The following is a 52371-nucleotide window of genomic DNA, read 5'->3' as shown; positions in this document are numbered from 1 at the left end:
AAGAAAAGAAAAGAAAAGAAAAGAAAAGAAAAGAAAAGAAAACAAGGTAGAGGCAGGTGAGAGCCTTGGAACCCAGAGGGCCTGGGAAAGGCTGAGGACAGGGACAGGCCTTTGGAGCAAAAGGTTGATGAGGGTCCTCAGGGCCCTGTGGCCAGGGACAGCATTCTCTTCACAGCCACAGCTTCTAGGTGCTGTGTGGGCCCTGGCACCCCAACACCACCACAGATCACCTCCTCTCTCCTTTTTATTTTTTTCCATTCACTTCCCAGTCAGGGAACGGTACACCCAATTCTTGCTTGTCCCCTCGGCAGTGCTGGATCCAGAGGCCAGAGGGTAGCAGCGGGACAGGGCCTCCACCTCCCGGGTCAGTTCCCGTAGCCGCCGCCTCACGTCCCGGGCATCATACACTATTCGGCCTGAGGAGCGGCACCGGGAAAATTCAGGGACGACTGCTGGGCCCAGGATGGGAGCTGGGACAGGCTGGTACTGAGCCGCCTCTGCCTCTGGCACCGCCCCCTCCCCACTGTTCTTGTGGCTAGGAGCCTCAGGGCTGGGAGGTGGGGGGTTCACAGAATACACATAGGCCCTTAGGCCCAGCTCGGACCGCATGTCTGTTTTGAGGGGCCTTTCCTCTATGGTAGGCTGGAAGCGGATGGTCTGGGGAGGGGGCTCCGGGGGGTCCTGAGTCCAGGGAACCCAGGTCCCCTGAGTGCGTTGGAAGCCTTCCCAGTCCTTAGGGCCATCCCAGTGGTAGGAGCAGATGGCTGGGTACTGATAGGGCTTCTCGTCATCAGTGTCAGGAGCCCAAGCTACTGGGCAGTGAGCACAGTGTGTGGGACAGCCTCGACGGCGATGGCGGCGAGCTGGGGGCGGGGTCACAGTCATCTTCACAGGGTCCATGGTGCACCGAAGATGGACTGCAGGGGAACTCTGCTTCTTAGAGGGCTGGGTCTGCTTTCCGAGTGAGGATGACTTAGGAGCTTCTGTGGATGGGGAGAGGTGAGACTAGTGGGGAGGCCAGCTCCGACAGGCATGGACAGGCAGGGCCCAGGGAGGGCAGCCACACAGCTATGGTGTCCGAGAGGGGTGAGCAAGAAGGGAAGGGGCTAATTTAGGGCTGAGGCTAGAGTGCCTGATTTCTGCCCCTCCTGTGCCCCAGTCCCCACACCTGCTTACCTTTCTCACAAATGGTATCATGGAACACTTGGTATAAGATGCCACGGAATCGGCTCCAGAGCTAGGTGGGGGAAGACACAGTGATGCCAGGCAGGCCCTGGCCGGCAAGCCTGCCCCCACCATCCCACCAGCTCCCTCCCACCTGGCCCCACCCTGACCAGGGTCACTATATTGATGCTAATGTTAATGCAGATGATGAGGCCCAGCAGCAACAGGACAGAGTTGCCCAGGTCCTGGCAGCTGTTGGTGTTGCAGTTGTGATACGAGGCCCACTTGGGCCTCGGCCGCTCAGCCATGGCCATGGGGTCCCTAGGACCACCAGGGCCCTTACGCCCCCAGCCCACCGTGCCCACAGTGTCCACTGACTGCCTGCCTGTCCCTGAGGGTCTTGGGAGTGAACGGGTCACAATGGTGCCAGGCCACTCCCCTACAGTGTGCCAAGGGACTACCCTGAGTCCTGGACCTGTGGCTGACCCTCTTGCCTGAGCCCAGGCCTTGGCAGAGAACACGCCTCTCACCTCACATGCCTCTGCTGAGTTAGCTGCCTACACCAGCCCACCGGGCCTCCGGCCTGTTTGACATCTGCCCCCATCAGCCCTTGTCCTTCCATTATAGAACGACCCCAGGCTCCAGTCTCGGCATAGACACGAGTCCTGACGTTCATTTGCCAGACACATTACCGTGGCAACCAGACCCCAGCACCCACTCCCCCTTCCTCTCAGACCTCAGAGCTGGTCACTGAAAAGAAGGGCTGGGGGTCAGGACCCCTCCTCCCTCGTCACTTCCCCAGGACTTGTTTCTTCAGAGACCGCCCTCCCCACAACAGAGCAGGCACAACCAACAGTTAAACTTTTATATTTACAATATTCTCTTCATCTTTTGCCAGGTTTAAAAATGTGTACAGAGCCGCAAAGGGTTGGGGTAGGGATAAGGGATTGTCGGGATTGTTTTGGGGAGAGGAGCTGGGCATTGGAGTCCGTGGCTGAATCATGGGGTCCCCCAGCCCCCCTCCCATGCCCCAATTTGGGGGGCATCTGTCTACAGGGTTCAGGGCCCAGGTCTCTAGCATTTGGAGGGCATGGCTGTTTGGAGAGGAGCTAGACCAGGCAGGGGAAAGGATCCAAAAAGAACTAATTTTCCATGGATGGAGGTAGGAGGAGTAAGGGATAGTCAGGAGGCAAAGTTCTGGGGACTCAAGACCAGGGATTCTGGATTTGGGTGTCAGTGGAAGACAGCACCCCAGCCCCTATTCAAGTTTGGCACTAACACCCCACAAAATGCCAGCAGATGAGGACTCTCCCCTCGTCTACTGTGTCCCTTACGCCCTTCCAGACATCATTCTTTTCCCAGAGGCCCTCTGGGGAGTCACCTCACACATTTCAAATTCTTCCTGCTGGTGTCTGCCCAAGCCCCATCCCCACTGCCCCCTCCATCTGTTCCTCAGCACTGCTGACCTCATTCTCCCCAACCTGTCCGGTGAGACCTTTCTCCCTGCTGCCTCCCCTCCGCCCTTCAAGACTCCTTTCTTTCAGCCAAGGAGGGGGCGTGGGTCAGAGAAGGGTGGTCAGCTGAGGAGAGGAATGGTCCGATACTGAGATGGGGACAGCTTCAAAGAGAGTGACGGAGATGAAGGTGAATGGGGAACTGAGGCAGGGCAGGGGAGACATGGTGAGAAGGGGCACAGGCGGGAGCCCCCTCACCTGCCACATCCCTCACCCTGTATCCTGCTTGCCCTTAGTTTCCCCTGCCCTGCCTGGGACTGGGAAATTCTTGGCACATTTTGGGGGTCTTTCCACTCAAATCCACCTACACAGTTTGGCACGGATGAGCAATGCTCTGAGGCCTGAGGAAAAGGCTGTCCTCGGACCCCAGCGAGGGCTTTGGTCAAACATGCATGGCCTCTGCGGTGGGTACATTGCCACGCCCCCTACCCCCAACTCGGGAGCAAGGGCTGGGCCTCCTCCAGGTTTGTTCACCCTCCTCAACTCCTGCCACCTAGAAGCCTGTGCTCACCTGCCATGTGAGGAGAAACTGAGTGCCGGGCCTGAGGCCTGGGGGAGGCAGGGAAGTGCTGGGAAGAAAGGGGCCGTCTGCCTGGGAAAACACACATCCACATGCAGGAACATGTTTCCACTCAGAGAAATGCGTCCTGGACCACGGGAAAATAAGCTTCCAGGCAGCACCGGGATGCGTGGACTCCTCCCTCCCCCGGCAGGAAATCTGTGTCTGTCCTCTCTGGAAGGTGAGGGCCTCCCTGGCAGAACGTGCTTCATCTGACTTGTGCCAAGGCGGGTGCGGGGGGAACATGCTTCGCCGGGGTGCGGGCAGGGGAGGCAGGGGCGAGGGGACTGTGATTTCCTCGCTGCTTCCCAGGCTCCATCCTCTGTGGTCTGGTGGCCAAGGGTCACTGTTTGTGAACACACCACTTCCAGGGTCTCCAGGGGGAGGGAGAGGGGAGGAGGTGGGAGAAGGGATGAGGGAACAGGATTCTGGGGTACAAATCCCCACAGAAATTATTTGAGGGGCCAACATGTGTCCAGGGCGGCAAAAAAAACCTCACCCTGCACATGGGAAAACACACCCCGTTGTGAGAAAGCACACCTCCACGCGGGAAAATACCACATTCCACACACCAAAGACGGGTGTCCCAATGGAGGGGAGAAAATGCCCCCCAGTTGTTCAAAGGCCCAGGTCCAGAGAAGAGACTGGGCTTTTCTGCATGGGAAAGACACGCACCCCAGGGAGGAATCCCATGTCCACCTTAGTGCTGCTGGATGGCGTGTGACGACTCCACGGGAGAAAAGCCAGTTGCCAAGTCCTCCTCCCTGCCTTCGGAGTGGCCGGGCCAGGGAGGGCCGGGGAGGAGGGCCTCCCCACGCCGCCCCCTATACCCGAGTGGTGGAGTGGGGGTGGGGTAGCGTGTTGTTGTGGCTGGTAGCAGTGGGAGGGGGCGGGGGGAAGGGCCCAAAGGGATGAAGGGAGGGAGGCGGTGGGGGTGGCGGTGGCCCCAGGCCACTGGGCAGCAGGGTCAGGGCCCCGGGGGCCAAGAGAGGCACATCGTCCGGTGCCCGGCGCAGGGCCAGGGTGTAGTCGGGCGGGCAGGCAGGGCGCAGAGCCTCTGCAGGGTCCGCCCCGACGCCACCACCTCGCTTCAGCTGCAGTGACACCAGCTCCTCCTCTGGTGGCAGCTCACGGCCCGCAGCGGGGAGCAGGGGGCCCCCACCGGGCACGCCAGAGCCTGAGCCGCCAGGTGGGCTAAGCCGCCTGCACCGCAGCTCCTGCCGCCGGTCCCGCTTGTAGTAGAGGGCAGCAAAGGCCAGGATGTTGAGGAAGAGGAGGGAGGCACCCACGGCCACGGTGACGCTCAGCTCCGTGGAGTAGTCCCGCGAGTCCCCGGGAAAGCGGTCGTAGGCCCTCGGGCCGGGCTCGGGCTCAGGCTCGGGAGGCAAGGTGGCGGGCGGTGGGGGCCGACGTGTGCCCGGGGCGCCGGCGGGGGGACGAGGCGGCCAGCGCGTGGCGTAGGGAGGCAGGCGCGTGGTGGTGGTGAAGAGCTCCGTGTGCAGGTTGTGCAGGTGGGGCACGAGCTCCAGCCAGAAGGCCACCTTGTTGGCGCGGTAGTTGTCACGTACACGTGGCTTCAGGCCTATGTGCAGATACTGCTTCTCCTTGCTGTTGAATTTGCTCCATACCACCTCCTCAAAGCGATTGGGCTTAGTGTGAATGAACTTGGTATCCTGCGGCACTGGCTGGTTGGGGTCCCTGTGGGCACAGGAGGGCAGGGAAAGGAGGAGTGAGGGCAAGGCTCTGAAGGAGGGTGAGTGGCAGTGGGAAGGGAGCCAGACAGAGATGCAGAGAGACAAGGGGACGGCAAGAAAGCCAGAGAAAAAGTCACAGAGGCAGAGAGACGTAGATGGAGATGAAGAGACAGAGAAACTGCAGGAGACAACGCCAGAGAGACAAATAGGGATGGAGACAGACTGCCAGAGACAGCCAGAAATGCGGGCAGAGGGGCAGGGACAGACACAGAGATAGTCCCAGAGAAGCAGAAGCTGAGCCTGAATGAAACAGAGACAGGGTCAAAGACATGGGAGGGACAGCCAGAGACAGAGACACAGCGAGGCTGAAATCAGCCGGCAGCCGGAGACAACGAAAAGTAAACAGACGTAAGAGAGCAGCAGAGGGAAGGGGGAAGAGCTGTCAGTGGATTTCCAGAGAGAGACAGAGACAGAAGTAAAGAGACACAAACTCTTGCACACACTCAGACACACACACCTGAGCAGTCAGCCAGAGGTGCAGAGCCCTGGGGGGTTGGGCAGGGGGGATCAGGCAAGGAGGAGGGAGAGATGGACACCAAGCCAAAACCACCTGAATGGGCCCCTACTCCCCAGAAAGGACAGGGGCCTCTCTGTCTGATACTGCTGAGTCTCCAGCACTCAACTCAGTGCCTGGCACAGAGGTGTCTGGGTTGCTTTCACTCGAGCAAGAGAGCAGGCCAAAGTGAGTGCCTTAACAGAGGAATGGCAGCCATATGAAGGAAGGAGGGCCCGCCCAGCCCCACCCAGCCCCACCCAGCCCCTCTGGCCCTCACCCAGTCTTGGCGAAGTTGGTCCAGTAGGTCATGACCACGGCACTGAGCATGACGTCATTCTTGGAGAAGTTGCAGGGGAAGAGGTCAGTGGCACCCACCATGGGCACGCCAAAGACATAGGGCAGTTCATCCCCGTGAGCTGCATCTGCCCACTCAGGCCGGCCCTCCGCCTGGCAGTGGTGGTAGAAGGTGTAAAAGTAGACAGGAGACTGGTAGTCGGCGTGCAGCTTGGCGGTGGCCACAGCTGGTGCCACCCATTGGTGGTCAGTAAAGAGCGCCAGCAGGGTTTTGCGGCGCATTTCACCATTGTCCCGGTCGGCCCAGTCTGTGTACATAAACTTGATGGTCTCCCGAAGCACATCCTTGCCTTCCGGGTAGCCATACAGGTTGTCCACAAAGTTGGAGACAGTGAAGTCGAAGGCGCTGGCAGACACCCCGTCCTCGCTCTCTGCAGAGTCCTCCACGAACTTGAGGCCCTCTCCCTGGTTGACGCCGATGAGCATGTCATAGTTGAGGAATTCTCCCTGCTGCATGAGGATCTCAGGGTCATCGGGGACCACGTCGCCGTCCACCACGGGCCCAAAGGCGATATGGTAGCTGGGGAGAAGCGGTCAGGGTCTTACCACCTGCTCACTGGCCTCCTCTCGGCCCTTGGCCTGCTAAGCCCACACACAGATGCTTCCCTCTACCTGCAAGACCCTTCTTCCCTACTTGAAATCCTCCAATGGGTCCTTTGGGGGATCTGGCCTCTCCAGAAGTCTTCCCAAAGCACTTCACGGCACCCTGTGCTCACCTGCTCTGTCTGAGCACCTCCACTGAAGGAAGGCTTGAGAGAGGAGGCCACCTACTGGGGGCCTGAAGCCCATTTCTCCTTGCCAAAGGGGATCCCCACAGGCACCTCTCACCTCAGCCTCCTTGGAACCAGCAAGGAGAGTGAAGGCCTGGACCCAGCCCTCTCCCATCCCATACCGGGCAGGCTGCACGTCCTGGTCCACCAGCTCCCGGGAGGGCTTCCGGCGCAGACACTCCACAGCTTCAGCGCTGTCCTCTCGGTCACAGCCCACCTTGGCTGCCAGCAGCCGCGTGTACTTGAGCGGCTGGTAGTTGACAGACCAGCTGGAAATGGCAGTGCCACTCTGGGCGATGGCCTTCTGGAACAGCCCTGGTGGGACAGGCAGACCTCAGGCCAGGTTGTGAGGACTAGCCTGAAGGAGAAGGGGGAGCTGGCAGGGTCAGGAAGGGTGGGACAGGCTGGGACACTGCTGGTACCTTCTGAATGGTGGGAGAGGATCAGAAGGTTGACGCAGGAGGCCCCTGCCCCAGACCCAAAGATGGTGATACGCTCGGGGTCGCCCCCAAAGTGGGCGATGTTTTCACTGAGCCAGCGCAGGGCCTGGATCTGGTCCAGGAGCCCATAGTTGCCTTTTGCAGCCTGGTCCCCGGTGCTGAGAAAACCTGGGAGTAGAGAAGAAGAGGGCTCCCTGGAGGTGTCACAGCGCCCCTGCCCCTCTTTCTGGGCAGCTCAGTCCAGCCCAGAAGCCATTCTACTGGATGTGGACGAACCCTGCCCATCAGGCACACCTCCCAGACTCCCCCGTTCCCCAGAGTTGGCTGCCCACCCTCACCGAGCACCCCAAGACGGTAGTTGAGCGTGGCTACAATGACGTTGCCGTAGGCGGCCAGGACTGAGCCATCGAACATGTTTCCGGTCCCCTCCATGTAGGAGCCACCGTGGAGAAACAGCATTACAGGCTTCTTCCCAGGGTCGCGGATATCTGTGTGGGGAGGGGGGCAGGTGGGCCGGGGGTCAGGGACAAGGACACAGTCAGACCGGAAGCAGCACCGCCCAGCTCCCAGGCCTGCTGAGGACTGGCCTGGAGCTCAGGGGACATGTCACTCCCATCCCTGGGGGGCAAGACCGGATTCCCCTCCTCCCTCCCCAGCTAGCCCTGGCAGACGGTCCCTCCCCACCCTCTGCCAGCCTTCCCCGCAGCACTTCTCCAGTGCAGACCTTCCAAGAAACCCCATAGAGGCTGGGGGTGGGCAGTGGCCCTCCTTAGGGTATCTGCTGGATCCAGGGAACCCCCAACACCCCCCTCTACATGGCACATCTCCTTCCTGTCCCTGGGACGAGCAAGCTCCCGAGGCTAGAACTGGAGCTGGAGCTGCTGGGAGGGTCCTGGCATCTCCTCCAACTCAGGCCTCGGGCCTCCACTCCACATGGTACCCTGGTCGGTGGGTGAGGGGTGTCAGGCCTAGGGTCCCTGGTCTGTGGGTGAGGGGTGCCGGGCCTAGGGTCCCTGGGGCTTGGTCTCCTCCCCGCCCTAATTCCTTTCTAGGTCACCTCCCCAGTCACCATGGCAACCCCCAGCCTAATTACTGTGGCAGGAGGAGGAAGAGCCTGCTTAATGAAGCCAGGGTGCAGCTTAGTCTTGGATACCCCCAAACTGGCCTGAGCCCTGGGTTCTGCACTGGACTCCTTCCTGCCATACCCCCAGAGGATCCCCTGATCCCTGCCACATGTGATCAGGTCCTTGGGTCGCTCCAGATTGGACTGAAGGGTGACTAATTCCAGAGGAGGTGGGAGTCTGAGAGTGCTTGCCAGGGTCCCCGAGGCTACAGTACCCCTCCCCTGCCCCTGCAGCTCCCCATGATTCAGCTATAGTGCTAGGGCTGGGGTCACCCCTGGCCCACAGGTCCTCCTCTTTCTTGACAATGGCCCTCCCTGCTAGCCTGGAAACTCAGCAAACCAAAGCCAGGCCTGGGCCTCCACAGCTGGTCCCAGCACCTCTGCCCACCTCCCTCATCCTGCTAGAAACATCCCTCCTGCCAGAAGGTCAACCTGCAGGTCACTAAGACATTCTCCTTGACCTCACAGACAGCTTCCTGCCTCCCATCCCTAAGACCCCCTCTGCAGCCCCCATGCTCCTGACTGCTTCCACCAGAGCTCCCAGGTGGGCAGCACCCTTGCTGTGTTCTCCCCAAATCCTGTCCTCTCCTTTGCTCCTGAACCTCCAGTGACCTCCCAGCAGTTTCAGGCTGGAATCTCCTTCCCTCCAAGGTCCTGTCCTAATTGTCCTCAGTTCTCCCATCCTCACCCCACCCCTCTCCCAGTGTGGGGGGAGGAGGGGTCAGAAAGGGAAGGAGCAGGAAGAGGGGCTGGGGCAACAAGAATTCAAAACCAACAACAAAAACAGGATCAAGAAAGAAGAAAGAAAGAAAGAAAAAAAAAAAAACAACCAAAAAGCAAGAAGCTCTCGGGGCAGATTCAACAAGAAAAGAAAAAACAAAAAGATCCATTTTGGAAAAAAAGAAAAAAAGAAAAAAATTCTTTGCATTTTTTTTTCAAAATTTTGTGGTGAAACTTCAAGATATTGGGCCCTGCTTTCAAAAATTGTCAAATTCTTTCATTCACTTCAAATGTTTGCGTTTTCTGTGTCTGACAGGCTTTTGGAAATTGCAACAGGCTTCTGATGTTTCAATGGTGTCATCAATTTGCCAACTTTTAAATTTTTTTTGAACTGTTGTTTTGCTCCAATTTCAAATTGTTTTTTTTCAAATGTTACATTTCACAAGTTTCAGAACCGTCCAGATTTCTTTCAAATTCTAAACATTTTATCCAAATCTTTTGAATTTTTTTTTTCTCTGACATTCCAATTTCTTTTTGTTTTTCAGCTTATTTTCACCATGTTTAGCTTTTCTGGCAGGTTTTCTAGTGGGTCCAACATTGTTCAAATTTCGTTTGAAGTTTTCATAATTCTTTTTTCCAATTATTAAAAATTTTTCTTTTCTTTTCTTTTTCATTTTAGTTGGGAGAACGACTGAGGGGCCTTGAGGGCTATGGGGACATTTAGTGAGGGGCAGGGCCATGAACTTCCTCTTATAAGCAACCACATGCAGCAGCGGGATTTTTAAATCTACCTGTGTCTGGCGGATTGAGCGTCGCCTCGTCACGTTTTTTTGTGAGCGGACCTAAGACCGGGAACACAAAACAGAGAAAAAAGGACAATTTTGTGGGGAAAGATGGGGGTCGGGGGGAGGTGGTGGATGGGGAGGGGAGGAGAGAAAGCAGAAAAGGGGAGGGTGGGGGAGGCAGAAAAAATAAGCCAAAAAAAGCAAAATTTGTTTGCAAGAAAAAGAAACCAAGAAAAGAGAAAAACGTTCTACAACCCAATTTTGTTCCCCTCCCCGGAAAAAGTCATGCCCCAAAGAAAAGGCTGGTTTTGGGGGGGTGGGGTGCCTGAGTGGGCTGAGGCCTGTCTTAAGACATATCCACTTGGCTGGAAAGGTTTTGGCTTGTCGATGTGTTTGCTAATTGCTGGAAATGAAACAGTGTTAGAGGTGGGGTGGGAGGGGAGAGGAAGCCCACCCAGAGCCCCTGGGAGACCAAGGCCAGCTTGCCACCCAGGCCACCTCTCAGAAGGCCCCCTTCAGGGCCAGCGAAGCACCTGCCTGCCCCCACAAGGCTGTAGGGAGGAGAGACTGCAGCAGAAAAGACTCTGCTTTCCTCTGGACCACTCTGCAGGGCAGCGGGCAGGACAGGGTTGGGGGGGCAGCCTGCCCCACAGCTCAGCCCCAGAAGCCTTCCGCTCCCCACTGGGGGGCTATGGGAAGGTCAGCTGGGGCTGCCTGCCCACTACCCAGCCTCACCACCAGCACTTCTCATCTATCCGCACTCACAGGCCTGGCTTCTCACCCCAGTTCCCCAGTGTGGGCAAAGCAGGGAAGGGGGTCATCAGGTCTTGCCCTCCGCTCCAGCTCAACCCTCCGCACTCCCCACAACCTCGTCCCTTACCCAGGCTTCCTCTCCTCCCGCAAAATGGTGAATTTCCCACCAGGGCCACCAGCCACCGCCTCCCCTGCCCCTGCTCCACTGCCAAAAAGCACCCCCTTCCCCAACGGCCGAGTGGATGGTTCAGTCCACAAACAGGGAACGAGAAACACAGTGCCCTGAGCCAGCCTGGCACACAGGTGCCAGCAGGTACCGGGAGCACCAGGTTCACCCAGTGTCAGGGCTTCTTCCAGATTACGGGGTTGGTCAGGGGCGAGCTGGAGCCCAGAGGCCTGGGGGTTCCCCAAGGCCGATTGGTTTTTCCTCAGTGACACAGGGACTGGCACATGGGTCAAAGCCAAGGATGGGTCATGGCCAAGGCAAGCTCTGGAAGGCATCTCTTAAGTGGCAGTGATCGCCCCATGGGGACCCGCTGGGAACAGGACCTCTTCTTTGTGAGAGGATGGGGTGGGGACAAAGTCAGCAGGCCATGTGTGCACGTGAGTCTATGCAGCGCGTGTGTGAGCACGCCTGAGTCAACCTCTTCCTCCCAGAGCTGGTGTGAAGATTCAGTGAGATCACCTGAATGTGTCAGGCCCCAAGCAGGTCTGCAATAAGCAGTGGCTAAAAATACAGAAGGTGTGGGCAAGGGTGGTGTGGGGGCAGGGGCGGACAACTGTGTAGAGGTGCTGGGGTGGACAGTCCATTGGTGGCAAGTTCAGGGTGGATGTTTCACATCGGGGGTGACGAGACAGCACCCATGAGGGGGCTCTGGGGTGTGCAGAGCCTGTGTGAGAGTGGGGAGTGCTGGGATGGGCAGCCCGCGTGGAGGTGCTGAGGTGAAGGACTCACAATGGGGCAGGCGCTGGGATGGCAGAGCAGTGTGGCATGCACGGCTCTCCTGTGGAGGGTGTTGTACTGGGGGGCAGATGGGGCATGTACTGGGATAAATGGCTTATGGGGAACTAGGGTGCTTCAAATTCGAACAGGATTAGAGTAGATGACGTTCTGTGCATTGTGCATATGGGTTGTTGGGAGGCGTGGTTTATACGGAGATGGGTATGGCTAGGATGGGGGATACAGGGTGAATGGTCCATTTGGGAGACATTGGGACAGACATGGGTGGGTGGAGGTGCATGAGATGTTCCGTGCTTGGCAGGAGCGGATTCTGGGTGCAGGGGGCATGGTGTTGGAGTACTTGTTCAGTGAGTAGGGTGCAAGGTTGCCAGATGTGTTTTCACCACCTGAGGTCGGGTACAGATGATCCCTAGGTGGGAGTAGGGTAAACAATGACTGAGGAGTGTTGGGGGTGTTGGGGACTATGGTGTGAGGGGCCTGCTGAACACACAGCCCAGGCGTGTGGGGTTACTGGGGTGTAAGGTGTACATGTGGATGCTCTTAAGGCACATGATCTGTATCCAGGGATGCTGGGGAGCACGGGTGTGTGTGGGTGACACGGTATGCAGTTTCAGAGATATGCTGGGGGTGTGTGTGATATGAAAGTATTGGGAATTGTGACTGTGGGGTGCTGGAGCACAAGGTCAGTGTATAAGTTGGTTGGGTGATGATTTAAGTGTGGAGTAGCTGGGATCTGCAGTCTGTTTCGGGACTTGAGCACGTGCCGTGGAGGTGCTGGGTGTGTACAGGGTACATTAGGGGCTCCTGGGTACCAGGCCTATGTGTAAGGTTGCTGGAAACATGGCCTGTGGGAAGCGTGGTGGCAGCGGATGGTCTCTATGCAGATGCTGCCATGTTTTGGAGCGGTGAGATGGGTGTCAAAAGAGCCATGGGGCAGGGGGGCGGGGCGGTGTTTGTGAAGCTGGTCTGCTGTGATGGCTGGAATCCACCTATTGCACCCTGTTCACTGGTGAACACTGGAAGGTGTTCTGATTAGTCTTGGAGTGCTGAGCATGGAGGGTGGAGAACTGCACAGAGGGAGTGTGCCAGGGGCTATGAGCAGTCCTGTAGTGAATAAGAGTTCATTAAGAACAGAAGTTCGAGAGCCCCAGGGAAGATGGGTGGGCTGTGCTGTGAGCAGAGGGGCCCTCAACAAGGAGCTTCCCTGATCCTTCAGGGGAGTACAGGGGTCAAGGGAGAAGAGAAGGGCATTGGTACCACTGCCAAGGTGCTCAGCTCAGGCAAGGGGCTCTGGACATGATGTGATAAGGTGGAAGGCAGCCCTCGCCGGCCAGGGGGAGAGGGAGAGCCTGCGTTGTCCTGAAGTGCAGATGTAGCTAACCTGGGTATTCTGCCAGGAACAAGCTCAGGTCTGGCAGCGGGAGGTGGGGCAAGGTTGGAGTGGGTGTCTGAGCAGAGGGTGGATCACCTGATTCCCCCTCCATGTCCAGGTTGAGATTAGAGCTGGCAGACTGTGCCTCTTTGGGGAGAGAGTGGGTGAGCCTAGACCAGTGCCTGCTATCCCTACCATGACCCCCTGTGGGCACAAAGAACTTATGGGGCAGCTGTCTGCAGGGTGTGTGCCTGGGACTGCCTGGAGGCACCCTTACAATCCTTAGGGGGCACGTTGAGGCTGCAGGGACACTCCGTCCCTCACTGCCCCCACAAAGGCCCAGCTCTGAGCCCGAGAGCGGTGCCAGTGCCTGAGGGTCTGCATGTGCGTTTGTGGGCTGTGTCCACTGGGTGCCCGGCTTTGTACCCGCGCCCTTACCGTCCTCGGTGGGCACGTAGAGGTTGAGGTACAGGCAGTCCTCGCTCTGGTTCTGCACGTAGGTGGCAGCCGCCTCCAAGTTGTCGGTGAACCACACAGGCAGCATGATGGCGGGCAGCGCCCCGTGCAGGTTCTGCGGGCAGGCGGGCGGCAGGGTGGTGGCGTTGCGCACGCCGGGCCACGAGGCGGGCGCCTCAGGCGGCTGGAAGCGGCGGGCGCCCAGGGGCGGCGTGGCGTAGGGCACGCCCAAGAACTGCACGACGGGGCCCAGGATCTCGTTGTTGAGCTCGCGCCGCACACCGCGCACTCGCCCGTAGGCCGTGTTCACCACCGGGAAGCGCTCCTCCCCGAGGCTGCCGAGGCCCAGGCCGGGGCCGCCCGGGGCGCCGCCGCCGCCGGGACCCCCTCCCCCCCGTTGAGCCCCCGCCAGCCCCACCAGACACAGCGCCAGGAGCCACATGCTGATCGGGGGACCCCCCCTCCCTCCCCGGGACCCCCCCCCTCGGAGAGAGAGAGAAGGGGGGGGAGAGGGAGGGAGGCCCCCCTCGCCCCAGGAGGGAGGAGGGGGTGGGGGAAAGGAGGGAGGAGGGGGGTGGGGAGGGACCTGGGTTAGACTGGACAGAGAAGGGGTCTGTTCCTCTCCATGGAGGGGGCACGGGGTGGGGAAGGGGAAGGAGGTGGGAGAAGGTGAAGGCAGGCCCGACCTGCGGGAGGTGGAGCGAGAAGGGTAGGGTGGCAGGAGACAGACAGACGGACAGACAGAAAAATACAGAGGTGGCCGAGGGGAAGGGAAATTGGAGGGGGCAGACAGAAAGGAACAGGGAAACAGAAGAGAGAAGTGGTTAGTGACCTGGAATTCAGACCAAGTTGCCCCCTTCTCCCACCCACAGGCCCCCTGACACCTCCCCACTCCCACCCAGCAGCCCTTCTCCCCTCAGCAGGTGCCTAGGCTGGGGGTGGGGCCCAGATGTGGTTCAAGTCCAGGGCCCAGCCAGAGGAGAGGCAGGTCAGCTCCCCAGACCCAGCATGCACCCTTCCAGCTGATGTATCCCTCCCAGGCAGGCTCTCCTCAGGGACTCAGGAGTCCCAGATCCCACCTCCCTGGGAGGGAATGAGATAGACAAGGAAGAGAAAAAAAAAAAAAAACCAAGTCATTAATTAGCAGGAAGTAGCAGGTTTGTTTATACGTGTTAATTACTCCTGAGCTGTAATTTCATGGTGCTGAACCCCCACCCCAGGCCAGACTCAGGCCTTTCTTGGGACTGCACAAACCCAGCACCTTATCCCCATTTCAACACACCATTCGTTAAGGATTTGTGCTGCCCAGGATCCCTCTCTCCCCAGACTCTCTCCATTTCCTCCCTCAGAAGTTGGGGTACCTTGAGACTGGGCTTAGAGTAGGGAGGGGACGCTGGAGGGGCAAATCCAGGGACAGATGCATGATCCTGCAGCCGGTTGCCGGGTGACGGGATGCTGCCCCGCAATGTTACCTCGGCAACGGGCTGCAGCTTTAACCCTGGAGGGGGGGTCTGGAGGAAGACGGGAAGGGGCTGGCTTGGTTTGGGGGTCCATTCAGGGCGTGAAGGGGAGGACAGAGGCATGAGTCAGAATGCAAGAGTTCCCCCCAACCTTAGCATAGAGGAAGAAGTACATATGTTGAGAGGAAGGGGAGATTGGGGGCACTAAGAATGCTAAAAGCCCTGCCTGTTGGCCAATCAGAGCCTAGCATTAGTGACCAGGCCTCTGGCTGGGGAGAGGGGGTGCTGAGGTGGGCTCCAGAAGACATCACAGGAGCCTACTGACTGCCCCCTCCAGCAATTTCAAGCAACCTGGGACCCCACCACCTCTTCATCTTTGCAAGCCATTGTGACCCATGTCCTGGGGGCAACCCTTAGCTTTCTTCTCTTCCCATCCCAACCCATTCATTCACTTACCCTTCCCCTTGCCTGCCCCCCCACAGTTGCTGCTCTGATGCCTGGGTACTCAGGGCAGCAGGGGCCAGCCAAGGGAAAAGATCAGACTGGAGGGGCAGACACCCAGGTCATTTCGGCAAGCCCCCCCCCACCCCGTCCCCCCACCAGCCGCCAGAGCTGTTTGCTGACGCGGGGTTTTCAGAGCCAGGCGCCAGCCCGCGGGTGGCTCTCTGCAGGTGTCAATTTATTCCAGAGATGAGGACACAGGAATCCTTACCACACACACCCAGTCATGCCCCCTGCCTTTCAGCTTCTCTAAGGCTCCTATTCCCCCATCACCTGGAGGTGGCTGGGGCTGATTCTCCCAGGATCTCCTTTTCCTGTGCCAGACTGGGCCAGTTACCATGGCCTTGCTGCCCCCTCCCCCTCCCCACAACAAGATCTGCCTCAGTCACCCTCTCCTCCTGAAGGTACTCTGAGCCCCTGGCCTCCTCCCACCAGCCAGCTCCGCTCCCTCCTTCCCTCCCACTGGAGGCCCCCCCATCTCTCTCCTCTCCGTAGCGCTCCCTGGGAGCATCTTTCCTGGGCCTCTTCCAGCTTGCTCCAGGTCTTGCCTTCAGTCTCTCACCCTCGGTCTTTTTACATATTTCTCTTCTGTATCTCTCTCCTTGGTGTTTCTCATTTCTTTCTCTCTCCTCCAAATACCTTCCCCAAATTTCCCCCTCAAGCCTTCTGTCTCTCTCTCCTGTCTTTCCCCATCTCTGTCTCCCCCATTTTCTCTCCCCATCTCTGTCTGCCACATCTTGCTCCCTCCTCCTTCTCCCCATCCCTCTGCCTTCTCTCTCCATTCCTGCCCAGGCCTGACTCCCCCAGCCGGGGAGAGTTGAGGGACGGGGGCTCAGGCCGCAGGCCCCCCCTTCCTGCAGTGGTGAAAATGGCTTGGCCGGGAAGGGGAGAAGGAGGGGGAGGGGGAGATGGGAACACACGGGGTCTGTGGGCCCATTCAAAGGATCATTCATGGACTGGAGAGAGGCAGAGACAAAGAGACCAAGACGCAGAGACACCGCGAGAGCATCCCTAGGCGGAGACACGCAGACAGAGCAGGCTGAGGGAAACCAGGCGCAGGGAGGGAGATGGGGAGAGGGAGACCCCAGTGGACCGCCACGCAGCCCCCTCCACCGGCCCGGCTTAGGTCCTACCTGGCTCAGCCCTGGGGCAGTGGTGCCTCCATCCAGGGCTCCGAGTGGGGGGCGAACGGCCTTCGGGAGGGGGCGGCGGCCTCTGAGCCCCCGCGGCCCCGCAGGCCCAGCCCCCGCCCGCAGCGCCTCACCCGACGGGGGAGGGGGATCGCCCCAGCCCCGGGGGGCGGGGCCGGGATCCAGTCGATCCTCGGGAAAAGGAGGGCTAGGGGATGGGATCAGGGGGAGCCCGAGAACAGGGAACCCCGCAGTAGGGACGATAGAGAAAGGAGGGGACAACGGGACAGGACTAGACTGAGGATCCACTGGTTCCGTGGGCCGGCTCGAGGGACCAGAAGGCGGTCCAGGCGGAGGATCCTAAGGATCGGGTGCTGGAGGAGGAGTCCACGGCAATCCCCAGGGGCCCGGGGCCCGGGAGCGCAGGATCCGCGGTGCAGGGGCAGGGATCCAGCCGGAATCCTCGGGGAGGGGGAGGGATCTAGTCGATCCCGAGGGCGGGCGGGAGGGGGAGGTCCGGGGAGTCAGAGGAGGGCGGGAGCCGAGTCCAGAGCCCCGGGGTGGGGGGTCAGCGCGGCTCCTAGGAGGGAAGGCGGGGGTGAGGGGAGGCTTCGAGGGATGCTCAGCAGCCGGGAGGCCCGGACTCCTGGCTCCGCGCGCCAGGGCACGCCCGCCCCGCGTCCATCCCAGCCCGAGAGTGATGATCCGCCGGCGGAGCAGCCGCAGCAGCCCCGCGCGTCACCGCGCGGCCGCCTCCCCCGCCCCCTGCCGAGAGAGCGGCGCACACCCCCCGCTCGCACCCGCCTGCCCGCCCGCCCTCCGGAGAGTGGGGGGATTGGAGATGGTGGGAGGGGGCGAGAGTGGACAGACGGACAGATGGACGTAGCGGGCCAGGGCAGGGTGGAGACATTCCCCCGGATCTTCCACCCTCGGGGTTCTCGCGGTCTCGCGGGGGGGTAGGGGGGAGAAAAATCTTAACTACGGGGGGCGGGGCATCATACAAAGAAGGCGGAGCCTTCAGACATGGGGAGGAGCCATCTGTGCAGTGGGCGGGGTTTACTGGCAATAGGTGGGGCTTTGCTATCTTTGGGGCCGCCTCTTTTTGGGAGTGGGTTTGATTTGAAGCTGAACAGGAGGAGCCTGTGGGAAAGGGGGCGGAACTTTGAGAGAAGACCGGGATCTTTGGAAATTGGCCGGAGCGGGGGGGGGTGGGGGGGTTCGAAGACGCGATCAACTTGGAAAGTGGGCCAATCCGTGACGCAAATGCCCTAGTCCCGCCCTCAACCCCGCCCCCCACTGCTTAGCTCCTCCGCTCCTAATTGGTGCTGGTTTCTCCGCCCGCCAGACGTCTTCGCCACTCTGCAGCGGTTTTACAAAGGCGGGTTAAGACCTCAATGCTGAAATGAAAACGGCCCGGATTGGGCGCCTGTGAACCTTATTTGCATGGACGGCCGGGATTGGCTGGCATCTTGGGTGGCCTAGGCGGTGTTGGTGTGGTGCGTCCTGTTCTACAGCTATGGCCGGGCCAGCTGCAGCTTTCCGCCGCTTGGGCGCCTTGTCCGGAGCTGCGGCCTTAGGCTTGGCCTCCTACGGGGCGCACGGTCAGGGGGCTGGGGACGAAGCTGCGACTGTGCTTGGGGCGTCCTCCGGGGTCTGTTGCAAGGGCGCAACCTATAGGAAGTGCCCAGCCTCCCGTTTATCAGCCTGCCCGCGGAGCCCTAAACCTTTTAAAGTCCCCCAGCTGGGTCCAATTGGTTCCCAGTACTGCCCGAGCGTGTTCCTACCAATCGGAAGCTTCCTGGGAGGGGGTGGTGCCGTTTCTCGCCAATGTCCACCTGGGTCCCCCCGGCTTGGGGGCGGTCAGGGCTGGCACTAGGACCGGTAACCTTTGCTTCTTTTCTCCACAGGCGCCCAATTCCCAGATGCCTACGGGAAGGAGGTGAAGTAACTGCGCTGGGGCTCCCTGACTCGCGGGTCTACGAAGGCATAAAGTCTGGGGTCCCTGGGGGAAGTGGGCGGGGAGGGCGGGGGCGAGCCGCGGATCTCTGGAGCAGCAAAGGCCAAAGGCTCTGTAAGCCAAAGCCCTGAAGTCAAGCTGGGACTTCAAGGGTGGGGTGGGAAAATGTACTTTGGTCCCCTGTGTCATCAGGGGATTTCAGACACCCGTATTGCCTACGATATCCCTTCGTTTCTCTTTTTCTTACAGCTGTTTGAAAAGGCCAACAAACACCACTTCTTACATAGCCTGGCCCTGTTAGGGGTGCCCCACTGCAGAAAGCCCCTCTGGGTAATATTTCCCTGTGCCTAACCCTGACCAAGCCCCACACACTACCTCTCAGCCTGCCCCGTTCTTACAATCCTGTTTTCTGTGCTGTGTCTCCTTCAGGCCGGGTTGTTGCTAGCTTCCGGAACGACCTTATTCTGCACCAGCTTTTACTACCAGGCTCTGAGTGGAGACCCCAGCATCCAGACTTTGGCCCCTGCGGGAGGGACCCTGCTGCTCTTGGGCTGGCTTGCCTTGGCTCTTTGAGCTCCCTTTTGCTTAATTACTGGGTTTTCTGGGCAGATTTTTTTAAACAGCTGGAGTAAGAAGAGGATTAAAAAGGAAAGGCAAATAAACTTTGGAGTCTTTGTTCATCTAACCTCTTGGAGGAGGAAGGGTAGGCATTTAACCTCTGAACTCCCTCCATTTCCTAAGATTTAATCAGTGAGGCTTAGGTCTGGGGATTCTGTTCACTTCAAGTTAACTTATAATGTTCTTACCCTGGTGGGCATCAAAATCATAAAGAATGCTTGAAATAATGCAGATTCCTACTGAAGCACTCTTTTGGGCCTGATAATCTGTATTTTAATAAGCTCATTTTGTGGTTCTGATGCATACTAGGTTTTTAATTTTATTATTATTATTATTTTGAGATGGAGTCTTGCTCTGTCACCCAGGCTGGAGTGGAGTGGTGCGACCTCGGCTCACTGCAACCTCTGCCTCCTGGGTTAAAGCGATTCTCCTGCCTCAGCCTCCTGAATAGCTGGGATTACAGGCGCCCGTCACCATGCCCAACTAATTTTTTGTATTTTTAGTAGACACGGGGTTTTGCCATGTTGGCCAGGCTGGTTTCGAACTCCTGACCTCAGGTGATCCGCCTGCCTTGGCCTCCCAAAGTGCTGTGATTACAGGTATGAGCTACCATGCCTGGCCTGTTTTTAGTTTTTTTTTTTTTTTTTTGAGACAGAGTTTCACTCTGTTGCCCAGGCTGGAGTGCAGTGGTGCGATTTTGGCTCACTGCAACCTCCACCTCCTGGGTTCAAGTGATTCTCCTGCCTCAACCTCCCAAGTAGCTGAGATTATAGGCACATGCCACCACGCCTGACTTATTTTTGTATTTTTAGTAGAGATGGGGTTTCACCATATTGGCGAAGCTGGTCTGGAACTCCAGACCTCAAGCAATCCACCCACCTCAGCTTCCCAAAGTACTGAGATTTTTAAAAAATTACTATAGGGTCGTGGTTTTCAGCCCTGTTGTTATCAGCACCCTCTTACTCTGGAAGTGAGGATTAAGGCAAGGCAGGATAGGAGTATCATTAGTTACAAAATACTTTGGGGTTCAAAGCAGGGACAGATCATGTATTGGGGATCAGAAAATGTGTCACAATGCTTGAGATGATCCTTAAAGGAGCTCTATTGTGTGGAAAAAACAATGAACAAAGAACAAGATGGAGAGGGGAGGGGTTTGGAGAAGCGGGAGTCTTCAGTGTGGGCTGAGTTTAAGTTAGGCAGGAAAGAAATGAGAAAAGGTGGCAGGGCAGGCTGGAGTGGCAGTCACAGCATGTAGAGAACTGGAAGACATTGAGTGGGGACAGTGTGTATTTATTTATTGTGACGGAGTCTTGCTCTGTTACCCAGGCAGGAGTGCAGTGGCACCATCTCAGCTCACTGCAACCTCCACCTCCTGGGCTCAAGTGATTCTCCTGCTTCAGCCTCCTGAGTAGCTGGGATTACAGGCGCCTGCCACCACACCCGGCTAATTTTTGTATGTTTAGTAGAGACGGGGTTTCGCCATGTTGGCCAGGCTGGTCTCGAACTCCTGACCTCAAGTGATCCACCTGCCTCAGCCTCCCAAAGTGCTGGGATTACAGGTGTGAGCCACTGCTTCTGGCAGGGACGGTATTTATTAAACCAGTGTTGATTGTGCGTCAGACACATTACAAGGAAGATCAACCATAAGTGAGACAGATACCATCCCCGCCCTCATGGAGTTTCCCATCTAGTAGTGGAAATAGACCTGAAATAACTAAACACATATATCATTGCAAGTTGTGCCGTATGCTTAAAGGAAACAAACAGAGAGGACCCTGTGCAATGGCTCAAGCCTGTGATCTGAACATTTTGGAAGGCGGAGGTGGGAACATTGAGCCCAGGAGTTTGAGACCAGCCTGGATAACATAGGGAGACCTCTGTCTTCACAAAAAAAAAATAGCCATGGCCGGGCACGGTGGCTCATGCCTGTAATCCTAGCATTTTGGGAGGTGGAGGCGGGTGGATCACGAGGTCAGGAGATCAAGACCATCCTGGCTAACACGGTGAAACCCCATCTCTATTAAAAATACCAAAAAATTAGCCAGGTGTGGTGGTGGGTGCCTGTAGTCCCAGCTACTCAGCAGGAGAATGGCGTGAACCAGGGAGGCGGAGCTTGCAGCGAGCCAAGATAGCACCACTGCACTCCAGCCTAGGCGACAGAGCGCTACTCTGTCTCAAGAAAAAAAAAAAAGCCAGGTGTAGTGGCCTGTGCCTGTAGCCTGTAGTCCCAGCTACTCGGGAAACTGAGTTGGGAGGAACACACGTCTGGTTCCTGACTCATCTTTTTTTTTTTTTTTTTTCAGTCGGAGTTTTGCTCTTGTTGCCCAGGCTGGAGTGCAATGGCGCCATCTCAGCTCACCGCAACCTCCGCCTCCTGGGTTCAAGTGATTCTCCTGCCTCAGCCTTCCCAGTAGCTGGAATTACAGGCATGCGCCACCACACCCGGCAAATTTTGTATTTTTAGTAGAGATGAGGTTTCTTCATGTTGGTCAGGCTAATCTCAAATTCCCGACCTCAGGTGATCTGCCCACCTCAGCCTCCCAAAGTGCTGGGATTACAGGCCTGAACTGCTGTGCCCGGCCTCTGACTCATCTTTAAAATGAAGAAATATTGTGATCTATGAGTGTACCTCAAGTTATACCACCTCCCTGGATATACATGATTCAGTGGCTCCCCATTGCCCTCAGAAGACAGTCCAACATCTCAGCACAAGGCCCTTCACCATTTGGCTCTGTCATCCTTATCTCTTTGCTGACCTTCTCACAATCCTCAGGCCAGGCCCTAGGAATTCCTTCAGGTCTCTAACACACTCTCTTGCTTCAGGGAAGCCTTGAAAACTGCTGTTACAGGAGTTGGGAGCTCAGTAGAGACTAGTGTTGGTGATAGAAATTCTGGGATTAAAAGTATGCAGATTATAACTAGAGACACGGAATGAGATGGAATTACCTAAAATCTTCTCATTAGAGAAAGAATCTGTACACTTTTAAAAATGCATACTGGCATGCCTGGCGCGATGGCTCACACCTGTAATCCCAGCACTTTGGGAGGCTGAGGCGGGCAAATCAAGACAACAGGAGTTTGAGACCAGCCTGGGCAACATGGTGAAACCCTGTCTCTACTAAAAATATAAAAAATTAGCTGGGCATAGTGGTGGGTGCCTGTAATCCTAGCTACTCGGGAGGCTGAGAGGCAGGAGAATCGCTTGAACCCGAGAGGCGGAGGTTGCAGTGAGCCAAGATCACACCATTGCACTCCAGCCCAGATGACAGAGTGAGACTCTGTCTCAAAAAAAAAAAAAAAAAAAAAGGCATACCTTCAGGCCAGTCGCAGCAGCTCACGCCTTGTAGTCTCAGCACCTATAATCCTGGGAGGCTGAGACAGGCAGATAACATGAGTCCAGGAGTTTGAGACGAGCCTGCCCAATATGGTGAAACACTGTCTCTACTAAAAATACAAAAATTAACTGGTGTGGTGGTGCATGGTGCTTGTAATCCCAACTACTTGGGTGCCTGAGGCATGAGGATTGCTTGAACCCAGGAGGCGGAGGTTGCAGTGAGCCGAGATCATGTCACTGCCCTCCAGCCTGGGCAACAAAGCAAGACCCTGTCTCAAAAAAGAAAAAAATGCATACCTTCAGAAAAATTAAGTATGCCCTCAATATATTATACAGATTGTACTATATAAAGCATACACAAAAATAGAAATTAAAAATGATGACACCTGGGTGCAGTGGTGTGCACCTGTAGTCTCACCTACTCAGGAGGCTGAGGCAGAAGGATCGCTTGAGGTTAGGGGTTTGAGACTAGTGTGCTAAGATCAAGCCTGTGAATAGCCACTGTACTCCAGCCTGGGCAACATAGCAAGACCCCATCTCAAAAAAAAAAGGAGTGACTTAAACTTTTCAGTGACTTACTATTGCATTGCAAATAGATTCCAAGTGCCATACCACTGTCTCCAAGGCCTGCACTGGCCATCCGGGCCTTGTGACTCTTTGTCACTACATGGCATCCATGTTGCCAACCCACCACATTTTCTTCTGCCTCAAGATTTTGAGCTGCTCTTTTCAGCCTGTTTCGCAGTTATTCTTTGTGCCCAGAATACCCTTCTACACTTTGTGCATGGTTAGTTTAGCTTCAATAGGATCGCCTTGGTGAAGCCTTCCAAATCTGAAGGGGCACACCCTCCACCCTCCAGCTGTTCCACTGCCTCCCTGTGCTTTTTCGTTTTGTTTGAGACAGGGTCTCACTTTGTCATCCAGCTGTAATTCAGTGGTGCCATAAGGAGTCACTGTAGTCTCCATCTCCCAGGCTCAAGCAGTTCTCTCACCTCGGCCTCCCGAGTAGCTGGGACTACAGGTGTATGCTACCATGCCTGGCATGCCTGTCTAAATATTACTTTTTTTTTTTTTTTTTTTTGAGACGGAGTCTTGCTCTGTCGCCCAGGCTGGAGTGCAGTGGTGCAATCTCGGCTCACTGCAAGCTCCGCCTCCCGGGTTTACGCCATTCTCCTGCCTCAGCCTCCCGAGTAGCTGGGACTACAGGCGCCCGCCATCTCGCCCGGCTAGTTTTTTGTATTTTTTAGTAGAGACGGGGTTTCACCGTGTTAGCCAGGATGGTCTCGATCTCCTGACCTCGTGATCCACCCGTCTCGGCCTCCCAAAGTGCTGGGATTACAGGCTTGAGCCACCGCGCCCGGCCTTTTTTTTTTTTTTGAGACGGAGTCTCGCTCTGTCGCCCAGGCTGGAGTGCAGTGGCCAGATCTCAGCTCACTGCAAGCTCCGCCTCCCGGGTTTACGCCATTCTCCTGCCTCAGCCTCCCGAGTAGCTGGGACTACAGGCACCCGCCACCACGCCCGGCTAGCTTTTTTTTTTGTATTTTTTAGTAGAGACGGGGTTTCACCGGGTTAGCCAGGATGGTCTCGATCTCCTGACTTCATGATCCGCCCATCTCGGCCTCCCAAAGTGCTGGGATTACAGGCTTGAGCCACCGCGCCTGGCCAGTTATTACTTTTTTTGTAGAGATGGGGGTCTTGCCGGGCGCGGTGGCTCATGCCTGTAATCCCAGCACTTTGGGAGGCTAAGGCGGGCAGATCACAAGGTCAGAAGTTCGAGACCAGCCTGGCCAGCATGGTGAAACCCCCATCTCTACTAAAAATACAAGAATTATCTCGGCATGGTGCTACTTGGAAGGCTGAGACAGGAGAATTGATTGAACCCAGGAGGTTCAAGAAAGAGATGAGATGGGGTCTCACCATGTTGGTTGCCTAGGCTAGTCACAAACTGCTAGGCTCAAGCAATCCTCCTGCTTCAGCCCCCTACCCAGTTACTTGGAAGGCTACAGTGGGAGAATAGCTACAGCTCAGGCATTCAAGAGCAGCGTGGGCAACATAGTGAGATGCTGTCTCTAAAAAAAAATAAAAATATCCCAGCACTTTGGGAGGCCGAGGCGGGCGGATGACCTGAGGTCAGGAGTTCAAGAACAGCCTGGCCAAAGTGGTGAAACCCCATCTCTACTAAAAATACAAAAATTAGCCAGGTGTGGTGGCAGGCACCTGTAATCCCAGCTACTTAGGAGGCTGAGGCAGGAGAATCGCTTAAACCTGGGAGGCCATTGCACTCCAGCCTGGGGAATGAGAGCTAAAACTCCATCTAAAATAATAATAATAATAAAATAATAATAATAATGTGGTGGTATATGCCTGTAGTCCCAGCTACTTGAGAGGCTGAGGCATGAGGATAACTTGAGCCTAAGAATTTTTTTTTTTTTTTTGAGATGGAGTCTCGCTCTGTCCCCCGGGCTGGAGTGCAGTGGTGCGATCTCGGCTCACTGCAAGCTCCGCCTCTCGGGTTCACGCCATTCTCCTGCCTCAGCCTCCTGAGTAGCTGGGACTACAGGCACCCGCCACCGTGCCCGGCTGATTTTTTTGTATTTTTAGTAGAGACGGAGTTTCACCGTGGTCTCAATCTCCCGACCTTGTGATCCGCCCGCCTCCGCCTCCCAAAGTGCTGGGATTACAGGCGTGAGCCACTGCGCCCGGCCTTTGTTTTGTTTTTGTTTGAGACGTAATCTTGCTCTGTTGCCCAGGCTGGAATGCAGTGATGCGAGCTCAGCTTGCTGCAGCCTCCACCTCCTGGGTTCAAGCGATTCTCATGCCTCAGCCTCCTGAGTAGCTGGAATTACAGGCATGTGCCATCACACCTGGATAATTCTTTTGTATTTTTAGTGGAGACAGGGTTTCACTGTGTTGGCCAGGCTGGTCTCAAACTCCTGATCTTCAGTGCTCTGCCTGCCTGGGCAGAGTAGGATTAGAGATGTGAAGTGCTGGAATTAGAGATGTGAGCCACTGTGCCTGTCCGAGCCTAGGAGTTTGAGGCTGCAGTGATCTCTGATGGTGCCACTACACTTCATCCTGGGTGACAAGAGCGAGACCTCAGTCTCATAAATAAATAAATAGGCTGGGTGTGATGGCCGACACCTATAATCTCAGCAATTTGGGAGGCTGAGGCAGGTGCACTGCTGGAGCCCAGGAGTTCAAGACCAGCCCAGGCAACATGGCAAAACCCCGTCTCTACAAAAAATACAAAAATTAGCTGGACATTGTGGCACATGCCTGTAGTCCCAGCTACTCGGGAGGCTGAGGTGGGAGGATGCCTTGATCCTGGGAAGCAGAAGTTGTAATGAGTGGAGATCATGCCACTGCATTCCAGCCTGGGCAACAGAGCAAGACACTGTCTCAATAAACAAATAAATAAATAAACAAACCCTCAGAGGGGACCTCCAGAGTGACCTAAAGGGGGTGGGTGCGGTGGCTCACGCCTGTAATCCCAGCACTTTGGGAGGCCAAGGTGTAAGGATCACTTGAGGCCAAGAGTTTGAGACCAGCCTGGCCAGCATGGTGAAACCCTGTCTCTACTAAACATACAAAAATTAGCCGGGCATAGTGGCTGTAGTCCTGGCTGCTTGGGAGGCTGAGGCAGAAGAATTGCTTGAGCCTGGGAGGTGGAGGTTGCAGTGATCCAAGATCGTGCCACTGCACTCTGGCCTGGGCGACACAGTGAGACTCTCAAAACAGAAAAACCAGAGTGACCCAAAGGTCCAGTGGCAGAGCCAAGGCTGGGCCTGCAGGCTCCTTCCTCCCAGTTCACTGCTCTCACTGCATTTCCATCCTTCATCTCAGGTGGCATCTAGGGCCCAGGGGGAACCTCCACATGGCGAACCACTGTTGCAGTACGTCTCACATCTCTTCTCTGTCCAGACCCTCCAACACTTCCCATCTCAGGGTATAATTCAGTGAACTAAAAGGCCATGTGTGATCTGGCCTCCTGTGACCTCTCTGACCTTCCCCTTGTTAACTCCATTCCAGTCTTACTGGTCTTCTGCCTCAGGACCTTTGCCCTTGCTGTTCCCTCTGCCTGAAACACTTACCCAGTAATCTGCACAGCTCAGTCCCTCACCTCCTTTAGGTTCTGGGTCAACTATCGCCTTCTTTTTTTTTGAGACAGTCTTGCTCTGTCCCCAGGCTGGAGTGCAGTAGCAAGATCTCGGCTCACTGCAACCTCCGCCTCCCAGGTTCAAGTGATTCCCCTGCCTCAGCCTCCTGAGTAGCTGGGACTACAAGTGCCCGCCACCACACCTGGCTAATTTTTTTTGTATTTTAGTAGAGACGGGGTTTCACCATGTTGGCCAGGATGGTCTCCATCTCCTAACCTCGTGATTCACCCGCCTCGGCCTCCCAAAGTGCTGGGATTACAGGTGTGAGCCACCGCGCCCGGCCTAACTATTGCCTTATTGGTGATGCGTTCGTAGCCTGACCTTATTTATTTATTTATTTAGAGATGGAGTCTCGCTGTGTTGCCCAGGCTGAAGTGCAATGGCGTGATCTGGGCTCACTGCAACCTCTGCCTCGCGGGTTCAAGAGATTCTTCTGCCTCAGCCTCCCGCGTAGCTGGGACTACAGGCGCCCGCCACCACGCCCGGCTAATTTTTGCATTTTCAGTAGAGATGGGTTTTCGCCATGTTAGCCAGGCCTGGTCTCAAACTCCTGACCTCAGGTGATCCGCCCATCTCTGCCTCCCAAAGTGCTGGGATTACAGGCATGAGCCACCGCGCCCCGCCACGATCTTTCTAAAACACACATTTGAACTTCTTTGTTCTAAAAATGTCTCGGTGGACTCCTTGCTGCCCGTGGGGCCAAATCCCAGCTTCCGCACAACCCGCCGTGTATGTGGACTGCACTCTGTCTCTAAACTCATCTCTTGCGCCACTGAGCGAGTGCTCCCCAAGGCCAGGACTGGTCCTGGCTTAGGATCCAGTCGAAGAGACTCGTCTAGGGGGTCTTTTCTGACCGCGCGTCCTCCTCTGGCCCTCTAGGAGGCCTGAGCACGCTCACTGACACCGTTTGGCGGCTTGTCACCTGCGTGGCTTGGGCACTTGCAGAAACTGCTGTTGCTGCGAGGTGCCCGTGTGGGTCACCGCTGCGCCAGGGAGAGAAGACGGCGAGGTCGCCCCTGGGAGGCAGAAGGCGAGCCAGGAGCCAGTCCTGGAAGCCAATGAGTGAGTGTGAAGGGTGTTCCGCTGCGTCAGCGAGGCCCGACCGCCCTTGGGAGGAGGAGCCCAGGGGCCAGCGCGGCGCTGGCCGCCCTCGCCTCCCACCAAGGGCGCTGAGCACGCACGCCGCCGATCTGGCGGGGTTCGCGGGGCCCGGGCCCAGCCGCCGCCTCCCACAGGCGCTCCTACTCTCCGGGCATCTGCAGTCCGAGCGGAAGGGGCGGGAACGCCGGCGACGCTGAGGAGCAAAGCACACGCTCGGCTTCCCGGGGCAGCGGACGGCCTCCTTCTTCCCCGCACAGACTCACCGCCCAGGAGGGGGCGGGCACGGCGGGTCGGGGGGCGGGGCCGGGGTCGGGGGGCGGGGCCGGCGTCCGAGCTCCGGCCCGCCTCCGCCTCCGCCTCCGCCAGCTCCTGTGAGCCGCCGAGTGCTAGGCACCCGGGCTGTTCTGGGGGCTCCAGGTGAGCGGGGGCACAGAGGGGTCAGGGAGACCGCCCTTGAGGTGGGGCTGTTGGTCTGACTGCCGGTCCATCTGTCCTGCCGTCCGCCCACAACCTCCTCTGCAGGATGGGAGAACAAAGGGAGGGGGCGGTTCTGGGGCCCCCGAGGGAATCCTGGGTCCCAGGTACCCAGCCCCGCCCGCTGACACTTGGGTTTCTCCCCGAGTCAGAGGCGCCGCCCAAGAGACCCTGGGCCGGCGCTGGGCGCAGCTGCCTCTCCGCGTTTGCCTGTCCGTCTTTGTGTCTGTCTCTGTGTCTGTCTGGCTATCTCCGAGTTTGCCTCCGCTTCCAGAACTAAGCCACCCAGACACCATCATCCCGAAACCTCAAGCCCTTCTCCCATGGCAGGTAAGTGTGCGCGCAAGTCCGGGGGTCTCCGTTATCCCCCCACGGACTTGAGAGCCGGGTGCGAACACATCTTCCCGGAATGTGCTCGGACTGGCTGGGTGGGGCCCCTCCCTTCCTTCCGGGGAACCTCCACCCTGCTCCCCTGCCCCATCTTTCTCTGCGTCTTGCCACCACGTTTCTCCTGAAGCCTTGCGACCCATGGGCTGAAGAATAAGGGGATGAGGCCGTGGGTCCCTTTCTCATCTATCCTGCCCCCACCGCTTTACAGGCTACTTGCCCCCCAAAGGCTACGCCCCTTCGCCCCCACCTCCCTACCCTGTCACCTCTGGGTACCCGGAGCCGGCGCTACATCCTGCCCCCGGACAGGCGCCAGTGCCCGCCCAGGTACCTGCCCCAGCTCCCGGCTTCGCCCTCTTCCCCTCGCCCGGTCCCGTAGCCTCGGGGTCTGCTGCTCCCTTCTTGCCACTGCCTGGGGTGCCTTCCGGCCTCGAATTCCTGGTGCAGGTGAGTGGGAAGGAGTGAGGGAGGATGACTGGGAGGGGACCTGGGCGTCCAGATGGGCCAGCTGATGTGCGCGCCGCCCCTCTTTCCAGATTGATCAGATTTTGATTCACCAGAAGGCTGAGCGAGTGGAAAGTGAGTAGAAGGAGTGGGAGGTTGGACCTCATGATGGTGGGCTCCTGGGCGCGCGAGGCTCTCTAAGTCTCCCCGTGTCACCCCGGGCAGCGTTCCTAGGCTGGGAGACCTGTAACCGCTATGAACTGCGCTCTGGGGCCGGGCAGCCCCTGGGTCAGGCGGCCGAGGAGAGCAACTGCTGCGCCCGTCTGTGCTGTGGCGCCCGCCGGCCGCTGCGTGTCCGCCTGGCCGACCCCGGGGACCGCGAGGTGCTGCGTTTGCTCCGCCCGCTGCACTGTGGCTGCAGCTGCTGCCCCTGTGGCCTCCAGGAGGTGGGAGGAGGAAAGGGGCCGGGAGGGCGGGCCTTGGTAGGGCGGGACAATGATGAGGTCCACCTGAGATGAGGCCTGGATCAGGTGGGAGTGGGCAGGTGGGGATGGGAGGTTTAGTGAGGGCCAAGTAGACACATGATAGAGCTGGGACCCCTGCCTCCGCAGTGACCCTGTCTGCTTCCCACTCCAGATGGAAGTACAGGCTCCCCCAGGTACCACTATCGGCCACGTGCTACAGACCTGGCATCCCTTCCTCCCCAAGTTCTCCATCCAGGATGCCGATCGCCAGACAGTCCTGCGAGTGGTGGGGCCCTGCTGGACCTGTGGCTGTGGCACAGACACCAACTTTGAGGTATCAGGAATACTAGAGGTTCTTGGGACCTTCGTAAACCTAGATGATGCTTCCATGAGGCAGGGTGGTTAACACTAAGGTCAAGACCCTGAGCTCATCAATCCAAATCCACTGTGACTCCGACCACATTTGCAGCATTCCTCCATTTGGAAATAGAATGGCCCCGTGGTCTTATAAAAGCATAATAATGAGGATTTCATCTTCAGGAGCAATGTTGATTATTACACGTGGCCCTGAGATGGGCAGAAAAAAAAAATCTAAGGCCAGCCTGGATTTGGGGTGAAGGATGCTTAAGTCTGTGTGGGCTGGGCCCATGTGGCTGCTGTGTATGAGTTTGTGAGCCCAGGCCCTGGAGCAAGCACGATTTTAACATGTTAACATCCTGTGGCCTGCCCTGCTAAAGTAGAATCCACATGCCCCTGCCATTCTGAAATCCAATATATCCTTCTCACTGTGTATTCCTGTCACCAACCTGGAAGCTGGAGATCCCAAGTGGTGAGAATTTCAGAGAAAGGTGAGGCCTGGAAAGCACCTTGGTTTCTAGAAGACAGACCCTTGAGTTCTTTTTTTTGTTTTGTTTTTTTGTTTTGAGACGGAGTCTTGCTCTTGTTACCCAGGTGGGAGTGCAATGGCATGATCTCAGCTCACCACAATCTTCGCCTCCCAGGTTCAAGCAATTCTCCTGCCTCAACCTCCTGAGTAGCTGGCATTACAGGCATGTGCCACCATGTCCGGCTAATTTTGTATTTTTAGTAGAGATGAGGTTTCTCCATGTTGGTCAGGCTGGTCTCAAACTCCTGACCTCAGGTGATCCACCCGCCTCAGCCTCCCAAAGCGCTGGGATTACAGGCATGAGCCACTGCACCCTGCCGACCCTTGAGTTCTTTAAGGGATAATTCCTTGTGCAGATAAGGGAAAAACAACGGGTATAATCCAGTAGACTTTCCAACGCTTCTAATGAGGTACCCTACCTAAGGTTACTTTGCAAAAATGAGTCACCTTGGTAGCCAGAGGGAGATTCCGTGATGGGAACCAGTTGGGAATAAGATGTAATAACTGTGTGATCCCCGGCTGGGAATGGATAGGCTGTGGGGTTCTCATAGGGCCAGTGTCCCTTTTACATAATTATAAATGATCCATACTTGAGGCTGCACCCTTAGGACCACGGCAGGAAGTGCCCCAGAGCTGTAGGACAGTGCAGGAAGGGGATGGGAATGACACAAAAGGAAATCACTCCAGTTCTAATCCCGGAGAATGAGCACAGGAAAAGGACCAGGAAGTCACGGGGAGTAACTACCCACATTGGCAGGGCCTGTTGCTGTGTGGCTCAGAGAAGCCAGTGGAAATTGTGGTCCTCAAAGGCTACTTACTGCTGCCCCTCCCCACAGTAGATAGGTGTGTATCCCCTCTAGATGTGGCTCTCATGCAGTGCTGGGCAAGGCCCTCCCCTACTTTGCAGATTAGAGAAAAGGTACTCTTTGGGGTAGACAGCCTTCTAGGAGACTTCTTGGCTGGTGAAGTACAGCCAGGATTCTGGTAGCTTTCCTTGCCCTTTTGGCCAGGTTACTTTGTGCAGGGCATAAACTATGCCAATTGTGGGTGGCAGGGGCATTGGGAACCAGAGCAAACCTAGCAAACAGCCATACCCTAAGGGGGTTGGATTATATCATGCTTCCATTTCTCCCACCACTGATGTTCAGTTATGTCATGCATTGCCTTTGGATAGCAGCAGCTCTGAGTCTGAATCCTAATTTTGGGTATAGACTCACAGCGTGATCTAGAGTGCCTCAGTTTCCCCAGCTGTCATACTCTGTGATGGGAACCAGTTGGGAAAGCAATCACTGGGTGACCTCTAGAGGGGAAGATTCACTGAGTGGAGACCCTGCAAATCCATACATGCGACTGTGGGAGTGAGACTGGAGCAGGTGAGACTGGCTGCCTCCTCCTTAGTTGGGTCCTTCCTCCCTCCCGGCTAACAGGTGAAGACTCGGGATGAATCCCGCAGTGTGGGCCGCATCAGCAAGCAGTGGGGAGGCCTGGTCCGAGAAGCCTTCACGGATGCAGATGACTTTGGCCTACAGTTTCCGCTGGACCTGGATGTGAGGGTGAAGGCTGTGCTGCTGGGAGCCACGTTCCTCATTGTGAGTTGGCTGCTCCTGCCCCCACCTCCTGCCTGTCCTTTGCTGTTATTCGAAGCTTTATGCATTACCTGGCCTCTTGCTAGGGGAAAGTCAGGGATAGGTGTTGTGGGGGTTGAGGTTCCAGAGCTGGCCTGTGACAGCCGAGCTGGCTGGCCCAGCCGGATCTCCCGTTGACAGTGGCCTCCTCTTAGGACTACATGTTCTTTGAGAAGCGAGGAGGCGCGGGGCCTTCTGCCGTCACCAGTTAGAGGCCACCATGGTGTGAGGAGACCATCACCTCGACGAGAACTCCAGATGGTTGCCTGCACTGGCCCCTCCTCCGGGTGGCCCCTTTCCTCCATGTACACTGCAGGGGACAGAAGGGGGCCCCCACCCCTACCCTACTCCCTGGCCTCCTGCCCCTGTGGTACCCAAGGAGGGGTATGTATGAGAGCCCCTCTCCTGCTACCTCCCACCATTGTCCCAGCAGTCCCTTGGCACACAGGCATATCAGCTTTCACGCTTTCCCCACGCACTCCCTCCCACCCCCTTCCAGGGCCTCTGCTCCAAAGGAGGCCTCTGGAACCCAGGACTCTGGGGTTTTACAAGAGGGCTGGGGTGGGGAAGGGCAAGCTGCACCAAAGATGGTGGACATAGCCACCCCCCCCAGCATCTGCTTGGCCAATTAGTTCAGCCTCAGACCATGGCACTTCAACGGGGTTTCCACCTCCCCATCAACAGCTGCAGGGGGACCCCAGTGCCAACTTCCTCTCCCACTAGGGCCCTGCCCTCAGCTGGTGCTTGCTGCGATTCCTGTGCCTTATGTAACCGCCCTTCCTTCCCTTGCCCTAGGAAAAAGGCTGCATCTTTATATGTTACATTCATATAAACTTTGTAACTTTTTGGACATTGAAAGATGCATGTAATAGGGGAGGGTAGAAGGAGTTGATATGGGAAAAAACAAAGGGGAATGTGAGAGCTGGGCTGGGGCAGGGGCTAGCCCATCTCATAATCCATACTACCAGCATCAAATGTCCTTGAGTTCAAGAGAGTAATCGTCATCACCCACGATGGCCCTGGACCAAATGAAGGCAGTTTGGGCCTATACCCCAAGTCAATATGGCGGCTTCCATCATCCAGGATGGCTGCCCCACAGAGTCCAGTGTGGTAGCTGACGGCAGTTCAGGATGGCTGTTCGCATGGTCCAGTGTGACCCCTTGATCCTCTAGTGAGTAGAAGCTTCCTCTGGATATGATGTACAGCAGCTCTTTTCCTCCAAGTCCTCTTGTTTGAGAATGTAGTGGGCAGACTAGATCCTTCTTGGCCGAGCCAAAGGAGCTTCAGCCTTCAGAAGCCAAGGAGCATAGGAGGGAGGAGACATTTGCCAGTGCCCAACCCTGGGCTCCTCCTCCACGTGCCTATAGCAGGTAGGATCTCCCCAGGTGGAAAGTCTACCCCCGTCAGGACCTTGTTCTGGTTCTGTTTAGTCCCACGTGGCCAGGCCCTCAGGGGCCTAGGCTTTTCATGCTGGTGTCCGTGCCCGCAGAAGCTGAGCTCAGGGCCTGGCTAGGACAGTAGCGGCTGGCAGCTGAGAGGTCCCACTGGTAATGCTCCAGGATGCGCCGGCAGTCAGCTCTGGACCGGCTACTCAGGTGGAAGAGCTGGTCTACCTGTGGAAGCAGGAGGGTGGGCTGCAGCTGACTGCCAGGTTGCAGGGGCAGGAGAGGAGGGACCCCAAGAGAAGGGACTGGCTTTACCTTGAGGTTCCGGATGGCAGAAACCACATCTCCGCCAGTGGCTCCTAGTGCTGTCTGGCACTCCTGGTGGGTGACCCCATGCACACTCAGCTCCACCTGTAACAGACAAAGCCCCACTCAGGCCCCTGCCCCTGCCTGTAGCCCCTTGTGGCCACCAGGCCATTTCAGTGAGACCTCACCTCCATAATCTTCCTCCGCAACTCAGGATCAGGCAAGAGGCCTCCAGAGAGGGCGGCGGCTTTACCGGCTCCAGGCGCTCCCATGGGGAGATTGTGTGGGGGTTTTTTTTTGGGCCAGGGAAGCCTCTCCCTCGGGGGCTGGCTGGGCTGAGGAGAGCTAGAGGATAAAGGTGGGCGTGGAGGCAGGCCAGGGGGTCCTTGGGGCACAGCTCTGGCTTGTCGAATTTCAGGGGGGCTTGAACCACCCCCTGTGGGGCGAGGACCCAGGGACAGAACTGACTCCAGACTCCTGGAAATGCCTGCACAGTTGAGAAAGAAACAACTTGATCTCGTCTCGCTGCAGCCTCCACCTCCTGGGCTCAAGCGATCCTCCCACCTCAGCCTCCCGAGTAGCTGTGACTACAGGTGCATGCCACTATGACTGGCTAATTTTTGTATTTTTGTAGAGACAGGGTTTCGGCACATTGCCCAGACTGGTCTCAAACTCCCGGACTCAAGCCATCCGCCCACCTTGGGCTCCCAAAGTGCTGGGATTACAGGCGTGAGCCACCATGCCTGGCCCCACTCTCTGTCTTCATCTGTGTGGAGCTGGATGGTTTTGCAAGCATTTGCAGATGAGCTAGCCAGCCCTGTCCCTGGGTGGTTCATGTGTCAGGTGAGACAATGAGACAGATGTGCAAATGGACACCAAGGCCTAGGCAGAGGGCCCAGAGTGTGGAGGTGCTCTACAGTAGGGAAGGCAGCAGGGCTTCCTGTCTTTTAAGATTCCACAGGCCAGGCGCAGTAGCTCAAGCCTGTAATCCCAGCACTTTGGGAGGCCGAGACGGGCGGATCACAAGGTCAGGAGATCGAGACCATCCTGGCTAACCCGGTGAAACCCCGTCTCTACTAAAAAATACAAAAAACTAGCCGGGTGAGGTGGCGGGCGCCTGTAGTCCCAGCTACTCGGGAGGCTGAGGCAGGAGAATGGCGTAAAACCCGGGAGGCGGAGCTTGCAGTGAGCTGAGATCTGGCCACTGCACTCCAGCCTGGGCGACAGAGCGAGACTCCGTCTCAAAAAAAAAAAAAAAGATTCCACAGTAGGCCAGGCGCAGTGGCTCACACCTGTAATCCCAGCACTTTAGGAGGCCGAGGTGGGTGGATCAGGAGGTCAGGAGATCGAGACCATCCTGAAAAACACAGTGAAACCCCGTCTCTACTAAAAATACAAAAAAATTAGCCGGGCGTGATGGCGGGCGCCTGTAGTCCCAGCTACTCAGGAGGCTGAGGCAGGAGAATGGCATGAACCCGGGAGGCAGAGCTTGCAATGAGCCGAGACCGCGCCACTGCACTCCAGCCTGGGCAACAGAGCGAGACTCTGTCTCAAGAAAAAAAAAAAAAAAAAAAGATTCCATAGTATAGGGCTGGGTGCAGTGGCTCACGCCTGTAATCCCAGCACTTTGGGAGGCCAAGGCGGGCAGATCACCTGAGGTCGGGAGTTCAAGGCCAACCTGGGCAACATGGTGAAACCTCATCTCTACTAAAAATACAAAATTAGCCGGGCGTGGTAGCGCATGCCTGTAGTCCCAGCTAGTCGGGAGGCCGAGCCAGGAGAATTGCTTGAACCCGGGAGGTAGAGGTTGTGGTGAGCCAAGATCACGCCACTGCACTCCAGCCTGGGCAAAAAGAGTGAAACTCTGTCTCAAAAAAACAAAAACAAAAAAAGATTTCACCGTATAGCTAGGATGCCAGTAGACAGAATTCAGAGGAAGGAAATAATAGATGCAAGGGCATGGATCAGGGCAGGGGGTCGGAATTGACGGGCTGGTCTTGATCTCCTCAGAGACTCTGGAGTCCACCACACCCACCTTTCATCCTCTCCAGGGGCACGTTTCTCCTCTGGCCCCGTGCTGGGGGCACATCCCAAAGATTTGCCTTCTTTCTGTCTCTGTCGGAGAGGGATCCAGTTCGTCCTCCACACCAACCCTCCCCACCCCACAGATCAATACACCCTCCCAAAAAAACTCACGGGGGAACCTAGGAGACCCAGCGCCCAGGGTGGAGGCTGTAGCTTCATTCTGGTCCTGTCCCCAAGCTTCCTTTCCAGAGAATCTCCTGGACTTCATCAGTTTTCCCAGCCCACCCCTGTCCCCCACCCTTTCAGGTCCTCACCCATCTATGCTTCCTGGGTGTTGATCTCCCCGGGCAGGGGTGCCTCTGTGAACTGGACGGGTGACTGGCAAGCCCCCCGCATCTGCCAGCGTCACCGCTGAGGCTGGGAAGCTGCCCACTTTGAAGGTGCGACCATTCTGGCCCTTCCAGATTGTGGAGTCGGGGCTGTGGAAAGAGGAGCTGGTCAATGGGATAGGCATAAGGGCAAGAGTTAGGGCTGGGCCCTGGCCCACAGTCAGCTCACCACTAGGCTATGTGCCTTGGAGCTGCATCTGCCTAGAGGAAGGGAAGCATTTCCCCTAATGCAATAAGGCTCTATGGGCCAGCAGTGGCTCCAGCAGGGAGGCCAGGACCATGCTGGAGCTTTCAGGACCCAGTGGGGAGAGGAGATGAGACAGAAGATCAGGGTTAAGGAGCTGGAGAGAAGCAGAGAAGGAAGGGATCAGGAATGAGGTTGGGAGGGTATCCTCCTCCTGAGGATGCTTGGGAGGTACGGGACTGTCACCTGCCCTCGATGACTGTGATGGGGTCACCAGTCTCCATCCTCAGGGCGCCTGGCTCTGTGACATCCCTCACACAGCATCCTTCCGAAGGCCAGGCCTGTGGAGACAGGAGGAAAAGGTGGCTGGGCTTGTGGCCTGAGTCAGAAAGGTAATATGGGAGCAGGAAGAAAGAAAAACCCCACTCTGTATGTCATCTGTGCTGGGCCCAAGGTGGGAATCTCCCTGTCCCCCAGTCGTAATTCAGTGAGGGAGGCAGACCTGGATCCCATGACAAACAGGTCAGGGCTCAAGGAGCAAGCAAGGGCCCTAGCTCTACCTAGGGGGACTAACAGGAGCATCATCCTGTACACTGCTTTCACTCCTCATCTAGGCCCGTCAGAGCAGCCTCCCAAGCCCCTCTGGGAAATGTCCACTCCTCTGCAGCCTCACTGCCTCTACCCTCACCCAGACCTCTTCATCTTCCTTCTGCTTCACAGCCACTGTTGCCTACCTGGTCTCCCAGCCTCAGCATCATCCCTCTAATCCATTCTTGCGCCACACCAGAGTGCCATCACGGGCAGAGTGGCTTGTAACTCCCTTGCTTAGTAGGCTTCCCTGGCTCCCAAATGCCTTCAGAATAAACACTAAACTTTAGTGGTAGAGTGTAGCAGCTTAGGGAACAGCTCTGAAGTCAAATTGACTGGCTCAAATCCCAACTCCTCCACTTACCATGTGACTTTAGGTAACTCTCAGTGCCTCAACTGCCCATCAGTAACATGGAGATAATAATAATTACCTCATCCAGGCCGGGCATGGTGGCTCATGCATGTAATCCCAGCATTTTGGGAGGCCGAGGCGGGTGGATCAATCGAGGTCAGGAGTTCGAGACCAGCCTGGCCAACATGGTGAAACCTCATCTCTACTAAAAATACAAAAATTAGCCAGGCATGGTGGCAGGCGACTGTAGTTCCAGCTACTCAGGAAGCTGAAACAGGAGAATTGTTTGAACCCGGGAGGTGGAGGTTGCAGTGAGCCAAGATCCCACCATTGCACTCCAGCTAGGGTGACAGAGCAAGACTCTGTCTCAAAAGAAAATAATAATAACAATAATAATTACCTCATCCAATGGTTGAGAGCATTAAATGAGCGAATCTGCATACACGCCCACGTAAAGCTCACAGTGCAGTGTCCTGCACAGGTCAAGTGCTCTACGTGTTAGCTTAACACACTTTGCAAAGCCCTCCATGACACAGCTCCTGCTCACTCTGCTGCCTCATTATTTTTTTTTTTGAGATGGAGTTTCGCTCTTTTTGCCCAGGCTGAAGTGCAATGGCGCAATCTTGGCCCACCACAACCTCTGCCTCCCGGGTTCAAGCGATTCTCCTGCCTTAGCCTCCCGAGTAGCTGGGATTACAGGCATGCACCACCACGCCCAGCTGATTTTGTATTTTTTAGTAGAGACGGGGTTTCTCCATGTTGGTCAGGCTGGTCTTGAACTCCCGACCTCAGGTGATCTGCCCACCTTTGCCTCCCAAAGTGCTGGGATTACAGAGGTGAGCCACCGTGCCCCGGCCTGCGGCTTCATTACTTCTATTTCCCCCTCCCACACTGAGTCCTTCTCTTCCTCTGCCTGTCAACATGACTGTAACTGAGTGCTGTCTCCTGTATGCCCCTTTTCTGGCCCAGACACAGACCCCAGCCTTTCAGTCTGCATCTGTGTATCCCCAAGTTGCCTCCTCAGGGCTCTGATCTCCCTGCAGGTAGGGACTGCATCTGTTTTGCTCAGAGCTGAATCCCAGAGCCCAGCACAGGCACCTGGATATGTTAGTCCTTGCATGGAACCCTGGGAGAAGGAATGGAGGGAAGAGGGACTGTATCTGGTGAGGTAGGGGGTTCCCACCTCTTGCAGCAGCCCCTCCAGGTGGGAAAAGCTAGGCCGGTCAGCAGGGTGGGGGGCCCAGCAGCGCAAGGCGAGGGAGTAGAGGGCCCTGGAGCAGACGGGAGGCCTAGGCAGCCTGGCTCTGTCCTCCAGCCGCTGCAGGATGAGGTACGGTGGGACCCCGGCCCAGGGTTCCTCGCCCCCGGAGAACATCTCCCACAACGTCACCCCAAACATCCACACGTCCGAGGCAGAAGAGAAGGCTCCGTGGCGCAGGCTCTCTGGAGCACACCTGCGGAAGGAAGTGGAGCTGAAAGGGGCCGGACACGTGCTCCTCGGCGGCTCACCTTCCACGGAGCACCCCGGAGTGCTCCCATCTTTCACAAAAGTCCTCTTTTCCTAGGAGGATAACCCTTCTGGTCCCAGCTTCCCTCAGAAGCCCGGCCCCCTCCGATCTCCCTCGGCTGCTGCCCTCCGGATTCGCCCGGCTCAGAGTCCGATCCCCCCGTGGGCCCCGCGCTCACCATGCGTAGGGGATGGGGCGGGGCCCGCCCATGACGTAGCGGCCCCGGGTGCCGCCCAGAGGCCGCACCAGCCCGAAGTCAGCCACCTTGATGGTGCGCGGCGACGCCAGCAGCAGGTTGCGCGTAGCGAGGTCTCGGTGCACCAGCCCACGGGCCCCCAGGTACACCATGGCTCCCGCCAATTGCCGCAGGAAGAGGCAGAGCAGGGACACGGGCAGCGGGGGTGTCGGGGCCGAGGCCGTTAAGCGCGCGTGCAGGGAGCCCAGTGGCGCCAGCTCCATCACCTGCAGGAGGGAGCACCGCGCCGCGTGAGCCGGACCCACTGGTCCCAGCTTCCCTCCTGCCGCACTCTCCTGCCGCACGGCTGTCCCGGGAACCAGCGGCTGGATCTGCTCACCATCTGCAGAGGCTGGCCCAGTACAAGGCCGTGCAGACGCAGCACGTGTGGGTGCTCCAAGTTCATCATGACCGATACCTCTCGCAGGAAGTCCCCCAGTTCTGTGCCCATCGGGCCTTCGGGACCTACCCGGAGGGACTTGACAGCCACTGGGACCTGGAGGTGGGGGGAAGCAACTTTAGGCATTGTGGGCATGAAGAACAGAGGGGACAGCTGGCCTGGATGAAGTGGGCTCCCTCGACACTCACACTCTTGCCATTGGGCAGCGTCCACAGCCCTCGGTGCACCACACCGAAGCAGCCCGAACCCAGCAGCTCCCCTCTGCAAACAGCACCCTCTGGGATCAGACACTTTAGGCCCCCCTCTGGCTCAGGGAGGTGCGTTGGGCTGTCCGAGGGCAGGGTGGGCTCCTTGTGCTCAGGGGCTAAACCTCCAAGGATCTGAAACAGGGATGGGAAATCCAGTATGCAGAGCCCTGCAGCCCCCTCCCTGCCCCTCAAGCCACCTCATTCCCAGGCCCAAGCTGCCCACCCAGAACACACACCTTGTAGACCCAGTTCTTAGACTTAGGCCCGGAACGTAGCCTTTTCAGAGCTTCGGACAGTCTGCGCTGGGCTGTGGGAGGCCAGAATCAGGGCTGGGGTGGAGGTGGGGGTGGGGAAGAGTGCGGAGAGACTTACAGGGAAGAAAAGGGCTGGCAGAGGGTTGTGGTGGGGGAAGGCAACTGATAGGCTGTGGACAGAGACACCAGGGCCTCGGGGCAGGGGTCTCTCACCAGGCCGGCCCATGCCAATGCCGTCCAGGTCCTCAGGCTTTACAAAGTCGAAGTGCTCTGGCCGAGTGACATTAAGCTCCTCAAGGATGGGCCAGTAAAACTGGGCCAGCTGGATGTCCCGGAGCAGCTTCAGTAGCCACAGGGAGCCGGCCTCAGGAAGCATGTCCGGAGAAGGAGTCCCGAAGGATGAACACTCTCCTTCAGATGTTCAGCCCAGGGTAGGCCCTAGAGAGACCGGGTCTCCAGCTCCACCTGCACATCATCAGAAACACTCAGGTACAGAGGGAGGGACACAGCAGAGACAGCCAGGATCCCTGCCACTCACACACACAAATACCAGGTAGAACATTCCCCGTGCCCACGGCATCTGGGTACTCTGTCCCTTCACCTCTGAGTAACCTGCCCTGCTCACACCTGCAATTTTAGCATGCTGCCTGCTCCTACTACAGACTCCAGGTGTGTTACCATCCTGACTCTGAAATATCATGACACATCATCCACCCGGACACCCAGAAACACTCCCCTTTTAGACCTCACTCATACACAGCTGAGACATCTCCCTTCCTCCAACATGAGACATGTTTGCCTGCCACACACACTACAGATGCCCAGATATGACAACCACATCATACCTCAGGCATGTAGGTAGAGCACACACACACACACGAAGGTACACTGCCTCCCACACACTGCCACACACACACTGAGACCTACAGATATACTGCAAAACATGGCCGAGGCTCCCAAATACATGTCCTCCTTTTTTTTTTTTTTTTTTTGAGACGGAGTCTCGCTCTGTCACCCAGGCTAGAGTGCAATGGCACGATCTCAGCTCACTGCAAGCTCCACCTCCCGGGTTCATGCCATTCTCCTGCCTCAGCCTCCCATGTAGCTGGGACTCCAGGTGCCTGCCATCACTTACGGCTAATTTTTTGTATTTTTAGTAGAGACGGGGTTTCACTGTGTGAGCCGGGATGGTCTTGATCTCCTGACCTCGTGATCTGCCCGACTCGGCCCCCCAAAGTGTGTCCTCTTTTTTTTTTTTTTGTGATAAGTCTCGCTCTCTCATCTAGGCTGGAGTGCAGTGGCGTGATCTCGGCTCGCTGCAACCTCTGCCTCCCGGGTTCAAGCAATTCTTCTGCCTCAGTCTCCTGAGTAGCTGGGACTACAGGCACGTGCCACCATGCCCAGCTATTTTTTGTATTTTTAGTAGAGACAGGGTTTCACCATATTGGCCAGGCTGGTCTTGAACTCCTGACCTTGTGATCCGCCCACCTCGGCCACCTAAAGTGCTGGGATTACAGGCGTGAGCCGCCGCACCTGATCGATATATGTTCTCTTAACGCTGAGACATTCCAGCATGCGGCCACAAAACGCCCAGGCTCATCCATGTCCTTCCATGAGATGTTCCTTGTACATACATGTCATATCCATGGGACACAGCAGTTCACTGCCTCCGAACACCTAGATACGCTGCCCCACACGACTGAGACACAAAGGTCCACATGAACACAACACAGAGACATCGAGGCACAGTGTGCACACAGCATACTGAGCTATAGGGGCATAGGGCCGCCTCAAGCCAAAAGAGGTCCAGGGTCCTTGCCTCTCCTCCACCGGAGGCAGCAACATTTGAAATCAAATCAGGCACTTGTGATGGCCGCTAGGCTTAGGTGCTGCCTATGGAGTCACTGAGGCTGTCAGGTACACAGTCCCACACCTACCTGAACTCAGCCCCAGGCACAGATCCCTGCCGGCAGCCTGAGTCACTAGGTCTAACTTGGCTTCAAAGCAACTCCACCAACCTTTGTTAAATAAGGCTCTGGGCCTCTGGATACTGGCAGCCTGCTCACACTTTCCTTAATACACACCTGGACCCGTCCTTTCCCCTACAATATAAGCAAGGAGGAAGAGGATCGAGGCTGGGCCTAGCTGGAAACGCGCAGGTGGGCTCAGAACCGGGCGCGAGCGGGGGTTGGGTTGGGAAGGAGAAAGCCCAGGACCCTGGGGGACCCGGCCGTGCGCGCTCGGTGGGAAGTAGGGAGCGCAGGAGAAGGGAGACAGGAGGAAGCGCGGCTGCGGAAGGGAAGGACGTAGAAGGGGACAGGCCCAGCGCCTCCGGGACGCGCCCCCAGCGATGGCTGCTCCGCTGGCCCGCCCCAGCCCGGGCCCCCTGCTCGGTCCGGACCCTCACCTGGTCAAGGCGGAAGCGGCGACTGCGGAACCTCCCAGGCTGCCTGGGCTAAATCCGAGAAGGCGGGACAGGAGTAAATCCCTCGGAGGGCGGGGACCTGGCGGCTGGCCCGGGGCTGGCGAGAGCCGCACCCCGAGTTCCCTGGTGGGACAAGGTGACGGTCGCCAGGGCGGCTGGCGGCCCCTCCCTCCTCCAGACCAGATCGCCCCGACTGTGAGAAGCCCCTTTCCCTTCTCCTCTGCTCGACTTCTTCAGGTCTTTCCAGCCTTCTCCGAATAGCTTCCCAGCCCTCCCCAGACTTCACTCCTCTGTTTCTGTTCCCTATGCCCTCTTGCCAAATCCTTCACCTCTCAGCCAGGACCCCATCCCTTACATGAATAAGCACCCGATAGAGCTATCCTGTTCATGCACAGAGAATATAAGGCTAAATAGGACACAGTTCCTGCCCCATGGCAGGGGGTTCAGTTTCCTAGCATGCTTTTCTTAATGAACCCTGGAATGGGGCCAGGGCAGAGAGCTGTTAGTGTTGGTAGGGAGAGTTGGCCCTGGCCTAGACAGAGTCTACAGTTGAAGCTGTTGTTGATCATGGGCAGCATTCCATGCCTCAGGGCACGCTTCCCCATTACTGACACTCCTGGGCTTCATTCCAGCATAATGCCTGCCCTGCATGTAAGCTCTGCAGAACCCAGGGCCCTACACACTTCTACCGAGCGTGCGGCCACCGGGACTCAGTCCAGACCTTGAAGAAGGCTCTGAGAAGGAGCATTTGTCTCTGCATCTCTCAGGGGTCCCAGAGAGGAAGCTGCCAGTCTTAGGACATCTAATCTGCCCCTGCCCCAAGGAAGGATGTGGGAACATAGCAGCTGCTGTCCCAAGCGTCCCTTGGAGCGAAAAGCCCTCCCGATCTTGGTAAACATGTAGGATGTTTGATCCCAACTACCACCTCGGTGTTTCCCAGCCTGGGGTCCTCTTCTTCCTCCTTGCTTATAATGAGGGGTAAGGGAGGGGTCCAGATGTCTGTAAGGGAAAGTGTGAGCAGGCAGCCAGCACCCCAAGACCCAGAGCCTTTTTTAATAAAGGTTGGTGGAATTGCCTTGAAACCAAGTTAGACCGAGTGACTCTCAGGCTGCCAGCAAGGATCTGTGCCTGGGGCCAATCCCTGCATGGATCCTACGTGGGATAGGAAAATCTTCATAATACTGTTCCATGGTATTGTTTTCTTGCTGATTCTTTTGCCCTCCAACCAGGATCGCTCATCACACTACAATTGTTACTGCACATCTGCAATCCCTGATAGAGATTCTGTAGCTCCACAGGGTAGGGGCTGGGCCTGGCTTGTTCATGCTTGTGTTCTAAGTACCCAGGACAGTGTGGGCATATAATAGGCATGATACATGTTGGTTGTAAAGAAGTCTCCTCAGTCTAATCCTCATTGTTGTGTAGATGATCTCTCTTTACTCCCTGCTTTTAAGATGTCATTAGTGTTTTGTAGGTTTATTTTATTTATTTATTTATTTTTTTGAGACGGAGTCTCGCTCTGTCGCCCAGGCTGGAGTGCAGTGGCCAGATCTCAGCTCACTGCAAGCTCCGCCTCCCGGGTTCACGCCATTCTCCTGCCTCAGCCTCCCGAGTAGCTGGGACTACAGGCGCCCGCCAGGTCACCCGGCTAGTTTTTTGTATTTTTAGTAGAGACGGGGTTTCACCGTGTTAGCCAGGATGGTCTTGATCTCCTGACCTCGTGATCCGCCCGTCTCGGCCTCCCAAAGTGCTGGGATTACAGGCTTGAGCCACCGCGCCCGGCCTGTTTTGTAGTTTTATTACAATGTGTCTAGATATTTATTTATTCAATATATTCTGCTCAGTATGTTGTATTTCCTGTATGTATGAATTCACGTATTTTATCATATTGGAAAGTTCTCAGAAACCATCCAGATATTATTCTTCCTCCGTCCTCTGTGCTCTCTCCTTTGCCAACTGATTAGGAGTGTTCTAGACCTTTTCACTCTGTCCTCCGTGTCTTTTAACCTGTCTTCTGTATTTTTCATCTCTTTGTGTCTTGGTGATACATTCAGGTAATCTCTTCCAGTCTGTCCCAGTTCACTACTTCTCTCTTTGGTTACATCTGATATGCTGTTTAATCCTCATGTGGAAGGTTTTTTAATTTTATTTTTTGGTTATTGTTATATTCATATGAAAATTACTCTACTTGGCCGGGCGTGGTGGCTCACTCCTGTAATCCTAACACTTTGGGAGGCTGAGGCGGGTGGATCATGAGGTCAGGAGATCGAGACCATCCTGGCTAACACGGTGAAACCCCGTCTCTACTAAAAAAAAAAAAATACAAAAAAATTAGCTGGGTGTGGTGGCGGGCATCTGTAGTCCCAACTACTTGGGAGGCTGAGGCAGGAGAATGGTGTGAACCCAGGAGGCAGAGCTTACAGTGAGCTGAGATCGCACCACTGCACCCCAGCCTAGGTGACAGAGCGAGACTTTTTAGTAGAGACAGGGTTTCACTATGTTGGCCAGGCTGGTCTTGAACTCCTGACCTTGGGATCTGCCCGCCTCGGCCTCCCAAAGTGCTGAGATTACAAAAGTGGGCCATTGCTCCTGGCCCTACTCTACTTTTCTTTTTCTTTCTTTCTTGTCTTCTTCTTCTTCTTTTTTTTTTTTTTTTTTTTTTTTTGAAGCAGAGTCTCTCTCTGTCACCCAGGCTGGAGTGCAGTGGTGCAATCTCAGCTCACACTGCAACCTCCACCTCCCAGGTCAAGCAGTTCCCTGCCTCAGCCTCTCCAGTAGCTGGGACTACAGGCGCCTGCCACCACGCCCAGCTAATTTTTGTATTTTTTTTGGTAGAGACGGGGTTTCACCATATTGTCCAGGCTGGTCTTGAACTCCAGACCTCGTGATCCACCTGCCTCAGCCTCCCAAAGTACTGGGATTATAGGCATGAGCCACTGTGCTCAGCTCCTATTCTACTTTATACTATTTTACTGAGATATAATCTATAGTCAGTAACATGTACACATTTAACTGTACGATATGATGAATTTCAACAAATGTACACATCTATTAATGTGGCTAAAGATCCAGAACATTTCTTTCATCCCATAAAGTTCCCTTGTATCTATTTTTAGTCAATTTCATCCCCCAGAGGGAACTACTACTCTGATTTTTAAGACCCAATGATCTGGCCAGGCACAGTGGCTCATGCCTGTATTCCCAGCACTTTGGGAGGCCGAGGCAGGTGGATCACTTGAGGCCAGGAGTGCAAGACCAGCCTGGCCAACATGGTGAAACCCCATCTCTATTAAAAATACAAAAATTAGCCAGGCGTGGTGGCAGGCACCTGTAATCCCAGCTACTTGGGAGGCTGGGGCAGGAGAATTGCTCCAACCTGGGAGGCAGAGGTTGCACTAAGCCGAGATCATGCCACTGCATTCCAGCCTAGGCAACAGAGTGAGGTTTTGTCTAAAAAAAAAAAGAAAGGCTGGGCACGGTGGCTCAAGCCTGTAATCCCAGCACTTTGGGAGGCTGGGCGGATCGTGAGGTAAAGAGATCAAGACCATCTTGGCCAACATGGTAAAAACCTGTCTCTACTAAAAATACAAAAATTAGCTGGCTGTGGTGGCGTGTGCCTGTAATCCCAGCTACTTGGGAGGCTGAGGCAGGAGAATCGCTTGAACCCAGGAGGCGGAGGCTGTCAGTGAGCCGAGATCGCACCACTGCACTCCAGCCTGGTGACAGAGTAAGACTCTGTTCCCCCCTGGCACCAAAAAAAAAAAAAGAAAAGGTGGAAAAAAAAAAAAACCAATGATCACTTTACCTGCTCTTGATCTTATAAATGGAGTGCTTATTCAGTTTTTTTTTGTTTTTGGCTTATTTCACTCAACATAATCTTTTTGAGATTCATCTATGCTGTGTGCATATTAGTAGTTATTTTTTATTATGAAGTAGTAGTCCATTATATAAATATATTACTTTTCAAATCTAGCATCCTAATGATGGATATTTGAATTATTTTTATCCACTGGAGTTTTTTTTTTTTTTTTTACAGCTTTATTGAGGTATAATTGCCATTCTACAAACTGCCCATATTTAAAGCTTGTGATTGGATAAGTTTTGACAAATGTGTGCACTCATGAAACCATCACCATAACCACAGTAATGAACATATTCCCCTCCTAAAGTTTCCTTATGTCCCTTTGTAATCTCTTCTGTCCCTCATTCCTCAGACAACCACTGATCTGTTTCCGTCGCTCTAGACTAGCTCGCATTTCCTAGAAGTTTATGTACAGTATGCATTCTTTTTTGTCTGGCTTCTTTTACTCAGAATAACTATTTTGAGATTCATTCAAGATATTGTATGTATCATCAGTATTCATCCCCTTTCAGTGCCGAGTAGTATTCTGTTGTATGGATGTACCACAATTTGTTTATACATTCACCTGTTGATAAACATTTGCATTGTTTCTAGTTTTCACCTATTATGAATAAAGCTGCTGCGACCATTTGTCTTTAAGTCTCTGTGTGGACATATGTTTCCCTTTCTCTTTGGTAAATACCTAGGAGTGAAATGTCTGGGTCATAAAATGAATATGTTTAATTTTTATTTATTTATTTTTTTTGAGACAGAGTCTGACTCTGTCCCCCAGACTGGAGTGCAGTGGCCGGATCTCGGCTCACTGCAAGCTCCGCCTCCTGGGTTGACGCCATTCTCCTGCCTCAGCCTCCCGAGTAGCTGGGACTACAGGCGCCCACCACCACACCGGGCTAACTTTCTGTATTTTTAGTAGAGACGGGGTTTCACCTTGTTGGCCAGGAAGGTCTCGATCTCCTGACCTCGTGATCCGCCTGCCTCGGCCTCCCAAAGTGCTGGGATTACAGGCGTGAGCCACTGTGCCCGGCCCATGTTTAATTTTTTAAGAAACCAAAAAATTGTTTTCCAAAGTGGTTTGACCATTTCATTTCATTTATTTGTTTATTAAAAGAAAAAATAATTTTTTGAGATGGAGTTTTGCTCTTGTTGCCCAGGCTGGAGTGCAGTGGCGCCATCCTCCGCCTCCTGGGTTCAAGCGATTCTCCTGCCTCAGCCTCCTGAGTAGCTGCGATTACAGGTGCATGCCACCACACCCAGCTAATTTTTTGTATTTTTAGTAGAGACGTGGTTTCATCATGTTGGCCAGGCTGGTCTCAAACTCCTGACCTCAGGTGATCCACCTGCCTCGGCCTCCCAAAGTGCAGGTGTGAGCCACCGCCTCTGGCCAAGAAAAAATTTTTTTTAAACAAAGATGAAGTCTCACTCTGTCTAGCCCCTTTTATTTTCTTAATAGTATCTTTGGAAAATAACAAATTTTAAATTTGAATGGAGTCTAATTTATTCATTTTTTTTCTTTTAGTGCTTTTTGTGTCATATTTAAGAGTCTTTTTTGGGGGCCGAGCATGGAGGCTCACGCCTGTAATCTCAGAACTTTGGGAGGTTGAGGCGGGTGGATCACCTGAGGTCAGGAGTTCAAGACCAGCCTGGTCAACGTGGTGAATCCCTGTCTCTACTAAAAATATGAAAATTAGCTGGGTGTGGTGACACATGCCTGTAATGCCATCTACTCAGGAGGCTGAGGCAGGAGAATCACTTGAACCCGGGAGGTGGAGGTTGCAGTGAGCTGAGATTGTGTCACTGCACTCCAGCCTGGGCAACAGAGTAAGTACTCTGTCTCAAAAAAAAAAAAAAAAAAAGTTTTTTTTTAACTTCAGTAGTTACATTTTTCATGTCATTTTTTCAGCCGAAGATACTTTTGGCTCTTTAATGTCCCTGGTCATCTTTTATAGTCTTCTGTTGCTTTATTATTTTTTAAAAACTTAATTAATTGTGCCAGGAGTTATGGCTCACATCTGTAATCCCAGCACTTTTGGGAGTCTGAAGCTGGAAGATCACTTGAGCCTAGGATTTTGAGATTAGTCTGGGCAACATGATGAAATCCTGTCTCTACAAAACATAACAAAAATTAGCTGGGCATAGCAGCAAGCACCTGTAGTCCCAGCTGCTTGGGAGGCTGAGGCAGCAGAATTGCTTGAAACCAGGAGGCAGACGTTGCAGTGAGCTAAGATCCTGCCACTGCATTCCAGCCTGGGCAACAGAGCGAGAGCCTGTCTCGAAAAAAACCAAATAGTAATTAATTAATTGTTTCAGCTGGGTGTGGTGGGTCACACCTGTAATCCCAGCACTTTGGGAGGCCTAGGTGGGAAGATCACTTGAAGCCAGGAGCTCAAGACCAGCCTGGGCAACATAGTGAGACCCCGTCTCTACAAAAATAAAATAAAAATTAGTCAAGCCTGATTGCATGCACTTGTCGTCCCAGTTACTCGGGAGGCTGAGATGGAAGGATTGCTTGAGCCCAGGAATTTCAGGCTTTAGTGAGCCATGATGGTGCCATCACACTTCAGCCTGGGCAACAGAGCAAGAACTTGTTTCAAAAGAGAGAGAGAGAGAGAGAGAGAGAGAGAGAGAGAAAGAGAGAGAGAGAGAGAGAGAGACAGAGAGGAGCTTTGTTGCCCAGCCCAGGCTGATTCAAACTCCTGAACTCGGCCCAGCGTGGTGGCTCATGCCTGTAATCCCATCATTTTGGGAGGCAAGGCGGGAGGATCACTTGAGGCCAGGAGTTGGAGAATAGCCTGGGCAACAAGTGATTCTCTCACCTCAAATCAACCTCCTGAGGAACTGGGACTACACCACAGGTATATGCCACCATGCCCAGCTGTCTTATTTTTTTCTTTTCTTTTCTCTCTCTCTCTCTCTCCCCGTCTCTGTCTCTCTCTCTCTGTCTCTCTCTCTCTCTCTCTCACTCTCTTTCTTCTTTCTTTCTTGGGACAAGGTCTTGCTCTGTGGCCCAGGCTAGAGTACAGTGATGCATTGTGATCATAGCTCACTGCAGCCTCGAAGTCCTGGGTTCGGTTGATCCTCTCACCTCAGCCTTCTAAGTAGCTTAGATTACATGCACCATCATGTCCAACTAATGTTTTATTTTTATTTTTGTATAGACGGGATCTTGTTGCTTTCTCATTTTTCATTTCACATTCTCTCTTTTGGTTGTTGTTGATTTTTGGCTTGGGGAGTTTTTGTTTTGTTTTGTTTTTGAGACAGTGTCTCACTCTGCCTCCCAGACCGGCATGCAGTGGCATGATCTCGGCTCACTTCAGCCTCTGCCTCCCAGGTTCAAGCGATTCTCGTGCCTCAGCCTCCTAAGGCTTACAAGTGCGTGCCACCATGCCTGGCTAATTTTTGTATTTTTAGTAGAGATGGGGTTTCACCATGTTGGGCAAGGCTAGTCTCGAACTTCTGACCTGAGGTAATCCACCTGCCTTGGGCTCCCAAAGTGCTGGGATTACGGGTGTGAGCCACCACGCCCAGCCCTTTTTTTTTCTTTTCTTTTTTGAGACAGAGTCTCACCCTGTCGCCCAGGCTGGAGTGCAGTGGTGAGATCTCAGCTCACAGCAACCTCTGCCTCCTGGGTTCAAGCTATTCTTCTACCTCAGCCTCCTGAGTAGCTGGGACTACAGCCATGCTCCACCTCGGCCTTCCAAAGTCCTGGCATCATAGGTATGAGCCTCCGCACCTGGCCCTTTTTATTTTTTAATAAGTGGAGATGGAGTCTCATTATATTGTCAAGGCTGGTCTCAAACCCCTGAGCTCAAGCAATCCTCCTACCTCGTCCTCCCAAAGCACTGGGATTACAGGCATGAACCACTGCACCCGGCCCCCTTTTTTTTTTAAAATAAGTAGAGATGGAGTCTCATTATATTGTCAAGGCTGGTCTCAAACTCCTGAGTTCAAACAGTCCTCCTACCTCGGCCTCCCAAAGAGTTGGGATTGCAGACATAAGCCATCATGCCTGGCCTATTCTACATTTTCTTTAATATTTCATTCATAGTTTTGTTTTTATTCCAATTTTTAATATCCTTACAGATCTAAATTTATAGTAGTTTCTGCTGACTCTCGTTCACAGTGGATTATTTCCTTGTGTGTCTGTGATTGTGAAATTATATTACATTTTGTTATATTTTATTTTCTCTTAGAGATAGGTCTTGCTATCTTGCCCAGGCTAAAGTGCAGTGGCTATTCACAGGCACAATTATAGTGTCCTGCAGTCTCAAGCTCCTGGGCTCCAGGAATCCTCCTCCTCAGCCCCCCGAGTAGCTGGGACTATGGGTATGTACCACCGTACCCAGTTTAATATTATATTTTATTGATCTTAATCTGTAGGAATTCCAGGTGCCTATATTTGAGATGTTTTACTACAGAGAGAAATTTCATTTGCTTCTGCCAGATGCCAGAGGTTGCAACCAACCTGAGACAGTTTTACCTTCTTTCAGGAGTCCCAAATTAATGCAGGAGTCTCCGTTCAGCTTCCTCACCTTGCAGTGGGTTTACAAATTAGTATGCAATCCTCCCGCCTCAGCCTTCCAAGGAGCTAGGACTGCAGCCGCGCACCGCCAGTACTGTCGGAAGCAGGTTCTCAGTACATGCTATTAGGTGAGTAAATCCATAAAATAATTAATGAAAGCAGTAGCTTTCATATAAGGAAGAAATGAGGGGGCCTTGGGAATGCCCAGAAGTGGGTGAATGTTCTCACTGGGCTGAATGAAACCATGAAGGCAGACTTCATGAAAGAGGCAGAAGTGGCCAGGCATGATGGCTCACGCCTGTAATCCCAGCACTGTGGGAGGCCGAGGTGGGTGGATCACCTGAGGTCAGCTTGGTCAACATGGTGGAACCCCGTCTCTACTAAAAATATAAAAATTAGCCAGGTGTGGTGGCGGGCACCTATTATCCCAGTTACTCAGGAGGCTGAGGCAGGATAATCACTTGAATCTGGGAGGCAGAGGTTGTAGTGAGCTGAGATCATGCTGTTGCACTCCAGCCTGGGTGAAAAGAGCAAAACTCTCTCTCAAATAAACAAATAAATAAATAGGTAGTAGCGTTTGAGCTGAGGCCTGAAGGACAGGTCAGATATTGCTAAGCCTTCTAGGCTGAAGGGATGCAACAAGCAAAGTCCCAGTTCTTGGTAGGAAAAACCCAATTGTTCCACGAGCTTCTTCAGGGAAAAGCATGTGAAATCTGACTTTCCTCTGAACACCCAGTGTACTCTGGGAAGTGCTAGAGGTCCTCTGATAATTGAATGAGCGTGAGGCTAGGGCACATGAGGAGAGATGAAGGCAGATGTAGCCAGAGAGGCGGGAGCCGGAGCAGGCATGGATTCATCCCTCTAGCAAACTTTCACTGAGCCTCTACTCCATGCCAGGTGCTGGAGACCCAGGTGGACAAGCAGACACAACGTCCCTCAGGGAGGCTTCATTCTAGAGGGCCTGCAGAACATGGTAAGGAGCTTGGGCCTTGCCTGAGGGCTCTGGGGAGTGGTCTTACACAGGGGAGTGGCAGAATCAGCGTCCTGTGGAGACCGGGAGAGAGCGAGGGAGAAGCAGGGGGCAGAGCGAAGGGGCGCTGACCGCTGGATTAGGAGAGAGAGACTGGCCTGCCGAGGCCCTGCTTATAGAGTGATAAAAAGGGGAAAAAAAAGGGTTTTAATACTCTCACGTACCATTCTGACAACAGATGTGTAGGTTTTTTCCCCCGTGCCAAGCAATTCTCCAATTCTCTGCAGACATCAACTGGATGTCCTATAATTTAATTCGGTTCTGGCACTCAGTACCTAGTTAGTGCAGACCCTTACCTAGTTAAGGGCTCATTCTCACAGATGCCCCTGACTTCAGATGCCAACTGTTCCTCCAAGCCTCCTGTCTTTCTCACTGACCAGTTAGAACTCAGGGGTCCCCACAACCCCTACCTTGGATTGAATAATTTGATAGAATGGCTCACAAAACTGAGGGAAACATTTACTTACATTTACCAGTTTGTTTTAAAGGATATTACAGGGCAGGCACGGTGGCTCATACCTGTAATCTCAGCACCTTGGAAGGCCGAGGTGGGCAGATGGCTTGAGCTCAGGAGTTTGAGACCAGCCTAGGCAACATGGTGAAACCATGTCTCTACAAAAAATACAAAAATTAGCCGGGAAAAAAGACCAGGTGCAGTGGCTCACAGCTGTAATCCCAGCACTTTGGGAGACCGAGGCAGGAAGATCACTTGAGGTCAGGAGTTTGAGATTAGCCTGGCCAACATGGTGAAACCCCAACTCTATTAAAAATACAAAAATTAGCCAGGCCTGGTGGTACATGCCTGTAATCCCAGCTACTCAGGTGACTGAGGCAGGAGAATCACTTGAACTCAGGTGGCGGAGGCTGAAGTGAGCCAAGATCGCACCACTGCACTCCAGCCT

General features: G+C 55.0%; 5 protein-coding genes across 13 annotated transcripts; 2 read left to right on the top strand and 3 right to left on the bottom strand.

The window, feature by feature from the left end:
• Positions 1 to 231: 231 nt before the first annotated feature.
• On the bottom strand, positions 232 to 1533 carry SPEM1 (spermatid maturation 1). Its single transcript, XM_010362344.2, has 3 exons — positions 1335 to 1533; positions 1177 to 1237; positions 232 to 983 (listed from the first exon to the last, which is right to left on the bottom strand). Exons 1-3 carry the CDS (start codon positions 1476 to 1478, stop codon positions 259 to 261), a joined length of 930 nt encoding a protein of 309 aa, XP_010360646.1. The 5' UTR covers positions 1479 to 1533; the 3' UTR covers positions 232 to 258.
• Positions 1534 to 2015: 482 nt separating this feature from the next.
• On the bottom strand, positions 2016 to 17247 carry NLGN2 (neuroligin 2). 5 transcript variants are annotated; one of them, XM_030923970.1, is made up of 9 exons: positions 17113 to 17247; positions 16316 to 16892; positions 13204 to 14304; positions 9686 to 9736; positions 7390 to 7539; positions 7034 to 7219; positions 6734 to 6926; positions 5765 to 6361; positions 2027 to 4935 (listed from the first exon to the last, which is right to left on the bottom strand). In XM_030923970.1, the coding sequence occupies exons 3-9, from the start codon at positions 13661 to 13663 to the stop codon at positions 4062 to 4064; spliced, it is 2511 nt and encodes an 836-aa protein (XP_030779830.1). In that variant the 5' UTR covers positions 13664 to 14304; positions 16316 to 16892; positions 17113 to 17247; the 3' UTR covers positions 2027 to 4061. The 5 variants fall into 5 exon arrangements, with proteins under 5 accessions (XP_030779832.1, XP_030779830.1, XP_030779828.1 ...); XM_030923968.1 differs by lacking the exon at positions 17113 to 17247 and having other exon boundaries at positions 16316 to 17098; XM_030923971.1 differs by lacking the exons at positions 16316 to 16892; positions 17113 to 17247 and adding an exon at positions 14583 to 15238.
• A 538-nt stretch (positions 17248 to 17785) lies between these two features.
• TMEM256 (transmembrane protein 256) lies at positions 17786 to 18931 on the top strand. The gene is made up of 4 exons (XM_010362341.1): positions 17786 to 17913; positions 18220 to 18251; positions 18519 to 18599; positions 18699 to 18931. The coding sequence occupies exons 1-4, from the start codon at positions 17829 to 17831 to the stop codon at positions 18840 to 18842; spliced, it is 342 nt and encodes a 113-aa protein (XP_010360643.1). The 5' UTR covers positions 17786 to 17828; the 3' UTR covers positions 18843 to 18931.
• An 8561-nt stretch (positions 18932 to 27492) lies between these two features.
• Positions 27493 to 32617, top strand: PLSCR3 (phospholipid scramblase 3). Of its 5 annotated transcripts, none has more exons than XM_030923570.1 (8): positions 27493 to 27896; positions 28102 to 28283; positions 28552 to 28787; positions 28877 to 28919; positions 29010 to 29230; positions 29493 to 29582; positions 31562 to 31723; positions 31915 to 32617. In XM_030923570.1, the coding sequence occupies exons 2-8, from the start codon at positions 28277 to 28279 to the stop codon at positions 31969 to 31971; spliced, it is 816 nt and encodes a 271-aa protein (XP_030779430.1). In that variant the 5' UTR covers positions 27493 to 27896; positions 28102 to 28276; the 3' UTR covers positions 31972 to 32617. The 5 variants fall into 5 exon arrangements, with proteins under 5 accessions (XP_030779430.1, XP_010360639.1, XP_010360637.1 ...); XM_010362337.2 differs by having other exon boundaries at positions 27496 to 27896; positions 28228 to 28283; positions 29421 to 29582; XM_010362335.2 differs by having other exon boundaries at positions 27497 to 27896; positions 29421 to 29582.
• On the bottom strand, positions 32578 to 40101 carry TNK1 (tyrosine kinase non receptor 1). Its single transcript, XM_010362339.2, has 12 exons — positions 39847 to 40101; positions 39616 to 39686; positions 39320 to 39511; positions 39072 to 39227; positions 38675 to 38958; positions 38172 to 38442; positions 36295 to 36389; positions 35790 to 35954; positions 35486 to 35565; positions 33639 to 33937; positions 33460 to 33555; positions 32578 to 33372 (listed from the first exon to the last, which is right to left on the bottom strand). Exons 1-12 carry the CDS (start codon positions 40007 to 40009, stop codon positions 33208 to 33210), a joined length of 2037 nt encoding a protein of 678 aa, XP_010360641.2. The 5' UTR covers positions 40010 to 40101; the 3' UTR covers positions 32578 to 33207.
• Between the last annotated feature and the right edge of the window lie 12270 nt (positions 40102 to 52371).

This window comes from Rhinopithecus roxellana, chromosome 19, assembly GCF_007565055.1.
Source record: "Rhinopithecus roxellana isolate Shanxi Qingling chromosome 19, ASM756505v1, whole genome shotgun sequence".
In the NCBI taxonomy this organism is placed as follows: Eukaryota; Metazoa; Chordata; class Mammalia; order Primates; family Cercopithecidae; genus Rhinopithecus; species Rhinopithecus roxellana.
The sequence above is the reverse complement of the archived record's forward strand: the minus strand, read 5'-3'. Positions and strand labels throughout refer to the sequence as shown.

Coding starts and splice junctions, on each gene's coding strand:
- SPEM1 (XM_010362344.2), bottom strand. CDS start 1,478: ATGGCCATGGCTGAGCGGCCGAGGCCCAAGTGGGCCTCGTATCACAAC. Junction 1,238..1,334: donor GCATCAATATAGTGACCCTG/GTCAGGGTGGGG, acceptor TCCCCCACCTAG/CTCTGGAGCCGATTCCGTGG. Junction 984..1,176: donor TGATACCATTTGTGAGAAAG/GTAAGCAGGTGT, acceptor CCCCATCCACAG/AAGCTCCTAAGTCATCCTCA.
- NLGN2 (XM_030923970.1), bottom strand. CDS start 13,663: ATGTGGCTCCTGGCGCTGTGTCTGGTGGGGCTGGCGGGGGCTCAACGG. Junction 9,737..13,203: donor CTACGTGCCCACCGAGGACG/GTAAGGGCGCGG, acceptor TCCCGGTCTTAG/GTCCGCTCACAAAAAAACGT. Junction 7,540..9,685: donor GCTCAATCCGCCAGACACAG/GTAGATTTAAAA, acceptor CTCCCCACACAG/ATATCCGCGACCCTGGGAAG.
- TMEM256 (XM_010362341.1), top strand. CDS start 17,829: ATGGCCGGGCCAGCTGCAGCTTTCCGCCGCTTGGGCGCCTTGTCCGGA. Junction 18,252..18,518: donor CAGATGCCTACGGGAAGGAG/GTGAAGTAACTG, acceptor TTTTTCTTACAG/CTGTTTGAAAAGGCCAACAA. Junction 18,600..18,698: donor ACTGCAGAAAGCCCCTCTGG/GTAATATTTCCC, acceptor TGTCTCCTTCAG/GCCGGGTTGTTGCTAGCTTC.
- PLSCR3 (XM_010362337.2), top strand. Junction 28,788..28,876: donor GCCTCGAATTCCTGGTGCAG/GTGAGTGGGAAG, acceptor CCCTCTTTCCAG/ATTGATCAGATTTTGATTCA. Junction 29,231..29,420: donor GCCCCTGTGGCCTCCAGGAG/GTGGGAGGAGGA, acceptor TTCCCACTCCAG/ATGGAAGTACAGGCTCCCCC.
- TNK1 (XM_010362339.2), bottom strand. CDS start 40,009: ATGCTTCCTGAGGCCGGCTCCCTGTGGCTACTGAAGCTGCTCCGGGAC. Junction 39,687..39,846: donor CATTGGCATGGGCCGGCCTG/GTGAGAGACCCC, acceptor GGCCTCCCACAG/CCCAGCGCAGACTGTCCGAA. Junction 33,938..35,485: donor GCCCCTGGAGAGGATGAAAG/GTGGGTGTGGTG, acceptor TCAACTGTGCAG/GCATTTCCAGGAGTCTGGAG.